The sequence below is a fragment of the Urtica dioica genome, chromosome 6 (genome assembly GCF_054948205.1).
Source record: "Urtica dioica subsp. dioica isolate 48M chromosome 6, U.dioica_male_clone48M_v1_H2, whole genome shotgun sequence".
NCBI lineage: Eukaryota > Viridiplantae > Streptophyta > Magnoliopsida > Rosales > Urticaceae > Urtica > Urtica dioica.
Window position 1 is genome coordinate 2,693,000 of NC_142761.1, and position 70,574 is coordinate 2,763,573.

A 70,574-nucleotide genomic window follows, 5' to 3' on the forward strand; every position below is an offset into this window, starting at 1 on the left:
AGCTCGGGTTCCTGGCTCGACTCTACATCGACTAGCTCCTCCAAGTCGGTCTTCTCTCTGACCGGTTCTCGCCCGGGCTTGGCGTCTCTCTCGCCTACGACGCTCATCTCATGTTCGTCCCTGCGCACTTCCAAGTTCACTATCTGCTCGGTGAACATGAGTGCGGGTTGCTCGTCTTCATGGAATCTCATCAGATTCGCTTCCTCGTCGTGGTTCCTGTTGCGGCACTCCGATGCGTAGTGCCCGAGCTTCTGACAATTATAGCACTTCACCGTGCTCTTGTCTCTTCGGGTCGTGGTGCCTTCCTGACGGGGTGCGCTGCTGCCGCGACCTCGTATGTCTCGACCTCGCCCTCGTCCTCGGCCTCTATCACGTGGTCGTCCATCTCCGCCGTACCCGCCACGCCTCGACGAGCTGGAAGAAGACTCAACTCCATGGTTCTTCTTCTGCTTGGCCATCCATTCTTCATGCGTGAGCAGGAGGTGTTTTTCCTCTTCCTTGTCGCCATAGCCCCGAAGCCTCTCCTCGTGGACTTTTAGACGATCGACAACCTCCTCGACTGACATAGTCTTGAGGTCACCGAACTGCTCGATCGACGTCACGATCTGCATGTACCTGTGAGGTGCCGCTCTCTGGAACTTCTTGACCACGCTGGTCTCGTCCACCTGTTCACCTAGCGAGCTGATACCTGTTACAATGGATGTAAGCTTCATGGCAAACTCGTCCACAGATTCACCGTCCTTCATACGGAGAACCTCGAACTCGCTCTTCAAGGTTTGAACCTTGGCTTCTTTGACGCGGTCTGCGCCCATGTGCATCGTCCGCAACGTCTCCCACGCCTTTCTTGCGGAATCTTTCTCGGCGATCATGAGAAGGACATCTTCCGGAACTCCCTGATAGATGGCGGCGAGAGCCATCCTATCCTTGCGTACTTCGACAACTCCATCTTCTAAGGCCTCCCAAACGCCTTGCACCTGCAGATTCACCCGCATCTTCAACGCCCACACTGAGTAGTTGCTCTTCGTGAGCATCAGATAGTTGAGCGTCACGTTTCCTTCCTTCCCGATCTTTGTCGCTGTCGTGTCTCCTCCGGTGGATTTGCTAGGTGACTCCATGTACTTCGGCATAGGCTCTGATACCAAATGTTGGTTCCAAATATAAGATCGTTACCAAAGTAATGATAAAGAGTTGAAGGGGGAATAAGGAACACACTATATTGGGAGAAAAGTTCTTTCTCTTTGTTTAGAAGATAATATGTCAAATACAAGCTTTTGAGTTAAAATGAAATGCATGCAACTATGGCTATTTATAGGAAATGAAATACTACATTAAAATCATTGCTCATCAAGTTTGCTTGCTCCCCAAGTTTGTAATGACTTGCTCACCAAGTTGAGCTTATTAATCTCACAGAGGTGTCTTCAAGCCTTTAGTCATCGGGTCACCTGGCATTGCAATTTCTCATCTCCAATTTGCTGATGATACACTGATTTTCGGCGAGAACGATTTGACAAATTGGGAGAACTTACTCGGTATTGTCAAGGACTTCTGTGATGCCTCCGGTCTTACGATCAACATTGAGAAGAGCAATATTGTGGGTATTAATTGCACGGCGGTTGAGTCTACAACCCTTGCTGGGGTGTCAGGGTGCAAAGAAGATAAGTGGCCGATAAGTTATCTTGGGATACCTTTGAGAGATAGCCCAAGAAGAAAGGCTTTCTGGGACCCCGTGGTGGCTAAAGTGGTGAAGAGACTTGATGGTTGGAAGCAAGGTTTCCTCTCCAAGGGAGGAAAGATGACGCTTATTAGTTATGTTCTTTCCGCGTTGCCCACCTATTTCATGTCTATCTTTAAAATGCCAGAGGGGGTCGCTGCCGACATTGAAAGGATCATGAAACATTTTTTTGTGGGAAGGGTACAACAATGGGTGGTCTCGCGCAGCGGTGGGTTGGGACACTTGCTGCCTCCCGAAAAACAAAGGGGGGCTTGGCTTTGGTAATCTCACGATCAAGAACAACGCACTCCTTGCGAAGTGGCTGTGGCGCTTCCCGATCGAAGAAGACGCGTTGTGGCACAAGGTTATCTCCGCTGTGTATGGTGTCTCTTCTAATGGTTGGGATCCGGGGGGTTCCAAGGATCGCACTTTCCGTAGTCCTTGGCGCTCGGTTTCGACAGTTCGGGAGTTGTTTTTAGTCGATGTTCTTGGAAGGTCTTTGACGGGTTTATTGTGCGTTTCTGGGAGGATGTTTGGTGTGGTGATACGTGTTTGAAAGATCGATTTCCTAGTTTAGCGAGATTATGCCCATCTCAGAACGCCCCCATCAATGGATTCGCTTTTTCTTCTCCCTCTTCTCTCGCCAGGTGGATTGGAGTTTTGGTTTCCCCAGGTCTTTGACGAATAGAGAAGCTTGTGAAGCGGCTGAGCTGACAGGGTTATTGGAAGGTTTTAAGCTTTGGGAAGGCCTCGAAGACCGGCGTAAGTGGCTGGGCGACGAAGACGTGTTCTCTGTTAAATCACTGGCCGAGGATCTTTCTCCCGTGGCTTCTCGGCCTCCTGTTCCGTTCTACGACGCCGTGTGGAAAGCTGCTGCCCCTAAAAAGGTACAGTTTTTTGCATGGCTATTAAGAGGGTTAACACAGGGGATCGAGTTCAAAAATTGAATCCTCATTTGTCTATGTCGCCGAGTTTTTGTTCTCTTTGTCGAAGTTCAAACGAAGATGCCGATCATCTCTTTCTCCGGTGTGTCGTGGCCACTGATCTATGGCGATGGCTTTTCTCGAAGTTTGGGCTCGATTTCAACACTATCTCTGTTGAGGCATTACTGAATACTTACGAGTCCCCCGGATTCAGCTTAAAAAGGGCAGCAGCCGCTAAGACTGGGGTGTTGGCTGGTCTGTGGGGTATTTGGAATACTCGGAACAAGGTTATTTTTAAGGACGAGAGGTGGAATCTACAAAGTTTGATCGATAGTCTGAATCACTGTATAGCCCTTTGGCTTTTTTCTTCTTGTTCTGAGTTTAAGTCTTTTTCTTTGGCTAATTTGGCTAGGGATTGGTCCAGTGCTTTGTAACAATCTGTTTTCGGGTTTTATGTTTTCTTTCGCTTTAGTTTTCTGAACTCTTTTGTTTTGTACTTCGGCTATGCCGTGATGAATGAATAAAGTCCCGATGTTTCTTTAAAAAAAAAAGTTATATTACTACTGTTTAGCAAACTCAGCCAACCTGCAGTCGTAACATTTCGTATATCTCACTCCTTATATGAGGCACCGTCGATAGATTACTTTTGGAGCACAAATTGTTTACTAGACTAAGCTAATATAATTATATTATATATGTTTGGCAAACTCTGCCAACCCGTAGTGGCGATCCTAGTTTAAATTACACAAGTATTTATAACAAGTCTACACATCAAGCTCAACCACTACATAATTCTCACCTTAAGCGTACAAGCAACAAATCTTGGCTTGTAAACCTATCTGATAATGAAAAGTGATGTAACAATAACAGGTCGAGGAGAATGTTATTTCTTACTATATAAACACCATCAGGATGATCAGATAGAATCGATTTGAGCGCGATTGAGAAGCGGTGGATCCATGAAAGGGCCGTTGAGAAGAGAGTTGGCGATGGTGCGATAAGCCGCCTCGGTCAAGTGGATTCCGTCCCAGTTTGCATACGAAGATGGGTCTTCACAGCTGGTGGACCCGCTGGTCCCGCACGACACCGCAGGGTTGAAGTTGTGTGGGCCACCTCCGCCGCAGCAAGCCATGAATAGTGTCTCTTTACTAAACCCTGCTTCTCAACGCAGCATCATTTTTCCAAAATTGTGGATGGTTTATGTCATTAAATATATCATATTTAAATGCTCTTTATCAATTATGGTCCAAATAATTCAAGTTAGTTCATCGCGCGACAATTAAAAGCCTGATCACCAAATCCGAAACATATTTAATTAACAAAAATGACTAAACTGATACGATTTATAACTCATAAAGACCACTTTTGGCAAGTTTTTCAAATCAGGAAACACAGTGACACAGTTACTACATATGCAGTTCAGGAGCTCACTCACCGTAGTCTTGTGGGGCTCGAACGAACTGCATTGTGGCACCAAAATAGTCGGCGTAAACTATCTTGGATTGTGGATATTCCTTCCTGAGAATCTCTAGCGAGGCTTTGAGGCGCAAGTTGTAAAGCTCGGAGAAGGCATTGAAAGCCGTCAAACAACCCAAGGAGTCATAGTCGGAGTTGTTCAGACTGTGAAACATAGTGAGGTACACGACCGAGCAGCCAAGCGGGAAATTACCCGCCACAACCAACTCCGCCGCCCCTTCTTCTATCAACGCCTGTCAAAACCCAAACCCTCAAAATCACAAACCAGAAGAAAACATATAGGAAACTAAAAACCAGTACTGTCTGGCAATGGACTTACTATTGTTGCGTTTATTATTGCATCGACCACCGGTGGGACTAGAGCTTCGGCTTCTTGGATTGTTCCGCCAGAGAAGAATCCCAAATTATAGTCATTTCCTCCGATCTCTCCCACCAGAAACAACGATCTCTTCAAGTACGCATTGCAATCTGATAAATACCGGTCGATGAGGAACACAGTAAACGATTCACTTTGACGCCAAATCTAACCTTGCTGCGTGGCGCAGAGAGATTGCTTAACCTCCTTGAACCATCCAAGCTGGACTGTGAGGGAATCGTTTGACCACACTCTCGGCGCTATTCTCCGGCGAAGGAAGAACTCTGAGTCGAGCGCGGTCGCTCCGGCAACGGCGAAATTTACTCCGGGGCCGGGGTCAGTGTGCGCCAAGTACGGGTTGAGGTAAGGCAGTCCGAACGCGTCCGCTACAATACAATAAGTCGTTTGGAGATTTGGGGGTGAACTAAATAGCGTGGTTAGGTGATGGAGAATTATTTACCGAGGAAATCGACGATGAGGCGTCCGTCGGAGCAGCGACCACTAGGGCGTCCGAAGAAGGTCTCGCCGTAAGGAAGCTCGGCAATGGAGGAGAAGTCGGAGGATTCGCCGGCGAGGAGGGCGTTTCCGGTGTCGCTAATGGAGTCTCCGAAGTTGAAGATGGCATTGTATTTGTTTCTGAACGGAGACGGAGTGGCTTCTGATGAAATAGACATGCAAAGGGAAAGAGCGATGGCTGTGCCTATGAAAAAGAAGAAGATGGGCGAACCCATGGCCAGTGGGTTTTCTGATGATCGCAATACGGTCAAGCAACAATTTTTGTCAAGGAGTATTATTGTCATTCGCAATACTGTCCATTTTACACCAGTGGCACCAGTCAATTATTCGTCTTCCAAATAAATATTCACTTTAGCGCTCTTTTAAAAAAAAAAAATAGTTGACGACGCGCTCATCTGAAAATTATCAACTATAACGGATAAGAGTAATCGAGATTGATCTATTCTATATTGTAAAATTGATCTTCATACTGTAAATATTAGAGGTACTTCTTTTTTTCTGTTTGGTGCAATTTAGTGGACCGTCAAATCTTTTTGGTGTAGACAACAGTTCTTAGTGTGCTTGTTCATAAGGTTCTATAAGGAAGATTATTTTATTTAGTTGGATTACCCTTCAGTATAAGATTTAGATTTTCTGAGAAATAGTTTTCTATTTAAATAATTCCTTATCTTTTTAATTCGAGCTAATAGTCGCAAAAATACCGAGTATTTCCTCAAAATCATATTTACATATTTATTTTTTTCGACGGCAAAAATACATAAAGTTGCGTTTAATTTGTACGGTAAATATTTATGCCGTTAAATTAGATTAAAAAACATGTGACAGTCTCAGATTTAATGAAAAATAATTAAATATCAATTATATAATTTTATAATACAAAAATTTCAAAAAAAAAAACTTCATCGTTGTTAGTATACATAAATCATTAATTTTTTCTTATAAGTAAATAAAAATTAATTATATCATTTTATAATCCTAAAGAAATCATAAGGAAAAAATTTTCTCCACATAGCTAAAAAAAATATTATTATGATTATTATTTAATTAATTTTAAGTTAAATTAGTGATGAAAAAAATTTGCATTATAAAGTGATACATTTAATTTTTAATTCTTTTAAAAAATATTATTGCTAATTTTTTGTATTATAAAATGATATTATTAATGTTTAATTAGTCTTAAGAAAATTTACGTAAAATATTGTATTAGAAAATTGTATAATTAATTTTTAAATAGTTTTAAGAAAAAAAATAATAACTTTGTATATTAATGAGGAGAGATATTTTTTCTTGTAATTTTATTATATTATTAAATTATATAATTAATATTGAATTAATTTTAAGAAAAAAATATATTATTTTTTCATATTAAATCTGAGACTGCCACATGTTTTTTCATCCAATTTAACGGTCTAGATAACTACAATGCAACTAAAATGTAATATTATATATTTTTGCAGCCGAAAAAAATGATTAAGTATACAAGTATAGTTTTTGAACAGCATTAGATAATTTTGCTTTTATTAACTATTTTGTTTTCGTTCCCTGGAAAACGACAATTATAGCAAACTTTAAACAATGGGAACTCCATTTTACAAACTGTTAATTGGTCGTGATCCTCTCATCTTTAGTCAACATTAGGTATCAAAATTTGATATTTGTTGTATTGACTACAAAGACAAACGGTGTTTTTCGATGAACTTGTGAACAATCATTCTAACTAAAGGTACAACCATTATATTCGCAATAAAGACTTTCAATTAGTATATATATCGACGCCTAATTCTTATGTGAATTATTACACTACAATTACAAAAAACTGAATTAAAAAAAAAACTGAAATCCTTACCAAATAGTTATTTGAAAATAACTGCAAAAATTTTTTAGACTACAACTATATGAAAACAAAAACAGTTTGAGTGAACTACCAAATAGGCCCTAATGTTCTCTACTTTGTTGAAACATCTGTGATGTGACATGTGTTGCTTGGCAAAGTTTCACGTAAACATCAGCAACGTGGATTTTCTGCAAAGTTCTTTTTGTCTGACTTGCTTCTATTTTTTTGATCGACCAATCAAACTTCAGCGATTACATTGAGAAACCCTAGTAAGGTATATCAGTTGGGTATTGTCTCATATAAAAGGAATGTTTTCCTCTTCAGTAGGGTTACACACTTAGGATTTTTGAGAGAAGTCGTCCCAAAAACACCTTGTCCTTTGTGTATTGTTACTTTGTTCTTATTCCTAATTGCAGTTGTCCGTGCAATAGACATAGTTGAGTTTTATATTCGTGATATTTTAAATCACGCATTGTTATAAGCGTTGATCAATCATTTTGTGAGTGAGTTGAGTGAAAAGTGAGGGGGACTCAAACAGAGGGGAGCATGTGTTAGAATTCACATTAGTAGTTTTGAAGTCTAGGAAATGTGAAAGGTGATCATCCAGAGTTGTCCGACATTGTACTTATTTTACCAATTAGTGAAGTTCTCTTTCCGCCGAGAGTATCATCCATATAGAAGTATGCACGATTGGTCGAACTAGGTTACAAGTTCTTCTGTCTCTTTGTTTACAGTCTTAATTGTCATATTAATATGGTAAATTGTTTAGTGTAGCGTAACGGTAAAACATCACTAAGAGATATCACGAAAACAGTGAATGAACATAGATGCGAAATCTTCAATAATTGGACTAATAACAAATGACAATAATATTCCCTTTAGTTTAAAGCAAAGCCAAACCGTTGTTGCTTATCACGAAAATAGTGAGTAAGTTAATGAACAGAGATGCAAAATCTTCAGTAATTGTACTAATAACAAATGACAATAATACCCCCCTTGAGTTTAAAGCAAAGCCAAACCATTGTTGCTTGACCGTATTTCGATCATCGGAAAACCAACTTGCCACAGAATCGTCCATCTCAACTAAAACTATAAAATACCAAGGAACGCACCCTAGATGTGAAGTGTGCCTGCTCTGATACCAATTGAAAAATTGATCAAGGAGGATTCTGGGAGGTGGCTTCACTCGAGGAATGATAATGGAGACCACTTTACAAACAATTTTCAAGCCATCTTCTCCTGAAAGAACCTTGTGTTCCCTTTGAGACTTGAAGGATTGTTTGATAAAGTGATTTATGCTGAAGAGAATTTGGCGCTAATTAAAATAGCAAGTGAGAGGAAATTTGGAACACGGTGAAGAAGATGCCCTCCCTGAAGTCCCCGGCCCCGACGGCTTCTAAGGCATGTTATACAAGCATTATTGGGGGATAGTCGGGGTCACAAAGTTGGTACAAGAGATCTTCTAGTCTCGGCACATGACTGGAGAGAAAAATCGATACTTTATTGCCTTGATCTTGAAAGACTTGGAAGCCGTCTCTTTTTATAAGTTTATACCGATTGGACTTTGATAAGTTTTAAGATTGTCTAAAATTATCACTAATCGGCTCAAGGTCGTGCATCACAAGTTCATGTCTCCTTACCGATCAGCGTTCATCCTTAGTCGATGGATTGCGGAAAACGGCATGTTAGCAAGAGAAATCCTCCATTTTATGGCTAAAAAAGGGGGCAAAGGTGGCATTCTTTGAGTCAAGAGATATATATATATATATATATGTGTGTGTGTGTGTGTGTGTGTGTGTGTGTGTGTGTGTGTGTGTGTGTGTGTGTGTGTGTGTGTGTGTGTGTGAATAAGGCATATGACCGCCTTTAGTGGAGTTTTATCATCGAATTCCTCCGGAGTTGTGGGTTCTCGTGAGCCTTCCTAAATATCACCGATACGTGTTTGAGCACGACCGAGTTTGAGATGCTTTTGAACGGATCCCATCTTGCCAAGTTTAAGCCAACTCATCCACTCTCGCCTTATCTCTTCATCATCGCGGACAAAGCCGTCTCTCGCCTTGTTCTATGTACATGCCAAGAGACGAGGCCATATCTATGGAATTGCGATTACCCGAAGAAAAAAATGAAGGTATACGCCATCTAATATTCGCCGGTGACTTGTTCCGTTTTTGCCGAGCTTCTACATGGGAAGTGAAACATCTTTCGAGATTTGTGGAAACATATCAATATTGGCCAGACAAACGGTAAGTGTGGAAAAGTCCGGGCTTGTGTTCTCAAGGAATTACGAGGATCCAACGGCTACTAGGCATGCCAAATCTTGAGAATAATATTAAGTATCTTGACATTCCTTTATGCATGGGCTGAATAAGGGATCTCAAATCAAGGACTTTAAGAAAAAGATGCTTGGAAGGATGGAAGGGTGGAAGAGTAATCTTCTATCACACGCCTAGAGAGCGACGATGATACATAATATTGTCCAAGCCATGTCTGCCTATGTTATGCCCTCGGTCTTGATGACTAAGGACTGGTGTTGAGAGCTTGATGGGATGGTGAGACGATTCTGGTGGGCCGATGACACTTCTAAAACGAGAGCTTGGTATAAAAAAAAATGGAAAACTGTTACTTGTCCGAAAGGATTTTTTTAGGATGTAAATTGGTAATTAAGTGGCAATGTTTAAGAAATTTCAACTATAGGAATATTTTGTAAACAAAACCTAAAAATAAAAAAAAAATAAAAAAAAATAAAAAAAGTTGAGGCTTCTACTTTTTTTGAATTTTTATTTATTTATTATGGTTGGGTTTTATGATTTGTTCATTGGTTATAAACATGTTTTTTATAGATATTATGTTTTCAATAATTAACTCTTTGCTTTCTTATTTTAAATAATTTATATATATATATATATATATAAATTATTTTTAAAACACCATTTGAAGTTTTCCATTTTTTTTTTTTTTTTGTAACAGACGCTATAATACTATAATAGTAAATCACTTGATAAGAATATAGTGGTGGGTATTGTGTTATGCACACAAAATATATGCACGCAAAATATATGTGCATATATACAAATATAATTTACGTATATTACTTTATATTTAGGTGCAATTAGCTCAATAGTCAAATAGTCCACTTTAATTTTAAAAAGTAGTCCAAATTTATTTTTATTAAAAAAGTAGCTCATCTCATTTACCATTGCACCAGATATCCAAAAAATACTCCTAAACCCTAATTTCTCTCTTCTTTGATCATGGCCGTTTCTCTCTCCTCTAAAACTTGCGCCCAAACTCTCTCTCTCTCTCTCTCTCTCTCTCTCTCTCTCTCTCTCTCTCTCTCTCTCTATACAATGAAGTCACGCCTCTGCGTAATTCCTCTGACGACCAGCTCGCCAGAAACTCTTAAATGAAATCCGTAGTCTTCGCCGTCTCGCTCGTCTCCGTGTAGGCCATCAGTGATTATTCTAATGTACATAGTTTAATTGATAAAATTTGTTTGCAAACTCATTATTTAATCAATTCGAATTGTTATGCCTAGAATTTTTATTATGATTCTCGTAGTTAACTCTGAATTTTTTTCTAGTTTTTTCAATTAATTAATTTATTAGAAGAGTAAATTCAATTTACAGTTCGTATTTTTGCTGTTTGGAATCGGCGATGGTTGTTTGGAATCGGCGATGGCTGTTAGGAATCGGTGATGGTATGTTTACATAGTTTAAAAGAATAATATTCGTTTGTAGGCTCATTATATAATTAATTCGAATTGTTGCCTAGAATTTTTGTTATGATTCTAGTAGACAATTTTGAAAAATTTCTGGTTTTTTTAGTTAATTAATTTATCAGAAGAGTAAATTTAAATTTACTATTCGTACTTTTGCTGTTTGGGATCAGTGATGGTGAGGACTCGGACCGAAAGTAAATTAAATTAATTGGATAGAAAAATTAAAATTAACTTCGTAATAAATTTAATTAATTGGAAGAGTAAAATTAAATTAACTACATATTAAATCAAATTAATTTTTCGGTATATTAAACTAACTTTGTTTTGATAGTTGATGTGTTCTTCTTGTTCTTGATTTTGGTTTGTTATGTTTAAAACTCAGTTTCGTGGCTGTAATGTGTTGAGCTGCCACTCTTCGTCTGTTATGTCTTTCTTCAGTACTCTTGTTAATTAACCATACTTGTGCCTCCATTTGTTTTGGTTTATCCTTGTCTTTGATCTATTTTAGAGGTAATCAGACGGAGAGGTAGTTAATGTGTTATTTATTTTGACTTTTTAATTGCTAGTCTCTGTTTGGAATGTCAATTTATTTTTTTATTAAGACTTTGTCTAATGAGTACTGCTCTGGAAGTGCTTCCCTAAAAAATAGCCAAATGGAGAGTTTGTTGTTACGTGTGTTGTTGGCTTATTTCTTACTACAAGTTTGTCTAGCAACATGCTTCAGGATATGTTGAGACATCTTGGCCTCTGTGGGCAAAACTCTGTTTTTGGCAAGTTTCTTGAATTTCCAGAATGATGCACAGAAGACCTTCTACAATTATTCTCTCCACGTGAATGAGTAAGATAACCCTAGGACGACTTCCAAAAGTATTGGATACTATTAAAAAAAGGATCTACCCTTAGTAGTCGCTTGACATATTCACTAACACTGTTAGAGTTTTTAGACGTGCAAGATCGGTGGATTGAGAAAATAGTAGTGTAATGTGTGTTGTTTGATTATCTAGATACTATTCCAGACATATTGAGTGTTAGAGAGTTGTGTGGGTTATGTGCTTACGTGATTGAAGATTTCACGTACGCTGACATCGAATAATACCAAACACTAGGAGAGTGTTTGAGAGTGGAATTGAGTGGATCTCATATTCAGGGGAACCTGATTTGGAATTCACATATAGTTATAGGAAAATGACATTGAAGTGGAGATCGTTCATATAAGTCCATTGTTGTATTATTGACTATTTTTCGTTTAGTGAATTTTCTTTCCACTAAACACACTACCCCCAGAGTAGGTGACATTGCACTGAATTGGGTTATCATTCATTGTGTCATTTACTTTTACGCACTGTTTTTTATTTATCTATCAATTGCATTGGAACATATTGTTGCATATATTGACTCTACATTATGTGCAAAATCTTATTTCTAGATTAAACAAAATTTCAATATTGTTATGTAGATGTGAAAATAACGGGCCCGCTGGAGTTGAAAAGTCGGCCACTATGGACGGCCTCCACAGCTTTGACACTTCCATATGGGCTCTCTCTCTTCCCTTCTCAATTGTGAATGTAACTCGTGATTTCGACTCAAGTGGATTATAAAGGCTTGCATTATGTTGGCATTTTGAATCTATAGAAGTACGGACATAGGAAGAAGAGGATGGCAAAGATTAGGATCTATATAAACTTAATGTTATAGTTTAATTTCTGAACTTTTATGTACATACTACCTGTACTTTTAACCATTATGTTATCAGATATTAAACATATCCCAAGCTCTTATTTATTTGCATTTTAAAAAAAATGATGTATGATATTTTCACAATATCAACAAAAGAAACAATTACAAAATAATATATATATATATATATATATATATATATATATATATATCCATAACATAGATATATATATATATATATCCATAACATAGATAATAAAGAGCACATCCTCTCCCACTTTCATCCTGAGGCCGCCATGTGACTTCGTCAGGCGGCGACACATGGTGGCCTTGCTTTCATTTCGTCATGAAATCCTTCTTGTTCTTGTCAAGATGTTTCAATCGCGCCAAAGTGTTGACTCGGAGAGCTTTCCTAAAAGCCACCAAAGAAAAAATTGTGTTAAATTTGTGTTTCTTGATGCTCCATTACATGCACCTCTATTATAGCGTATTCCCGAGTTTCCTTGATAACTCAGCTAGATATATGTTGTTTGTACACCGTCAAAGGTCTTTCGACTATGCACATCATCTTCGGAAGCATCTAAACATTCTAGCCAACATGCTCGTCGATTTTGTCTTAGGTCAATGCGAGAAATAGCACAAGGGTTTGGATGACTTGAACTTGCTTGAGTATTAAGACTTTTTTTCACTAAAATGAAAAACTGTATTTGAGATATGTGTGTTGCAAAGAGTCTCATTTGGAATATATACTAAGGAGGAAAACTCCTTATATATGATTTGATGGCTCGCTCAAGCTCGATGAGACCAACATGAGTTAAGAGGTGTTAGTGGCGCCTTGTAGGCGCACTTGAGGCACTCGTTGTTTGAGAACATCAATTTTTTTTATCATCAGACAATCACGCCATTTTGTACGAACGTGTTGTTTGACTAGTGGTTGTGTTGTTTCTATTATTAATGTTAAAATTTGAGTCCCTAATCCAAGCTAAAATCATAAAACGAATCAAATAATACAAAGAACAATAACACACATATGTATAGTGTTTCACTCTCAATGTGGGAGCTACGTCTACTATTGTCACTGCTGATTGTTTTACTTTAAACTCAAATCGGGATGGTGTTTACAAATCTCTCTCTCTATTAAAAAAATCGGTGCACATAATATTTAAACGAAAGTTATGACTAATAGATAAGCTTGAAATTTTGATAATACCATTGATTAATAACCCTTATAATATAATTTTCAGCCGTACCCTGTACGATATGCGAGTCATTGTCGTAAAGTTTTTAGTCAGTTAGATGCGGGTTCCAACGCTTTGACGTTTCTTTCTACAAAATGGACAAAATTTACTATATGAACCAAGTTGGGTAGAGAATTAAACACTCACTTCATTCGAATCTTCTTCTACCCAAACACTTTCCTCCATAAAAAATATTACCTATTATTATTATTCAAAATTCATTTTGTTTTGGTGTACTTATAATATTAGGCTTGTTATATCAGTAGTATACTTGTGTTGATCTTCCAGACATCAGAGTGGTGCAATTGATGCTTTTATAATAATAAAAAAGGACACATTTCATGTTTGATTCAATCACGGTAATAATAACAAAATGTGTTCCATATCGACTATATTTTTTTAGGGGGGATATTATTAGCCAATAATATAATAGAAGGTATATAAATATGAGGATTGTATAAATATAAAAATTTACTATACTATCACACAAACACACCTCAAAATTAAATAAATATGAGCAATGTTGCTCGTGATATTCAATCTCACGTCATATTCGTAAGAAGAGAAGTGATATTACCACTTGCCTCAAACAAGCTTGGATCATTTTGATTATATTTTCAACATGCTTGGATCATTTTGATTATATTTACAACATGCTATAATAAAAGAGATCGGTCCTTATGGCATTGATAAAGCATAAGGTAACAACTAATGATATTATAAAGTATTGCACAAATTAAGTCACTTGAAAGTACGGCGATTAAAAAATAGTCATAATTTCAATATTTTTAAATAATTAGTCATTTTCACTATTTTTAATCATGTTTTGTTTGTTAATTTTACTGTTTTGTCCTTTTCATTGGAATTCATTTTTTTAATATTAAACTAGAAGTTTTATTAAGTCTTTAATTGGCAGTTTTTTTTCACTTTTTATTTTATTTTAAAGCTGGTGTAAATATGTCAATTTTCACATCAATTGACTTACTACTCCTAATATATAGGGCATGTAGTTTTTAATTATTTTAAATAAAATTAATATCCTAAAGATAACTACTTAATGCTTATGTAGTTATGGTTAATATAATATTTTTTCTACCTAATATTGAATCATATATACCTTTTTCTTCAAAGAAATTGCCCTATTATACAAGGTGAATTACAATTTTAATGAAAATGGTTTCAATAACTTGTTGCAACTAGTCATTTTCTTATCTCCTTATAAAATTTTAACCAAAATTTCATTTTATTAAAAATAATCCACAGTAAATTGATTAACTTAAGGGTACATATTAAGTTAGTTAATTAATTTACTTCGAACCTGATGAACTTTTTTTAATAAAATAAAATTTGGACTTCTTTTTAAAATGAGAGTGAACGATTGAGCTACTGGTTAAATTGTCCCATGTACCGTCTAAAAATGTGTTAAATGATTCAGCTAAAGGATTCAATTTTAACTTAGATTAAAGGGAAAATGGTGGTAAAAATACTCAATGTTTATACAAAACACTACTTATATACTCATTTTTTTTCTTTGGCAAAAATACTCAAAGTTTCAAATTTAGTTACACGTAAATACTTTACCATTAAAATTTATGTTTGAACTTAACGGTCCGAGTAGTAACGAAACCACTATAACCTAACATGTGGTATTTTTGTCAAAGAAAAAAAAACGTTGAGTATATAAGTAGTATTTTGACCAAACATTGGGTATTATTACCACCATTTCCCTTAGATTATAACAAAATAAAAATTTAAGCCAGTCTTACATAAATAAAATTTTAAAAATCAAACTATGATTGCAATGGTTCCAAAAAATTAGGATTATTTTATTAGAAATAATTTTCTAATTGGTGAGGGCCAAAATATAAAAAATTTACTGTTTGTTTTCAGGTGAAAATTAAAACAAGCCCTTATTGTTAATTAAAAACTTTTTGAATTTATATCGGGTCTACGATTCTCGTTGGCCCAAAGCAATTATCTTTTTAGAAATTGCTCATTCTATGACTAAATTTCTTTCTCTTCCTGACTATGTTTTTTTTTTAAACGTCACAACTAGGACTATCTTAGGAGAGAGAGAGTTTTTTTTTTCTTTTTTTTTTCTAACCTACCCTTATCTCATTTATATATTTATTTTTCATTAATATATTTTCTTTTTATTTGTAATGACTATGCTTGTAACCCGAACCCGTCAACCCGAGGAAACCTGTCGTCCAATCCGCCCCACTGACCCGGCGGTTCCAACCCGAACAAACCCGACCAGTTTCGGGGTGCACCAAACCGAACCGCTGATCCTCGTCGGACGGTTTCGGTTATCATCGATGGAACAGCGGGTCGCACCGACCCAACCCGTCATCAAGAAGCCCTAAAATATTTGTTTCTCTTTCCGTTACATCCCACTGCTTTGCTATACGATATTTTTCTTCCCCATTTCTCTGATTTTAGACGCTGAAATTTCATCGCGCTTTCTCTTTGCTATCGTAAGTTAATCATCGATATTTTTTTCCAAGAGATTTGATGTTAAACGATGTCTTTCATGTGTTGTGCTCATTGTAGATACGTCGTCTGTAACTTTGGCCGACCAAAATCCATCGATGACTCTCTCTGTAAGTAGAAAAAAAAATGGGCTCCATATGTTTGATGTATTGACTCTTTATAAGTCTTCTTCATGTTTTGTTTTCTGAAGATGGTTTTTTTCCTCTACTGAGACGATTCTTCGATCCAAAGAAATTGAACACTATGTGTTCAATGTATTGACTCTTTGAATTTTTTTATGTTTTTTTTACAATTCTTCATGTTACTCATCATCAGAAGCACGTTTATGCTCTTGTTGGATGTGCAAATGTAAATCTAATCCTTAATTATGCTCTTGTTGATTTTCTTTTTTCCTGATTCTTCTGCTGATTGAATTTGTTGTGCAACCAGAGCCATCTTCGGCTATTTCGACCCAGGCAAACAAGGAGGAAGTTGATTCTCAGTTTGTGTTTGTGGGCAATGTGAGTCATCGTCTTATATAGTCTTATTCGATTATTTTTGCCATATTCATTTGGTCAAAAGTTTTCATGCTTTCTTGTGTGTGTGTCTTATATCGGGGTCATAGACAATTTCTACAATGTCATTTTACTAGGCAGTAAAAATAACGTAGTTCTGGAAGGTATCAGAAAGCTATCATTGTTTTGTGCGTGTTATTGTGTAGGTGCTTGCTTTTTTATAAGAAAAAAAATTGCCTTGTTGCAATTGAACTTTCCTCCTTTTGAGACCTAGCATAGTTGGTTGCTATATGTCGGGAAAACTGAAGGTTTGTATAGGATGAAACGAATAGATATGATTGAAATATTGGTTACTAGTGGATTAGACCATGCAAATATCTTGACGAAAGGGAGAGAATGAGTGGCTAACCAATGCTGCGAATGTTATTGGCTTAAGTGATTTCATAGTTTGTGTCCCTTGGGAAGATTGTGTACGGAGACAAGAAGAAAGATTTGTATCTGTTCCTCAAAGACGAGAAATGTGTAGTGTGCAATGGCGAGTTTTTTATAGGTGTAGTCATCTAACAGTCGGTAAGACTAATAGCCGTTGAGATACACCATTCTACGGAATGAATTCTAAATGATGTGGATAACTTGTGCGTGTGAGATTAAAGTATTTTGTCCAAACAAAAATTTTAAGTTGTTTAGTATACATTGTGTAACTTAGTAATTTTTCATGACTAATTTAGAGTAACATTAAGAGCCAGATGCGATGACAGTTTACACCAAGACCACTAATCATTGTTTCTTGTTATTTTTTATTTCTTAATACAGACCTTGATTACAATGGATACTTTTTTGGAGCCAATTCTAATAAGCGATCATGATGAAGATGATGAAACTACAAACAACACTCAAAGTAGTCAAACAACTTTGGGGAAGAGAAAGCCTAAAAGAAGATCTGAGGTATGGAACCATTTTGTCAAAACTTCAAATGGTTTGAGGGCTATTTGTAATTATTGTCAAGAGGACTTTGCTTGTCATGGAAAGAAGCATAGTACGAGCACTTTGAATTCTCATATGGGAAGGTGTAAAAAATTTCCGAGAAGGCCAGAGAAAGAAGATCCAAAGCAAACAATTTTGATACGCAAAAACGAGAGTGGTGATGTGGTTAGTAATTTGACTATGGCTAACTTCACCAAGGAAAAAGGTGGGAGGGCTTGCGTTGAGTACATAGTTGGTACCGAGTTACCGTTCAAGCACATTGAGAATCGTTTTTTCAAACAATTTTGCTTCACCATTCAGCCTAGACTTGTTCTTGTTTCTCGAGTTACGGTGGCTAGAGATGTGTATCAAACATATTTAGAAGCAAAAAAAAGTATGAAGACAATCTTGCAGAAGTATAGAGTGTCTCTAACTACAGATACATGAAGGTCTATTCAGAATCTAAACTATATGTGTGTAACCGCTCACTTTATAGATGACAACTGCAAGTTGCATAAGAAAATCGTCAATTTTTCCTTGTTCCCAACCACAAAGGAGATATTATTGGAAGAGAGCTCGAGACATGTAACCGCAAATGTGGAATTACAAAATTAGTTTAAGTCACAGTCGATAATGCTTACTCAAATGATACAACATTGACTTACCTACAAAGAAGACTACAAGATATCCCCGGTTGTGTTCTTCTGGATGGTAAGTCTCTGCATATTCGTTGTTGCGCTCATATAGTGAATTTGACTGTGACTGAAGGTTTGAAGGAAATCGATGATTCTGTTGAGATGATTAGAAATGCAGTGAAGTTTGTTCGGTCTTCTACAACAAGAGCAAAGAAGTTTGATGAATGTGTTGTTGAAGAAAAAATCGACTCTAAGGTTGTTGGCATTGGTGCCCACAAGAAGAGTAGTAGCCATAGCTTGTATACATTTGATGTAATAAAGTCTTATGAAGACTCTTGCTTGTAACTGCTGAATAATTAATACAGAGTTGAAACTTTCATTCATTTTTCCTTGTTTGTTTGAAGCTTTATGATAAACCTTAGTCTTTAGTCATTAAACAAACTTAACAACAAATGAAGAGTCAAATATAGATTTGCATGAACAAACTCTTCATGGTTTGCTTAAAACAGTATATTCACAATCTAAGGATCAAAGGGCTATTGATATCAGTATGATTATTAATAGAACCTATGATGTCTGGTTATGAGACATAAAGAGTTTGAGACTCTATAGTTCTTCCTAGGTATCTTCTGAAGATACTGAATTGACCAGTGCACTTTTAGAGACAGTATAAGAACAAAACATTTAACCTCTTCTGTCTCAAAGTCACTATGTATGAATTGCATCATGCTTCCCTCAATCCTGAAATAAGACATGTCATTTCATAGCTTACGTACTCTCATTTGAGAAAGTCAGAGTTCTAGATTCACTATGTGATATAGACAAGATCTATTGATGAAGTACTAAGTTATGAAGATGTCATGAACAACTTTGTGAAGATCTTATAGATATGGAATTCATGTACAAGATTGCTGAAATGCAATGTATATCACCTCATGCTTTGTTCCTTGGACTGTGAATAAATGAACTGACCAGTGTCCAAATTGAGTCATGATTCTTTTGGATGCATCAATGTGACTTGTTAGCTCCTCGTCAATACATTGTTGCTAACTTATTCATAAGTGACAAAAGAGTTAAGGAAATAACAACTAGAAAGGTAAAATGGTAATTTTATAAATCTCATCTAGTTGATGATATTCATGAAGGGTAAACATATATAATATTCAATGGATCCACTCATCACAATTAAGTAGAATTTTGAGTAAAAAACATATTCATTTGAACCGAGAAATTTTCAGTGTCAACTCTTTAGTGGAGTCAGTTGACATTAAGCTAGAACTTGGAAAAAGTTTGTGAACTTTTGTGTCCAAGCATGCTAGCTCAAGCTTTGTTCATTTGGATCCATGAGGTCACTACCACAAGTCATTAGAGTAAGATTTGTTAAACTAGTAGCTAAGTCAAAACAAGTTCAAGTGTTGAACTAGACGAATTTTACGAAAAATTGTCTAAATGGTAATTTTATCCATAAGGACAATAAGATGATATAAATGTCAAAATAAGATTTTGGACATTGTCATATGATGACAATGTAGATGATCCACACGGCCAACATGGACATTTGGGCCTTGAGGATTAAATCTCATTTTATGGAATTTTATGTGAAAATTCTACATTAGCTTTTTTTATATTGTCATGAACAAATAAAGAAACATCTAGAAAACTTGTTCTAGATGTTTCTTTATTTGTTCATGACAATATAAGAAAATAGAGAATTTATTTTGTGCATTGATGTATGAAGATATTTTCCAAAAAAAAAAAAAGAGGAAACAAATTTATGGCACATGCCACAAAGGTGTTGGACGGCCAAGACTAAGGAAATGGGAAACTATTTTCAACCTTGGTATTTTTTATAAGAATGAGAAATAAAGATTATGCTCATGAATATGTGATATTCAATAGAAAAGAGGAAATTACCTCTTCAAGGCAATCCATCTTCCTATAAATACCACACCTCATTCACAATGTTGAACACACAAGTTTTTTAGATTGAGAGCTTCTCTCTCTAGACTGGCCGCCCACCCCTCTCCCTCTTTATCTCTTCTTGCTCTTTTGTTTTGGCACATAGGTTCTCATTAAACCTAGCGTTTGTATTAGCTCTTTGGCTCTAAGACTAGTTCTTGAGTCATTGTGTTTAATAGTGCCCAAACACTAAATCCTTTCTAAACTCGAAGACTCTAGTGGTAGAAACTATCGTGTTTACTCAGGTTCAAGAAGACACGAAGGAGACGAGCTAAGTGGAGAGACGAGCGATTCAACCTTTCTAAAGGTTTCTCAACGCTCAAGCTTCAAGCGAGGTTGGTACCGAGTGAAAAATCTTTATAGTTATTAATTTTAAATTATATGTTCATGCACTTTGTCTAGGTAGTAAAATCGTTTTACATGTTTTAAAGAATTTTTTTATATTCCGCCGCTTGCTAGAAGCGATAAATTATTCTTAATCATAGATCTATTCCAACAAAGGCTGGTTTGTGCTTAGATGTTCCCACCCGATGGAACTCAACAGATCTTATGCTAGAGACAACAATAAAATGCCAAAAGGCATTTGATATGATGGTGGTTGACGAAAATTACGAGAACTATTTTAGAGAGAATGAAGATGGGAAACAACGGAAAGGGCCTTCAACTGATATCGATTGGGAGAAAGAAAAAGAGTACGTTACTTTCTTGAAGACATTCTACGAGGTATCATTGAAGTTCAGCAAGACACACTACACGACGGCGAATTTGTTCTTCCATGAAATCTATGAAGTTAGGCAGCCGTTAACAACAATAAAGTCAGTACAAACAAGTATTTTAAGAAACATGGCTTTCAACATGAAGGCTAAGTTTGATAAGTATTGGGGTGCTGCGGACAAAATCAATGACATGTTGATTATTGCCGCCGTTCTTGGCCCTCGGTACGAGATGGGACTTGTGGAGGTTTTTATCGAAATGGCAACCGGTGAAACGATGGAGGCTGATATGGTGTGCTTTCGAATTAAAGAGAAGTTGCAAGAATTGTTGGATTTTTACAATGAGAACCATACATATACCAAAGAAAAACAAGTGTCTCAATCGCAGCCAATTCCTCAAAGCAACAGTTGTACTTCGGCCATCTTGAGTAGACTTATGGAAACTTGTGATTACAGTCATGGTGCTAGGAATGAAGTTGATGCATACTTGATGGAATCGCGCGAGCCACTTGTTTGTCTGTTAAGTTTGATATACTTTCTTGGTGGAAGTTGAATAGCTCAAAGTATCCAACTTTATCATCCATTGCTCGAGACATCTTAGCAGCTCAAGTTTCAACTGTTGCTTCTGAATCAGCATCCTCTACAGGTGGTAGAGTTCTTGATGAATTTCGAAGTTCTTTGCACCAAAGAATGGTAGAAGCTTTGATTTGTTTGAGGGATTGGTTGATTGGCGATGATGTGTCATTAACTGTGGAAGAACTGAAAGAAGAAGTAGAAAATCAACAATCTTCAGAATCGATCGTGAAAACATGTAATTTATAACCTCATTCCAATATTAGAAGCCCCAAAAAACTGTTCAAAAATATTATCAATAACATTTTATTCCAATATTCTTGTGTACTTTTGTAATTGCAGAGGTATTAGCAGGGTCTCTTAATTTCGAATCAGGAGGGTCGTGCTCTTTTTCTGGCTCTGGCTCTGGGTCTTATTTTTAAACAAAATATATTGTCATTTATCGAGGTAAAAATAAAACATATATGATATATAATTCATGATCTTACTACGAGAATTCGAATTAATTCATTATTAATTATTTGTTTTGTAGGTCTTCGTCGTCGTGAACTTTAGCAAAGAGTAACAGACTTGAATTCCTTTTTATTTTATTTTTTGCATAAGACTTGAGTTTTCATGATCAAGAGAAAAAAAAAATATTTATTTATTTTAGATTATAGCGATTTTCTAGTTTCTATGATTTTTTCGTTTGGATTTTTTTTATAGATTTGCTTTAAATATTTCTATTGATTTTTTCTGAATGTTTTACACTTATTTACATTACTAAATTATGGTGAACCCGAACAACCCGACTCGAACTGACCCAAACCAACCCGATCTTTTTTGGTTCGGGTTGGTTTGGTTCATATACCATAAGCAGTTTGGTTTGGGTTTTCAAATTGACAAACCGAATGCATCGGGTTGGGTCCGTCAAAAGTATAAAACCGAATAACCCAACCCGACGTACATGTGGTTTTGCCAAAGAAAAAAAACGTTAAGTATATAAGTATTAATTTGACCAAACATTGAGTATTATTACCACCATTTCCCTTAGATTATAAAAAAATAAAAATTTAAGCTAGTCTTACAAAAATAAAATTTTAAAAATCAAACTATGATTGCAATGGTTCCAAAAAATTAGGATCGTTTGACTAAAAATAATTTTCTAATGGGATTATTCCTAAACTATGACCTTCACAATAGTTTTGGACCAAAATCCAATATCTCTAATTTAATCCAAAAACATGACTTGCTTTTTTACACAATTACGTTTTTATCCTTTTATTTCTTTCAATTTTTTCTCATTGATTCTCTATTTCTCCTTTCTCTCGCTCCACCATTTTTTCCCTCTTCTACTCAGCCATCTTTGAAAACAACAGATGATTCACTTCACAAGCGTTGACACGAAATCAAAAGAGGAAGAACACCGCCAAGAGGATTGAGCTCTCTCCGTCGAAGCTCATCGATGTCTCGAAATCGGAATCAAAGCTCGCAACTTTTGAAATCAGGATCGAAGCTCACCACGCCGCGGGAGAAAACGCATCACCATGTTCGTTTCGAGCTCGCCGCGCCGTTGTACAACTTATGGTGAAACGAACATGGTGATGCGTTTTCTCCCGCGACGCGGTGAGCTTCGATCCTGATTTCAAAAGTTGCGAGCTTTGATTCCGATTTCGAGACATCGATGGGCTTCGACGGAGAGAGCTCAATCCTCTTGGCGGTGTTCTTCCTCTTTTGATTTCGTGTCAACGCTTGTGAAGTGAATCATCTGTTGTTTTCAAAGATGGCTGAGTAGAAGAGGGAAAAAATGGTGGAGCGAGAGAAAGGAGAAATAGAGAATCAATGAGAAAAAACTGAAAGAAATAAAAGGATAAAAACGTAATTGTGTAAAAAAGCAAGTCATGTTTTTGGATTAAATTAGAGATATTGGATTTTGGTCCAAAACTATTGTGAAGGTCATAGTTTAGGAATAATCCTTTTTCTAATAGGTGAGGGCCAAAATATAAAACTTTTACTGTTTGTTTTCAGGTAAAAAATTAAAACAAGCCCACTTAATTGTTAATTAAAAACTTTTTGAATTTATATCGGGTCTACAATTCTAGTTGGCCCAAAGCAATTATCGTTTTAGAAATTGCTCATTATAGGACTAAATTTCATTATCTTCCCGACTATGTTTTTTTTTTTTAAAAGTCACAACTAGGACCATCTCAGGAGAGAGAGAGAGTTTTTTTTTTTTTTTTCTAATCTACCCTTATCTCATTTATATATTTATTTTTCATTAATATATTTTCTTTTCATGTGTAATGACCATTTTAACCTAATTTTTTCCTTTTATATTGAATAAAATATATTTTAATAAAATAATAAAAGTAAGAGAGGGAAAGAATGGAATAAAGAAAGGGGTCTAAATTTTAAAAGTCCATAAATCTAGATTCTGAATTCCGTTACTGAATTTTTTTTGTATCAACGCGAAGCCCTTGGCGAGTGCTTTCAATAAAGACTGGTCTTGACCATGTTTTGTTTTAAGATTAAATTTTGTGACAACACTGTCACGAAACTGGTAAATTTTGTGACAACAGTCTCATAGAACATTATAATTTAGTGATAACAAGGTCACAAAATTTAATTTTTCTTTGACAAATTTGCCGAGAGTCACTTGATTCTTTGACAAATATTGGTTTACAACGTGGTATCATGTAGAGGTTTGAATAAAATAATTAGTGTTTCATTTTTTGTTCTTAGGTATTCAAAAGTTGACACCAGGTTGGAAACCACTAATTTTCAATGAACCATGAGATTATAGACTAATTTCTTGAGAAATTCAAATTACGTGACAATATCTTCAAGAAAATATTCTTTATTGTAACTTTTTTGTCACAAAATTTTGGGATTTCGTGACTATAAGGTCACGAAATTTATGGATTTCGTGACAACATGAACACGAAATCTTGATATTTTGTGACTTTGTAGTCACAAAATAGAGACCATATCGTCACAAAACATAACAATTTTATGACAAGACGGTCACAATTTTTTTTTTTTTTGGAAAGTTCGCTCTAGATCACTTGATTATTTGACAAATAGTGGTTTCTAATGTGGTGTCGAGTCGAGGTTGGAATTAAAAAAAAAAACACTTAAGAACTATGAATGTCAACATTACATGAGATAATGACTTGTATTATTTTGTTGGAAGAAATTTACTTACTAATGTTATTCTTTAAAAATTCAAGAAAATGATATATTCTAAGGGAAATGTAAGCAATCTATGTTAATTTTCAAATTTACGTAATGAAACAAGTCATCATCTCACGATCCAAATATGTCAACGGCTTTTGTGGTCTTACGTTTTTTTAGTGTTTCGTTTTTGGGTTTTTCGTTATCCGCAAGTTGACACCAGGTTATAAACCATTATTTTTTTAATGAACTAAGTGATTTTGGACTAATATATTGAGAAATTCAAAATTTTGTGACAATCTCTTCTATAAAATATTATGTTTCGTGACTTTGTTGTCACAAATATTTGGGATTTCGTAACAACAAGGTCACAAAATTTCTGGATTTCGTGATAACAAGGAATTTCGTGACAACATGGTCACAAAATCTTAATATTTTGTGACCTTATGGTCACGAAACATAAACCGTGTCGTGACCACTATCAAATTTTGGTGTTCCATGATCAAGTTGTCACGAAAATTATGGATTTCGTGACATTATCGTCACGAATTCCGCATATTTCGTGATCACATCGTCACATAACAAAGACAACATAGTCACGAAGCGTGCTGATTTCGTGACATCCTAGTCACAATTTTTTTTTTCTTCAAAATTTGACAAGTACGACTTGATTTATATATCGGTTGGACCTCTCGACTTGACATCAATTGGTTTTAAGATGAAATTCAACATGGTATCAGAGCCTTGTACATTCACACAACTTGAATTTGGTCCGGCTCACCCGAAGCGTGAGAGAAATTATTACTCGACATAGTCACGCTACACATGAAGGGGAATATTGAAGTGAGATAGTCTTACATTTGTTGTGTGTGTGAATGAACATGTATTTATATATCGGTTGGACCTCTTCTCTTGACATCAATTGGTTTTAAGATGAAATTTAACAAATATTATTAACTGTGAGTAGTTCACGTATATTAACGTCAATTTTGAAGTTTCAATATTTTTTAGATAACTAGTGTTTTACCTTTGTTCAAATAAAGACTTCGTGCAACTTTAACCAAATCTCAGCCAAATTTCACATTGATTTTTCATAATGTGGCCTTAGGCATACCTGAAATAATGAAACAATTTTCATTCTTCGTGGGAGTTGGTGATAAAATATCATAATACTATTTCGTATCATTATGCACAAGTTTTATATGTTTATTATTATTATGGGTAAGTACACACGAATATGGTTGATATACCCATAATTGATTGCAAAACTTGCTCATAAAATTGGAAAATCAAATGGCCAAAAGCGATGCTTGAAAGGGCAAAAAAATGACCTTAAAGTTGCCTCTTTTTTTTTAGTTTTTAGAAGATTTTTTGTAATTTGAAAAGAGACCAAAAGGATCAAATAAACAAATTTCTACTACCCCTGATCCTGCCATGAATTGATTAAACCACTCATATATAACTTTTGTAACCCTTTACTTTATAAGAGGGGAAAAATAGGTAAATAAAATTAAAAGGAAAAGGACAAGAATTTAAAGGTGGTGATGATGATCATGATAGTGCACTTTTTACTAATTTATTCAATCCTCTTGCTATTCTTTTATTCAATCTCTTTCTTCTCTTTTAAGAAAGAGAAATTAGAAAGGGATTTTTTTTTAAAAAAAATTACCAAATTTTTGTATCATATTGTTGTTGATGATGCTTCAGGTGAAATGATTGGTTGGTTAGTCGACAGATGTAAGACCGAAGTTGTTTTTTTTTTTTTTTGGTGCTAGCAAATGTAAAGACCAAAGAGCAGCTTGAATTGGCAAACTACTCAGCTGGCTAGAACCACAAAGTTAATTGGCCTTAACTAAAAATGAAAATTCAATTAACTTAGGTTAACCTTTAACCGAAAATTTAGGTTAAAGGTTACCGTTTAACCGAATTTTTTTAATTAGGTTAACCAAAATTAACCGAATTAACCGATTTATTTTAATATATTTTATTTGATATTTAAATTTATTTAAGAAATTAATAACTTTAATATCATTATAATTAAATTAATTAGTAAATTGATATAATTAATTTTTTAAAAATGATTATAAATTCGTATATAAATTTTAATAAATTTCAGTTTAACTAAATTAAATTTTTTTAATAGATATTATTAATTATAATTAAAGTTAAATTAATTTGAAAAATAATATATTGTATTTTTTTATTTAATAAGTCTTATAATCTAGGTTAACCGAAAATTAACCGGTTAAAATTAACCGAACGGTTAATTTTAACCGGTTAATTTAGGTTAAAAAATAAATCAAAAGTATTTATTTAACCGAATTTGCATCTTTAGCCTTAACGTAACTAAAACACAAATAAATTATTTTTGGGAATTGGACCTTGAACATAAGTATTTTGATGAAAATAAAGGGAATAAAATTGTGTCTTTTTTTCGAAAAGATATTTCTAAGAGTTCTTTAAGTGCCTGTATTGCATAAAATTTTATGCAGACAAAACAATATCTGCATAAATTTTGACATAAAAGAAAAGAATGATGGGAATTTCTTTGAAAATTTTATACATTTCTGTCATTTATTTTCGAAAATACAAATTCATATCCAATTCTCATTATTTTTTATCACAGATTTTTAATTGAGCTAACTATATAATTGTCACAACTTAATATCAGATTTTTCAGATTTTCAATATCTCCAAATAAGGTTCATTCTTTTTTTCTTTTCTTTTTTAATTGTCAATTTATGGAGGGTGGGAGGGAGCCTGGCTATATAAAGATTCCTCGTTACATATTATAAAATTATGAATGGTGGAAGGGAGCCTAAAGTTTTCTTGTCGAGAACTTTCCATAGACACTTAATTTGTCAAAATTAAAATTTAGAAACCCAAGTTATGATTTTTTTAAAGAATACAATTCTATATTTTATATCACATGATAAATTAATGGATACGTATTTAAATAATTATGCAGTTAAAATCTCAAAATAGTGTCACCAATGTGACTAAATTAAAAAATATATACATAAAGAGATATTTAATTGTATTTAGTAACGATCACCTCCATTTAGAAAGAAAAAAAGATTCAACACCTCCGTACTAGGACGCCCATTTCCTAGCTTGTTTTAAAAAAAAAAAACATGTATGTATTTTGCGCTAAGAGAGATTTTTTAATTGTGATAGTAGGAAATTTTATTAACTCACAAGAAACTAGGCAAAATTAGCCATCAATACATTATGTAAAAACTCTAGAGGTCTTCCAATAACATTTGATGTCGAGATGCCATACAATTTTTGTGCTTAGCAAAGGGCGTAGTATGGCCAAAATTAAACTAATGAGCTTCACGAGACAAATAAAATAAAATCGTGGATAAAGGTAATAATTTCAATCTCTCAAAGTCGAGATGGTGAAGACATCCATCTAATCGTTGTAGATTGAGATCTCATCTCCTCTATTCCACACACCACCTTCATCCCTTATCCAACAGTTCTTGACCGCCCCATATGAATATGATGTTTGCAAACGATGTTGATTGTTGAAGTCGGAAAACCGAAATCAAAACAGTCACGAAAAGATCGATTTATTTTTAATTTATGGGCCTCAAATTCACGTCGATGATATTCGGATTCAAGAACAAAAACTAAACAAAGAGTACGAACACGAAGACATGAAGGAAAATATTTGTATTGAATGATATCTTGTGTAATACAATGACTATTGAGAGATTGCAAGTAATGTGTGTGATAAAAAAAATAAAAATTACGTCCATTTTCCTATTAATATATGCTATTTATGCTATTTATAGATAATTGAAAAGATTTAAAAATACGAGATCCTAATATCGGGGCGGTGACATGGCCATAGCCGTTGTTGTGTCCATCTTTCTCTTCATTCCACACCATCCTACATTCTCGCGGACGTGGTCTCGTCCCTGGATTTGACCGAGTCTTTGGGCCAATTTTGACCTCGTGATTTCCTCCCCTCGACTTGTCTTCTTTTATTTATGCGGGCTTTCTTGTCTGGCCCGACTCGAGTATGCATTTGCTCACCATGTTCGTTAAAAGGTTAAAGGCCCAACGAGGCCCAATTAATACAAGGATTTTAATCCACCTCTACATTGATCATATTCTTTACCAATAAATATTTGGGAAATTGTCACAAGTAGTAGCAAGTTTGATACTTTGAACCAAAATAAACCAAATTATATTTTTGAACACTTCTACTGGTAGTTGTAGACATGAAAGTATGCAGTTGTTATAAACTGTAGACTTATAAATCTACAAATAACAACAATTGTAGATATATAAGTCTACAATTATTAGTAAAAATGTGCAAAAATATAATTTGACTTATTTTGGTCCAAAGTATCAAAGTTGATACAGTTGAGACCATTTACCTAAATATTTTCTAGAGAGAACACAAGATACTTTAGCTAAAAGTGCTTGGTCGAAAAACATATATTGTTGTTACAAGGAAATTGGTTGTTTGGTTCAGGCTCTTGTTTTTGTCACTCATGTTGTTTCTAGCATCTCGAAGAACATTTTTCTGTTCAAGCTGTGTCAGCTCTTGTTGTGACGCCGCTGACAGCTTTTTACTGTTTTCAATGGATGTGTGCCATCTGGCATTGTTTTAGATCAGATGACATTCTCTTGGTCTGTTTCTTATAAAAGAGAGAGTAAAAACCCTTGGTAGGGTTACACATTATTCACGCCGAAAAACACCCCAGCTGAAGAGGGTTTTTGTGTCTCTGGTTTTGCTGGGAGTGGTTCTCGAGCAAGTAAATCAAACCTCCTATTTGAATGTTGTTAAGTGAGGTTCTTTGACACACCGAGTGATTGTAAAAGTGAAAAGTGATGGGAGCTCAAATCTAAGATTAGTAACAAGCTAAGTTGGTATTTGAGTTAGGAATAGTGAAAGATTATCATTCATTGTATTCCGGATTGTACTCATACTTTCGATTAGTGAAGTTATTCTTTTCACCGGGATTCGCATCCCCTCATTCGTGGTGTCTTTTATTTCTTACTATGTTGTATTTACAAGTGTTGCTAATCTCTTCACAATATCTCACGTTTTGATAAAACAGTGGATCTGGACTTTCATATATTACCGTAAGCGTACTGCATTTTAACTACACGAGAACATACAAATTAATTTTGATTTATCACTCGATGCGTTTGGAGAAAATGCCACGCTAGATTTTTCAAAATTAATAAGTTATTAATAATCTTCAATATAGTAATAATCATAATTAGGGTAAATTCTACAAATATCTTATTTGAAGATAGTAATTTTATGAATATCTTCAACTTTGAAATATTCCATAAATACTTTATATATTTTCTTAAAAAGTTTCTAAAAGGCTAATATCAGATAATTTCCACTATAAATGAGCCAAGCCGAGCCGAGTCGGATACACAAAATAGTAAGTCCGTTACCCAAAAGAAAGTAACGACTCTCTCAAAAAAAAAAAATTCGATAAAAAAAAAACTCTGAAAATAAAAATAAAATTAATACATGACAAAAACAGAATCATCATTTTAGAGAGTGAAATCAGAAAACGGAAAACGAAGGAAAATATAAGAAGAAAAAAAAGAAAGAAAAAAATAACGGTTTAGAATTTAGACAGAGAGAGTCCCACTCGAACATAAAATAAAAGCAACAAACGCCACTCTCTCTCTCTCTCTCTCTCTCTCTCAAATCTCTGTTTTCTTTGCTTATACTTCTCTCTTCTTCTTCTTCTTCTTCTTCTTCTTCTTCAGAGGCATATAATATTATTTTCAGTGTTTTTGTATTTTTCGTTCCATCAACTTTGTCTCACTTCAGATCTCATCTTCTCTCCATTCAGGTTTCGCCTTCTTTCTTTCCTTCTTTGTTTTTGTTTTTGTGTGTGTATTTCTTTCTATACACTTCTCATATAGATATGTACTTGCATTGCATGTATGTATATGTGTGACTGTGAGTTATATATTGCGGTTTGTGCTTGTGTTTGATATTGTACCGTTGCCTTTTAAATTATAAAGCTTTGATTTGAAGGTTGAAATTGGGTTTCCAAGTCTTGGGTTTGATTCGAATGTCATCTTCTTAATAAATGCAAAATCAATTGTAGGAAAAAGAAAGGTTAAAAATAAAAAGAATCTTTTTTTTTTTTTGAGGGAATTAAAAAGAATCTTTTACTTTGTGACTTTGTGTGAAAGGGTGTAAGATATTTGTGGCATGAAATTTAACTTTTGTGAGTGTTCTGCCAGCTATGTTGTTTGTCTTTCTAATAGGTGACAGAATTCAGGCAAAAATCCAATTTTTTTTTTATAATATTAAAAAAAAATTAATAAGATCGTATAGCAAATACAATTATGAACACAGTAAAGTAGACTTTTTGTGAATTTTTTTTGGTTTGTGAATTTGATTTTGGAGTACAATTTTTTCTTATGAGCCACTTAATTTTGTGGCTATCTCAAATTGATTTGAATTCCGGTTTTAGGAGCAATGGCTTCCGAGCTTTTGGAAATTCGACCTTGTGAGCTCAAGTTTACATGTAAGTAAAATCAATTAAGCAAGTTTACATATATATCTTAAAAGTGATTGTTTGATTTTCTCTTTTGGTTTTCAAGTTAGGTTAATGATTTTATTGGTCTAATTTTTTTTCTTCCTCTATAGTTGCGATGAAGAAACAAAGTTCTTGCTCGATTCAACTTGGCAACAAGTCTGATGAACATGTTGCTTTCAAGGTACACCAATGTGATTCAAAATCTCATGATATTAACCAACTATTTTTTTTTTATATAGAATTGATCACAAGATTTTGCGAAAAATAAAAATAAAAGTAAAATGTTTTGTCAGGTAAAGACCACTTCTCCGAAGAAATACTGCGTCAGACCAAACACCGGAGTCATAAAGCCCAACGCAACTTGCGATTTCACGGGTTTGTAAAACACGTTACTTCGATCAAATTTTAAAAAAAATGTGATATAATTTTTGTAATTTTTTTTGCAGTGACAATGCAAGCTCAAAAAGTAGCTCCGCTCGATTTGCAGTGCAAAGACAAATTTCTAATCCAAAGCACGATTGTTCCCGGTGGAACAACCGAAGATGAGATCACATCTGCAATGGTACAAAATTCGCTTTTTTATTTTTATTTTTTTATTATCTTTATATCATGTTCTTTTATGTGCTTAAGTGACCTTAAATTTATTTATATTCTTTAACTGCCCAGTTTTTGAGAGACGGAGAGAAGTACGTTGAAGAGGTGAAATTGAGAGTTTTGCTTGTTAGCCCTCCAAATTCACCGGTGATATCACCGAAAGACGGAGAATCAAAACAAGAACAATGCCATGAAACTTCAATCCATAAGAATGATAGTCAAGTAACGAGTGGACTTGAAAAAGTAACATCACATCTCAAGGTACACATATATTTCATAGAGAAATTGTTCAATTTGCCACCAATTTTATAACATTTTCTCACTTTCTACCAAAACACTAATTTGTCCCAAAATACCACCATCTATGTTAACAATGTTGACATCTATTTTTTTTCCTTTCACTATGAGATGTCAACATAGATGTCAACAATGTTGACATCTCGGTGGCATTTTGGGCTAAATTAGTCTTTTGGTGGAAAGTGGGAAAATGTTATAAAATTAGTGGCAAATGGGGCAATTTCTCTATTTCATATCTATAATTTTTGTTTCCAAAAGTGTGACACAAAGACTAAAAAAATTTAGAAAAAAAATTAAAAAACAATTCTCATTGAACGTTAACTCGCGTAACAAAGTGTCACTTGAAGTTCCAAACGTATCAACTATTTACTTCTAATTTATAAACTGTTACATCACTTCCCATTTTGTCCAATTTTGAACGGATTTTTTAGACATGTGATAAAAAATTCGAGGGGAAAAAACGTTAAACCGCTTATTTACGATCTTATACTTTCATGGGATTGAGGACCTTCATTTTTTGCTATTATTTTTTTTTTTTGGGGACTTTAAGGTTGTTGAGGGAAAGGAAAAGGATGAGTCGAGATCGGAAGATGGGAACAATTCGATATCAACTACAGAGGATTTATGCGAACTTGACGGAAAATTGAAAGGGGATTTCGGTGAAGAAAATCCATCAACCGACTCTCAATTTTTACACTCATCCAAGGATTCTAAAGACTTGACAGTCAAGCTTTCTTTCATCGACTCAAAGCTAAAAGAGGTCTCTTTTGTTTTCTCTAAAAAAATACCGACTCTGAATTTTCTTGAGTTTTTATTTATTTATTTATTTTAAATATCCCCTGTCTTAGCTTACTATCATTTTTTTTTTCCCTGATAATATTTTAGGCTGAATTTACTATAATGAAGCTGACAGAAGAAAAGAAGAAGAGCAGCAGAGAGAAGGAATATCTGAAGAATGAATTGGTGGGTACTAAATTATTTAAAATACAAATAAATTTGCTTTAGCTAATCCAGCTATGATATTTATATTTTTTTTTTGTAGGAGATGATGAAGAAAAACAATGAGACAAATGTACAAGTTGGGTTTCCATTGCTTTATGTTTTCATGATCGCTCTCATCGGAATGGCGATAGGTTATTTCGTTCATTCCTAGAAGAATTCAGAAAAAAAAAAATAATTAAAAAAAAAATGATTCACTTATTTTGATCTCCCACCATTCAGAGAGAATGATGTTTGTTTGATTGTTTTTTTTTCTTTCCATTCTGTAGAATATTAATGTGTTGTATTGTAACGTCGCATGTAAAACATCTCGTCTAATAATAAAATTTTCTTATTGTTTGTGCATTACAGTATGCCTTTTACGACATGGATTCAAACATGTCGTTTCTATATTTAACAAAAACAAGAAATGACATTATTTGCTCATTCTTTTTCAATGATAGGCTTCTAGGCCAAGTATCAAACATATATCACCTATAAAATTTCATTGATTAGCACTAAGCAGATATAATTGTGAATCAATGTTTTACAAAACCTCTTAAAACACAGCCACCAAAAATCACTGTAAAAAAAAACAATCCAATAAAAAAAAATGACCAAGCAAATATCAACCATCACTCTATTTTCTTTCAAAAAACAAAATTTCCATAATCCTTTCCACTATACACAAACCAAGCTTGTAAATTCAAACCAAATCCCTATACCCTAATTAGCTTCCCATAATTAGTACTTTATTTTTTCTTTATATTTTTTGTTTTTGTTTTGTAAAATATGACCACCATGCAGAGTCACCTCACGTTATGAAAAATAACACGTGAAACAACCCAAAAACAAGAAAACTGACCCTCAAAGGCCTAGCTCAAAGCATGGATTCTCATCTTCTCTCTCGTGTTGTCAGTGGCGAAACCGTAATAAATCTGTCGCTTACTCAATCCGAGGGAGGCGTGCCCGGTTCGCATGGCGAGAAGCCCCGGCCCCCGAACGTGGGCTTCATGAATTCGTCGTCGAACTTTCTCCAATAGCAGTGGATTGTGTTGGACGGGGCGTTCAAAAGCATCCTAAGGCTTCTGGGCCGGGTCGCCAGTTGTGGGACCGGCTCAACGGCGTTGAACTCCAAATCGTCACCTTCTAGACTGAGGTTTCTCGGCAGAAGAGGCGCGGTGAGAGATTTGGGAGTGGACGGGTCGTGGGACGATTCCTCGACCTCCCTCTCGGAAGGAAACAAAAGCCTCACTAGTGGCTTTGTAATTAATCCAATCACCTGTTGTTTTTAGACAAGTTCAAATGTAAACATATACCCTAAGATTAATATTTTATTAGGATAAGTAAACATATTTTTTAATAGATTTTTCTAGAATTTTTTTAATGAGTGTTTTAGCATTGATATTAATAGATTTACAAAATAGTTAAAGTTTGTCTAAAATTGGTGAAATAGCCAAAATGTGCAAGTACCATGTTTCAATAATGTTTTTGACCCTATGATTAATTTTTTTGAAATATATATATATTATTGCTTATATAAATCTTCAAAAATATTGATCACAGTGTCAATTTGACCATGTAACTTTGACTATCCTGCTAATATCAATTAGTTTTAAATGGCTATTTAGTATTATTTTTCCTATTTTAATTAGTTCTAGATATTTATAATATTCTTGTAAATTCTAGAACTATGTACACATCTACTGGTATAATACAAATTGTTTTCTTGGTCATGGATTGCTCTGTATATATGATATGTAGGTAGGATTTTAGGCAATGAGATCACTGATTAATTGTTGATTAAGGTTAGACTTAGTGTACTATGAGTTGATAGTCTATAAAGAGAGGTTATCATTTAGAGGGGATTAGTTTGGGTATTGAGGTAATTAGAATTTATTAGATCTGGGTATTCCCTCAAAAGAAAACAAGCCTCTCCAAAGCTTGTAACTATATTCGTATTTTCTTATTTCGCGAGTAATGAAATGCGCAGGTACTCGAGTTTTACCACTGTGCTGGAGAGAACAACTGTGATGGTGCTGGTGATGATGACCGCATTTCGTTGAAGATATTTGATGTCCGGACTAGTAAACTGCGTGAACGAGAATTGAGATTCAAGTTTTTAACAATTTTTTTTTCAGAGACATTATGTGGTTGAGATTGAATAGTGAAAAATGTTTGCTGTTGTGAACCTGATTGTATGATAGTGCCATGGAAACAGCTCCGCGCATAAGCCCCGACCACCAAATTGTGACCTGCAAATAAGACCATAACGGTCGAGACGTTATAAAGACTAGAGCTTTTTTTAGGATTACAAAGCCAAATGTATAGATATAGACTTACTTGTTGCTTTAAATTGAGTTTGTCAAGTGATGACTCTTTAGTCAAGTTGGACAAGAAAGATAAAGGGAATACGGAGGCTGCTCTTCCAACGAGAATCAGTGCCAAGAGTACCGAGCTCACACCGAAAGGCGTTTCAAGGCTGAGGAAACGAGCACATGAGATCAATCCCACATTGAAACAAAGAAAAGCATGTGTATTGTTGAAGTTATATAAATAGTACATCAAGAGTTTAAAAATAGTTAACGTACCGGCTGCTCACAATTTTCCATTTCTCAATGTCTAAGGCGTCCATGCCAACATAGATAAATATAAATATCTCTGCGACAAATGATAGAGTTCTAAAAGTGTGTCTGCGATACAAAAAAAATATAAATATTAAAATTGAAACATTCATCTTTATCCTGAATCTAGTAAGTAAATACCTTGTTGTTGTGCGCGAAGACATATTGAGGTTATACCAAGCATAGTGAGACATGACGATTCCGCATATGAATACTGTAAGGATCGCACTTAAATCTAATAGCTGCAAACAAAATAAAGATTTATAGCTTGATAGTATTCTAGGAGAACAAAAAAAATTACAAGTAATTGAAATTCTTACTTCGGCTAGCATATATGACATATAAGCCATTAGTATCATTGTAGCCACCTCACGATCGGTAGTATTTTCTCTATTCAAAGAAATATCAACATAGTAAATAGACTTGAAGTAATTTATTTTAAAATACATCATAAAAATTTGACGATAAAAGTAAAGACTTGGTAACGTAATTTTCTTTCAATACTATTTTACAAACCTGTGCTTGTCATAAAGTTTAATCGTAGTATAAGCACTTATTAATCCAACCTACGAGCATAAGAATAAGAATAATGAAAGGTTTTTAAGATCTCAAGTATGCCCAAAATGAAGAAAACAAAAACAAGGGCGCCACAAAGTCAGAATCTTACAAATACTCCTAGCAACGTACTTGCTATGAATAGATAAACGAAGTTTCCAACTAGTTTCAAAGCTATAGCCGAGTCTATATGCGAGAGATCGAATCTCTGAATCGCATTAAACAGCACCACCGATGTTGCATCATTTATTACCCCTTCCCCAAAAACCAGGCTGTACAACAATGGTGTGTCATCCTGATTAAGGACCTGCAATAATGATAGATATGATTTAAAAAATGTCAATAATATCTGTCATGTTTCACGCGTTAAAAAGGATCAGCACATAGAAAGACAAAGTACCTGTAATGTGCAAACAGAGTCTGTCGCAGAAAATATCGCTCCAATTGCTGCGACGAAATAGAAGATCGTTCATACGCACGTAATAAGTGGGATTTTAGTTTCAAGATTAAAAAAGAGCAGCGAGTTACCGAGATAATCTCCGAGCTTCAGCGGACCCACGTTCATTTTCTCAAAGAAGTGCATAGCACCTGCGGTGAAATCAATTAGTAACAAGGTTTAAGTTTCCGCGATTTCACCAATGCAAAACGATCTATTAACTTGAGTTGAATTGTACCGAATGAAATAATGGCAAACGATATGAAAGTGCCAAAGACACCGAACATCATGATCGTCACGACATTGTTCACGAACTGCTTCCTCTTCATATTGAACCTGTAACATAGTTTGGAAAGACAATCAAATATACCAAAAATCAGCGGTCGAGTTAGGGGGTTTTTAAAATACTTTACACTCGAATATATATATATATATATATATATATATATATATATATATATATATCTGCGGTTCTATATTTTCAGATGGAAAAACAATGAGGTCCCAATGGGGAATAACAAAAGAAAAATTATATGAAGCTTAAATCTCAGAAACAGATGAATATATTTTCATTCTTTTGTGATTAAACAGAAACATAATTTTTTTTTTTCGCACACTTTTTTACAGAAACCTAACTAATCAATAATCAGTTAAGTTACACAATGAACTTTTATCAAATTTAGAATCCAAACAGTCTACTTAATTCGCTAATTAAGTTACAGGCAATAAAATTTACCTAATACAAATCAGAATTCCGCCAAGCCAAACTCAAAAAGTGATAATATATATCAAACATAAACAGGAAAATCTTAGGAATTATTTGAAAATTTGGTGAAAAATAAAAAATAAAAAATTACCCGGCGTTGAAAATAATGGGCGGTAGAACATAATTAAAGAAAACATCTTCACTGAACGACATCAGATGAGAGCTTTTCCCTCCGGTCGTAAACAATATGAAAACTCCGCTACCAAGTCCCTGTATATATTCATAACTAAACTCAGTTTTTTTTTTGTTTTTTTTTTATTATTAAACACAAATCAGTCTCGTAAAAAAATAAGCAATCAGAACAGAGGTTTATAATTATATAAACAGAAACTTACAATGGCCAGGGCTATAATTGACTCGTTCATCCACCGATTTTTCCTGAGCAAATGGCTTATGATTACGCAAGCGCAGAGAAGCGAGATGAACAAGTTCATCGAAACCACCGCTTTACGATCCTGACTCAACAGCGACTGAGTGGTGAACGAGCTTATTTCCGTCGCCATTATCGATGAGTAACGAGCAAGCTACCAAAAAACGAAGGTATTCGAACCTAAGAATCAGACTCGGATCAGCAAAAATCAAGCATAAAAATCCGAATATAGAATCACAAGTCACTGTCGAGAGAAGGAAAAAAAAAAATTCTCACTCACTCGCTCGCTTTTTGGCGACTCTGTTACGAGAATCAAACGATGCGACGCTTCAGAGGATTTTTCTCAGCAATTTTCTCAGAGGCCAAACAGATAATGAGGTTTTAACTCTTCAGCTGAAATTTAGCTGTTGACTGGGAGAGAAAGAAGTGAAGAGACCGCGAATGAAGAGAGAGGTATTTATATGCAGTTTTTTTTTTTTGAGGAGGGAAGGTTTAAACTGCTAGTGAATCCGGACCGTTGATTTCTTATGATGAGAGATCAACTGTTGGTATGATTTTCTTTACAGGTCCGGTTTGTATGGGATTCCAAAAGGGAATTGCATAGTTTTAGAATAATAATTAAATTGGAGTATAGTGAGTGAGGTTCTCTTTTATGATTATGTCGCCAAACAGAATCCTATTTTTTACCAACTGTTTGTTACCTTCTCTCTTTAATTATATAAATATCAAATAAATTAAAATAAAATATTTTATTATCTGTTAAAAATTGGCTTTTTATTTTAAAAATAGATTAAATGATACAGTACAGTCGTATACTCGTAATATTATATAATTACTGAACTAGTTTACAATTAAAAATGTTGAATTATTATTTTAAATAAAAAATAAATGAAAAGCATGATAACTTAATAAATATGAACGTAGATAACAGTCTGAAAATCGTGCTTTGGCTAGAATTAAAAAAAAAAAAAGTTGAGACCTTAACTATTTCTTTATTGAGTTAGGTTAATGTTAAAGTCCCCTAAAACGAATGAATTTTCTTTCATACGAATTAGTATTGATGAGTTATTTTGATTTATTTTAGTTCGAAGAGTCATTTTGAAAATTAAAAAAGCATATGAACATCCATTTGTCATTTTGAGAGACGTCGTTGAAATTTTTGGATCATAGGTTAATACTCGATAATAATATTTCTTAGTTGTTTTGACATCATGTTTGGTTTAATTTGTATTGGAGATAGATTAACTGTCATTCACTTTTCCGCTTAGAAAATTATGTTAGATTTTTTCTATACATACATAGAATTTTCTTCATCATGGTTGACCAATCACGATTGGTTGGATATTTCCACTAACATCAAAGAGTTTATTGAAAGAGCCGAATATGTGCTCGAAGTTTCAAATGTCTCTTGTTCTTCCTCATTACGGAAGTGTGCACAAAATGAGCTATAAATCGTATTTAGTGTTATATTTTTTTTCGATCTAGGTAGTTGTTCCTTGAATTTAGAAGTTTTAAATCTGTAATTTTTGTGGGTCATTATCCACCTTCTAATAGAATGCTCGTAGAGCTTTTTTTAAAAAAAATAAATAAATAAAAAATAAAAATAAAAATTAATGTTTTGAGTCCAATTATAGATTCAAACTGTTGTTTTGTCATTGCATCTCATGGATTATATCATCATAAACAAAATATAATTTTGGACCCTTCATAAAATATTCAAAGTCGTGACATTATCATCAGAAAATATTACAAATTATCGTAAAATTGTGATTAAATTAACTAGAGGTAGCGATATTTTTGTCTAAATATTCATTATTGGAGATATGAACCAATTCCTTTTTTTTTTTTGCCTTCTTAAAACAATAACAAATAATCTCTAAAAATATATTGAAACCAAACCAAAAGGCACAAACACAACAACACAGATCGGAGAAGCACAGAAGTCAAATTGAAAAAATATCCTGCACAAATTGGTTCCCCACTTGGGAAAAGGTTTGGGATTGTACGGACACCATGATAATCTCCATTACATAATATATATATATATATATATATATATATATATATATATATATATGGACTTCTTCAAGAATAACTACAGAACTTTTTAAAAGTAGTTATGTGCGTGCAAGAGGAAAATATTTTTTGACCCCAAAAATAGTTATTCAATGAATACTTTCAAAAAGCTTCAAAAAGCATGATCTAAGACGATGGTATGAGCTATTAAATATAAACTCAATTAATTATTTTGAACACTCTGTTACCACCAAATTTCATGTGCATATTCTTGGATGCAATATCATTATGACTGCTTGGCCTAATGCCGACAAGTCAAGATGCTCTACAAGACATATTGCTGTATTTGTATACTTATCATGGTCCACATCATAGCCAATCTATTGCCACGTGGACACACACGTTGGTGGGTTTTTTAATCTTAGAGATCGCTCTTCCATCAACTAAGTATAAAAGCAAACTCAAAATAAAATGTGATTTAAACCGGAATATTAGTACTTTATAATATTTTTATAAAAATAAACCGAAACGTAATCAAGATAAAAATATTAACAAGCTCAATGTAATTTCTCATCTATCTGTTCTAGATGAGGTTGTCCTTATTTCTAACTTATTGTTCTTCTTTTTTTTCATTTTTTTTACCGCTGCAATTTATTTGAACTATGCCTCTTTTATTTAGTCTTCTCGTCGAATATTTGCTCATTCGAGGGCGGTTTTGTAAATTTGAGATTGTCCGACCCCTTGTAACGGATCATTTGTTGTGGAAGGCTTGCAAAATTAACTAGCTATTGTAATAAAGAGCATATGATATGCACATAATAATATTGACATGCTAATAAATATAAGCTTGATATATATGTACATATTATATACATGAATCGTCATAATGAAATCATAACATCTTAAAAATATGATACGCCGGTCCCAACTAACTTCTTTTTTTTCCCTTCTAAAAAGTCCGATATTTGTTTTGAGTAGTAACCTTTTAAATCTTTTTTTTTTATGTTTTTTTTTGTCATCCTATATATTCTCGCATGGATGGCCTTTATGATGATGTCCATCTCGTGTAGAACATTTATCACCTTTTGGCCACGTCACTGTCGAACATGTGCGACTTTTAATTCACACAATTCGGAATTGTTGTACTGATCCCATGATTAATCTCAATAAGTGTTTTAATAGTTGTTTAAGGTTTTCGATTTGGTGGTTAGAAAACACCTCAACGCGTGCTCGTCTCTCATTGGTCAATTCAATAATGGGACCCTTTATTGTCCAAGAAAATGGGAAATTAACGACATATGGTAGGACATTTTTTTTTTTCATTCAAGGCTGAGTTGTGTCTGTGTTGTGTTAATTAAGACTTGTAATTAGTTATTTAACATTATTAGTGTTGTTTCTACGGTTAGATTTTTTTGGGAGGGTATAGTATAATCTATTTATATGGTTGTTGAGTGGCTTTACTCCTCTCTAAATTATTTTAATAAAAAAAATTATACAAGCTCGTTTACGGTTAATAACACTAATTTGACAAAAAATATTTTTTTGAAAGCCAAATCTATAGAAGTAAAACTTATATTTTTTTTCAAGCCAAACTTAGACGCTATTTTTATTTTTCGATTAATTAAAAAAAAAATACTATTACATGCAATTTTTCACATTATTTTCAGGACTGGTCGGTTTGATGCAAGACTCAGTCCAACTAAACTTGGGCCAGGCCCACCGTATGTCCATTCCCTAAAAAGCCAAGCTCAAATCTTAAACATAATTTGGAAATTAAAGATTAATTAACTGCTCCTATATTATAATGAAAAAAAAAATTATAGCTAAGTATTGATTTAATATAATCAATGTCTGGGTGGTGTAGTCGGTTATCACGCTAGTCTCACACACTAGAGGTCCCCGGTTCGAACCCGGGCTCAGACATTAAATCAAACGTTTTAATGTTACACTGATTTATTTTACCCTAATAGTGCAGAGACTAACTCTATATTCACAATTACCATATATAACATCAATAATAAAATTTAGAAATTTGTAGTTTACTAGGTCATTCCAAACATCACATTTGAGATATAACCGTTTGAAAACTTATTAAAAAATAGTTAAACATATGAGGTTGCACTTGAATAAGTAATTTGAATTTTCCATTTTGTCTTTCGTTCAAAGCAGTAGTTTTTTTTTCTCTCAACAAAATTTCAAAAATTCATATCTTTCTTATATGAAATCGAAATTGAGTGATTCCAAATCCTACGTATTTGTGGCGAGGAGAGGTTAAAAAATAGACATATTGTATTGGATGAAAAATCATGTCTACTACTATAGAATTTCGTCAGAATCCACCATAGGTACATTTTCCGTTCACCGACGAGATATAATTTTTTATCCGCATTTCAAGACCAAGGCATAATAAAACTTCAGGGTCATCATTATCATCGTGTTTTCTTCTCAGTGATACTCCAAGCTTTTTCTATGACTGAAAATAACTGAAAATTTCCGGAAATAAATGGAAATTTAATGAAGATTAGTTTAGATTTTTGGGTTTACAGAGAAAAGCTAAGAAATGATATTTGTGAAAATTTTATTTTTAATTAAGAAAGTAGGTTTAAATTTTTTTAGAAATCGGAACCCACAACACTAGTCATTAATTGTTTAATTTTTTAAATTATTTATATATTTTATTTGTTAATTATAGCATGTTTAATATGAGGATAATTAGGTCAAATTTCATCCAACACAATGAGTCTATTTTGAAGCTCTCCTCGCCACTGATCCGTAGGATTTGAAATCACTTAATTTCAAGTTAATATGAGGAATACATGAATTTTTGAAGTTTTGATGAGAAAAAAAAATGTATGAGAGAAAGAGAAAGAGTGACGAACTGTACAGTTCGTCACTCTTTCTCTTTCTCTCATACATTCGTCGCACCGGATAATGTTTTTTGTCCTAGTGTGTAGCAAAAAATAAGAAATAAAAAAATAAACTGCTGCTTTATTGAATGACAAAATGGAAAATTTAAAAGAGATTTGTAACTAATTAGGCCACTTTAAACATGTGATTTTTGATCTAGCCTATGTTTGACAATTTTTAGGGATATAGCCAAATGACTTATCTGACAATAATTAAGGTCTGATTTGCCCTTATTTATTAACAATTTCGTCACTTTCTCTCTCATATTTTTTTTTAAATAATTTTTTTTTGCATCAAAACTTCAAAAATTCGTATCTTTCTCATACGAACTCGAAATTGAGTGATTTCAGATCCTACAAATTCGTGGCGTCAAGATCTTCAAAAATAGACCCATTGTGTTTGATGAAAAATTATGTTTAATGCATCATATTTACGTTTCCATTTATTTTTTTGATAATTTAAAAAAATTTCAGTTATTTCCATATTTAAGGTAGTAACATGATTTTTGTACATCTATGGTATTAAACATAATTTTTCATCAAACACAATGGATCTATTTTTGAAGATCACTCAATTTCGAGTTCATATGAGATAAATATGGTTTTTTGAAGTTTTTATGTAAAAAAAATTGTATGAAAAAAGTAGGAGAGAAAAATGACGAATTTGTTAATAAATAAGTGTAAATCAGACCTTAATTATTGCCACATAAACCTGTTGGTTATTTCCATAAAAGTTGTGAAACGTAGGCTAAAAACAAATTTCATAGTTTCATTTTGGCTATTTTGCTACACTGCCCAAATTTAAATGACTTATTCAAGTATCACATTATTTATTTGACTATTTTTTAATAAATTTTCAAACATTGCCTATATCCAAAAGATATTTGGAATGACTTAGTTACAAATTTCATATTATAAAATATAAAGTAAAATTGGAAACAAAATAAGACTTTTGAGGCTGTATTTTAAGACTTAGAAACTTATAGTCCTTTTGTATTCATCTAAATTCTAAGACATTAATATTCTTGCCTTTTGTCATTAATGACAATAGTTAAAGCACTGACTATTGTACTACAAAATGTTTACGTAGACCTCCTAACATCTCCAAACATATAATTTGGATAGCATTACCTCCATGAAAACATGAGTTTAAATTTATGAAATAACGATTTATCTCTATTATTTAAAATTTAACAAATTATTTTATAATATGATCTTAAATATTCCAATTATGTATATGAATCCATGAATGAAAATTAATCCCAATAAAAAAAAATGTTTACATAACCTCGCATTATTTATTCCTTAACTTCTGAAGTGCTTAAATATGTTACCAACCCATGAAGCTCTCTAATTTGGATTTATTATCAACATCAATAAATAGTTTTTTTGTAAGCAACAAAAGTAAAAAAATTCAAAATAACATATAATTTTATAATTCTTAAGTTCGATTAAATTATCACTTATGAGACAGCAATAAATATCATTTAAATATCCTTCAACACGAGAGTGGAAACTAAGAATAAATTATGGTCAATCATTTAAATATCCTTGGCGATTATTTATCTTAAAAGAAAAATAATAATTTCCGGATGAGAAAGGTACAAAAATCTCAAATACATAGAATCCTAATTCCTAAATCATCGTCAAGCAGAAACGAAAGTTTTTTTTTTTTTTTTTTCCTTTCCAATTTTAGCCTTTTTTTTTTTTGCCACATCTCTTTCTCTCTCCTTCGCAGAAGAAGAGAGAGAGAAGAGAAGAGAGAGAGAGAGAGAGAGAGAGAGAGAGAAAGAGAGATTAAAAAAAAAATGGTTCGGATTCTGTGTGTGTGAGAGGTTTTCTAGGGTTCTATTTCGCCATTGATACCGGAGCTTCTTCATTGCTCGTTTTCGATCCCGATTCACTCTGTCGCCATTCGCGAATCAAAGGTCTGTGATTGAGTTTATTTATTATATATATTTTTTATTTTTCAGTCATTCAAAATTACAATCGTTTGAATGATTCGCTTGTGAATTCGAATTTCGGTGCGCATTGTCTCTATGGGTGCTTTCGAATTGTTGGTTAGGGTTAGGGTTTATAAATTTCATTTTTTCCAGTTTGTGTGCGGTCATAATGTTACTTTATAGAGCTATAACCACAAATTGGTGATTCGGAATTGAATTTTGGGTTTCGCGTAATTCGCAATTTTGCTTGAAAATGAAAATGTTAATCGAGTGTAGTCAATGGCATGCAATGTATGTGGTCTACTTTTATATTATCTCTATAATGGGTCGTACATGTCCTGTTTTATTCAATTGATTTCTTATTATCAATTATATTATAAAAAAATAAATATAAAAACAGAACACGCGCAAAAATATGCAGAGTAGAATTTAAATGTAGAATGATGTCTGTTGTTGTTAATTGTATTTGGGTCTACCCAAAGAGGCAGTGGGGTAGAGCCATGAGAAAGTTTTCTATTAAATAATATAGTAGAGAAATTTCGTGTGATAAAGCTAAGTTATTTATGATTATTTAATTATTATTATTATTATTTATTTTTTAGTAACAGATATAAGAATTCGAAAAGAATGGTATGCTCTCTCGGAAAAGGAAAGATGGCGGTGATGGCGAGACTTTTGGCTGCCGAGGGTTTCTCACAGAGTGTGACGGGTATGAGAGAATTGGTTTGGTCTTATTTTAAACAGTTTTAATTGCTAAAATGTCAGCTCTTTTTATAGCTTGCTTGCAAAGTTATTCTCTCGTGAAAACATTGTTGCGCTCGTCAGAATTTATTTGGACTCGCATTTTGATTGTTTTGGCAGAGGAAGTTGGGCATTGGAAACTAGCAGATCGAACGATATTCAAGGACTTAAGCGAGGCCGTTGAACCGAACTTGCTTGACGAAGAAGGCGAGTTCGTCATACTCTTTTTGTTCATTTTTGTTTTTGTTTTGTTTTGTTTTGTTTTTTTTTTAAATATAAAAATTGATTGTTAAAGCTTTTGACTGGACACTAATAAACATATTCATAAATTTTTTTTTTTTCCTTGGTCTCATTTCTCCACTGGTTTCTGTTATTCTTTGCAGACATGAATGTGTTTGGTCTGAGGCCCATGGCTGATCTGTTGGATCTGGTAAAGCTAGAATTTGGAATTGTGTTTTAGTCTGTTTTCTGAAGCTAATCAAAATTGTTGCTTTCATTTATCAGTGTAAGATGTTCGGAAACGGAAAGTTGTAGATTTATAGTATTAGAAATGTGCGTAGTTAGCTCTATTTGGTTCCTAAAATGACCTTTCCTATGTATGCCACATATAATATTTATTTTAAAAAAAATTCGTTACAAGTCTTGCAAGTTTTAGGGATGTTTTTTGTTGTCTCTTCGATAATTTCCTTCGATTTTCTTTTAATAGCAAGACACATTTAATTTCGTGGGTGGATAATTAATAATAATAATAAAAAAACACATCTGATATTCATAGAATCAATCATCAATCTAAGTGATGTATTATCCAGATCCACTTTGTTAACATGCTTGAATTTTGCAGGCATGAAATTACCGTCAAACCATTTATACGTTTTTCTTTTTCTTCTTGTTGTAAAGGTATGTTGCAATACTTGTAAGAAAATAGTCAAGACTAGTCAATACGCAGCTCATGCAGGTATGAAAGGGGCTTTATAATTATGTCTTAGAAGAAAACTTTTTTTTTTTTCCTGTCAAAATTTTAGACCACACGCAGCATTTTTGTTTGGACCCTTTAATAAATTGTCCAATTGTTATTTTTCTGAACCGGGTTTCTTTATTCCTCTGGATTTCTATAGATCGTTGTAGGATTTTAAAATCCAAAGAACAATCCAAACTGGCTGTTGATGGCAGTGTGAGGAACAAGAAAGCAACGAGAAAAGAGAGGAAAAAGTCAGTAACTGCTTATACCAGTATCCTTTTTTATGTTTGAGTATTTTGATTAATTACATAAAATTCCCCTGAACTCTTACACATGTAACAAATTGCTCCGTTCATTATTTTTTATCATTCTTCCATCTATTTTAAGACACGGATGTGTCGCGTGAGCAATTAAATGAGCGCAATCGTAAAGCTTAACAATACCTACCTTATTAGACCAGGCTATGCCAGCTGAGGAGATAGAAAGATCTGCTCAATCCCAGTTGGATGGACAGATTGCGATAAACCCTTTGGAGGCAAAAAGTGAATTTCTCTTGCTCTTTCATTTTTTTCGTTTCGTGAGATCTCTGGCATATTTCAGTAACATGTTCGGTCTCATGTTTGCTTTTGTATTGTTTTCTGGTTTTGTATATCATCCTCGTTGACTACCATTTCATTTTGAACATCAACTTATGTAGATTCGAAAACTTTGATGGACAGTTCGGGAGTTAGTCCTGGAACCAGTCACGACTCGTTCGGCGTGATACCTCGTCCAATAAAACGCTCTAAATTGTATATTCTTAATCTCATTGTGTTTTATGTTCTGTCTTGCAGTATTTTTTGCCTGATGTCTTGGTACTTCATTTGATATTTTTATTGTAGGGTAAGAGACGAGGAGCGGAAATCATCAGGTGAATAAAACGAATGTATTTGTCTGGCCTGATTTAAAAAAATATATATTCATAAATGAAACACTTCATAATATGAAATGTTTTTAGGAAGTGTTTTGGCTTATTGTTAGGTTATGCAGTATAGCTGAAATAGAATTTATGGAAGCTAACAGGATAAAATGAAACTTGTCCCCTGATTTAAATCATCACTGCCAAGCTTTAATCTGAAAAGAGGTTTGGTCTTTGGGTTCGGAAAAAAATAATGCAATCGAAAAGTTGAAATGGACTCTAAGCTCAAAGTTTCCCTCAACCTATTCAGGGGAATAATTTTGACTTTATTAGGAATTTTGTTGGGTTTGGCTTATTACTTTATTTATGCCTTTAGGTCATGTCTCGCCTAAAGGAACCATTTCCAATAGGAACGAGCAAGTCCACCAACACTGCTCGCCAACAAAAGGTATATTCAGATTTTGTGATACCAAATGCTCAGAAAATTTGGCGATATGTCCATTAGTAGCGAACTGTTCCGGTGTGTTTCGATCATAGTATGTGTTTTTGATATTTGTGATGTTTTGAATCAGATTTTCCGGCTCCTCTTGCTACAAAAATTTACTACTCGCAGAAAAAAAACCGCCTTCGATCTGCACTTTTTCATCTTTACAATGAGACGGTAGTGTCATCTAAAGAATTTTCCAGCAATGCAGTGAACCCGGAATTATCAAATGGAAATATGTGCAAATCGCAGGCAGTAACTCAGAAGGTTGACAATATGATTAGTTCTGATATCTTTAAAATTAAATGTGTGTGATTTGTCTTTACAATTATACCATAAATCAATCTTCTGAAAATGAAGAGAGTCATTTCAACTCTGAATTATTTCAAAGCTCTATCTTTTTCAATTTACCCGAGTTACTCCTTGAAAATATAGGCGGGTTTACCATCTGTGTCTTCTGACCAAATTCCCACTCAATTGCTTGGTCAGGGCTCAGAAATGCATGTGGGTTCTTCTGGAGTGTGCTTGCCTCCGAGCAGCTTCGCAAAGCAGTTCACTATTGATAGTTCTGCTAGGCCACAGGTTGCTTCTGGTGGCGTAGCGAGGAACAAATTTCTATCGAAACCTTACCCTTTTACAGGAAATTCAGGTACTGGTTATTGCAGTTTCATTTTTTTTAGTTGCGATTTTCCCTTTGGGCTAAGTGGGTTAAAGTCCATTTGAGGTTCCTTCTTAAAGAAAATAGTCACAAGTTTAAAAATTAAATCAATGTTAAAGTATCTCTTTTTCTTCAAATTTGTATGCAATTATTTTTTTTTAAGAAGTTTAAATGCGGTTAATTTAAAATATACCACGTACTAAAAATAGGTCTTCAATCGCGTCAAAATAATTGTCTTGTTGAGACCTTCACATTGGTACCAAATTTATAAAAATAGTGGACCAGATCACGAGTTATCCAATTTTTTTAGACTCGATGAGGAGAGAGAATAGACATTTATTTTAGTTATCAAAACTGTGATTGTTAACTAAATTTATTGTTTTCTTTTTGCATGAAGCGTATTGTACACGTCCTTACTACCGATAGAAAATTAGTCTGTATTGTACACGTCCTTTTTGCAAGTTTTTTTTCATGGGCTACTTTTTTTGCACGAACCTTCAACATTTTATTTTTCCGGTGATAGCATAGCTTGTATTATTTTGTTGATTATGACTTGGGTCGAACACTAAATTTTGATTGATTTTTTTTAAAGGACAATCTCTGGGAGCGGTGCAGCAGAAAAACGGCGGTGTTCCAGTTTTGTAGGAAGTTGTGGTCGGTCGGATTTTTTTGTTTGGGTTTGGCTAGAAGGGAAAGGTGTAATTAGCCCAATACTTGAGTTTAGGTCTTTAGAATCCCTTTTTTTTGTTGTAGGGAATCAGGGTCCGAGGTCATTCTTTATAAATTGTTCATTCTCTGCCTCTCATTGTACCTGGAGGTCAGTGATGCCTGTTTATATATATATTCAAACAAGGGAAAGAAATCGTTCGACCATCGGATTCGGGGTAAAGTTGTAGTTCGAAACTGAATAGTTGTATATCATGCTTCTGTAAATACCATTTCCGCCTCGATCTTTATTATTTTTATCATTATTTCTATTTTTTTGTTCGACCATGGAAAATCTAATCTTGGAATCAGATTCTATCTCAAGCTTTGCGGAGGAGAAATCGTCGAAGCCGGACCATTGCTGCGACAGCCTCAACAAAAGGTACTATTCGTCGTTGTGACTTTACTTTAAAAGGTTCAGTTTCCGTGATTTTTCTTGTTCTCAACTCTTAAAGTATGTTCAGAACATGAAAAATCTTATGTGGGGGAAAACGAGAATTCATTATATTTTTTCTGCTCTGTTTGGATCGAGATTTCATTTTCCTATATTCTGAAAAATGTGTGGAATGTGAAATCCAAGCAAATTCGCACGGGTGGTGGATTTCTTTCTATGTTCTCACATGCCCAACACCAAATTGAGAACTTCGAATTTTCCTTGCATTTTCTTTCAGATTTTCATTTTCCATTGTAAAACCCGGGTCCCAAACATAACCAAGAAAATTAATGTCCAACAACAACCCTCTAAGAAAAAAGGATAACAAGGTTAAATGCCCGCTAAAAGATGTCATAGTTGCTTGTGTCTTTGGTGGCGTTTGAAATTTGCCTCTCCAAAATTTAGTGACAACACAAACTGAGTTGAGTTCCCATAGGCAACTATGAGAATGTATTGGCGAGCAAAGATTTAATTTGTAATTAGACGCCCTCTTCTTTTTCGTCCTTTTGTTGATCTCTAGAATTTTTAAATTTGAGACCTTTTTTTCCATTAGCTAGGTGTCAATAAAATATCTAACCATTGGTGATGATATGAGTTTCTTTGACATAATGAAATCTCCTATATACAATTACAAAGTGGAAAGCTCATAGAAATATAGGAAGCAAGAGCCTTACGTATTAACGAAATTATATTACAAAGAATTTCGGATACAACTACGATTCCGTATACTAAAATTAATATTGTTTTTATAAAAATAAAAAAAAGGTGTATTCTCTCTTTTTCACCGATTCGGATACACTCACTAAAACTAACAGTCGGAGAAAGAAGACCGTTTGTGCAGCCTGGCCCCTAAGAGTAAAATCACCTTTTTGACACTTAATTCTCTTTATGTATACATTGTGATCCCGCTCTCTGTTCTTGATATTTTACTGCCCACTTATTACAAAGTTCTAGTCGATTATTATTTATATCACTATTATAATTCAATAAAAAGCTCTGCACCATATTTTAGTTGTTCTATTGTGTATTTCGATTATTTACACTTAAGAGTTTCTTTTTCGAAGTTGATTTGATCTCGTAACGAAATTTGAACAAATCTAAATTGAACTTCTCCTATTATTTATTACAACTTCATAGCCTTAGTCTTGAGATAATAAAAAAATAACAATAAATAAATGAGAAAAAATAGAGAAGAAAGTAAATACATTTCTAGTTGAGGTTACAACCTCAAATCATTCTACGCATTAATAATCAGATTTATTATCAAAATAAATAACCTACATTTTTCAAATAAGCTCAAAACTCAATAGAGCCATTAGTCCGAGGGAAAGGAATAACACTTTTAATGTTATTTGAGCCGGTTACAAATCGTACAAATCTATCGAACCCCAAGCCGAAACCCGCATGAGAAACTACACACAAAATAAAAATAAAATAATATGATTAAAAAATTAATTAATTTAATTAACTGATCACTTCTAAAACTTCTTTATAAATTCTAACCAAAATTTCATTTTATTAAGAAAATAGCTTACTAAACCGAAGCAAGTAAATGAACTAAATTAGTTAATTTAAGTAACTTAGGTTTGATGGGCTAATTTTCGAAGTAAATTAAACTAACCTAATTAGTTAATTAATTAACTTCGACCTGGATGATTATTTTCTTAATAAAATAAAATTTTGGCTATTTTTTAAAAGGAGGATGAACTATTGGGCTACTTGCCTAATTGCCCCTTAAATAATCATCATAACATAATTTAGCGCTAATTAGAACGAAAAAAAAGTCATCCTAACCGGTGCCATATCGACGCAAATCAAGATACCACCAATAGCTTTCCTTATTTATCATCAGTTCGTCCATTTTATTTTCCAAATACTCTAGTCGTTCTTCTCTTTGGCCTCCACCCACAAGCTCGCCGATCTGCCCGAAAAAATAATTAAAAGATAAAATAGAAAACAAAATTCGTACAGTAGAATTTCGAACTTGAGAAATAGAAATAAAGTAAACCTTTGGAAATAGTATATCCATAGATGCGACAGTCTTCCCATCATCGTTCTGTCTCATATAGAATGGTTTGATATCCTGAAACAATTTTGTATGTGTTGTAAATAAATAACCAAATATTCATGTTCTAAAAGAAATTAGATGTTCTATGTGTAATAGTGACTTTAATTCATTAAAAGTTACAAATTCAAAATATATGTGCAACTTTACTTGAATGCTTTAGACACGTAATTCTTAAATGAAGCATTCAACTTAATGCGCAACTTACTTGACAGTTTTGTAGGTGGTGTTGTCATTTGTTTATTTTGGTTAATTTGCACATAATATTGTTGTATATGAGATTTCTTTATATCGTAACTCGTCATTTGTTTATTTTGGTTCGATTTTTAGGGTTCTCTCTCTATCGGTCTTTTGTCCCTGTTAGGCTCCACTTCGCCGCCATTCATTACCGTCTTGTAACCTAATTTTGTGGTTTATTTTTGGGAAGGAGATATTATTGTAAATTTTTGTTAAATATTTATCATAATGGTTATTTATTTTTAATATGCACTCATGTTCATCTTCGTTCTACATGTTTTTTTTTGCAATTAATAATCGTTAATTATTGATAATTTTGATATATTTGTTTTAATTTCAGTAACTTTGTTACAAAAACGCATGGGACACTACGAGACCAGTGCCAGAGTGAATAGTAAAAATCGGAGTAGAGAAACTAAATCAACGTTAATGGAGAGAAACAGAATTGAGAAAGATAATTAAAGAATGAAAGGTCATTAATGTGATTATGATCAATTCATTTAATGACCTTTTTTTAAATTGTTTAATGAAGAGTATTTTAGATATTTGATCTTCGTAAATTTATGTTAATAGCTATTTTACAAAATTAACAAAACAATGACTATTTTGCAAAACTTAAATTTGCAAATGACAAATTAGCTACTTAGCCCAAAATTTAATTATGTGTAGTTTCACTCATAGAATATATATATATATATATATATATATATATATATATATGATTTTTTTCCATTCTAATAGAGATATGCATACCTTTGGATAGTTTTTTACAACAACGGGACATCCATTGTATACCACTTCAGTTATATAGCGTTCGTGTTCGCTTTGCAAATCACACCCCCACTTTACCTATGCGATATACGAAAAAAAAAAAAGTATAACACAATGAATAAATATACCGGAACAAGAAAATATACTATACGTTTAAAATGAGATTTACCGGGAATTCGAATTTATGTTTAGCTTTGAGAAGAATATCAATTGCATCGGTGTAAGTCATGAGTCCGAATTGGTTTTCGGCAATGTTCTGTTTGAGAACAAAAACAAGTCAAAGACTACTCAACAAAGTCAACATAATATACTAAAATTACATAATTATAAAAACTAAAAAAAGGCAAAAAGTGATTTGGTCCTACAGTGAGCCGATCAATAATCCCCTTGTCCACCCAAGTGTCCAGAAAATCCATGTCTTCTTGACAATTATTGAGAACGTATTTCAGCTTCAAAAAGAGGAATGGAAAAAAAAAAGATAAACATAAGGGATGAAGTACAACTAAGAGATTATTCTAAAAGTATAATTATTTAGTAGTGTCTTTTTCTCATTATTTAATAGGAGTCATTTATTTTAAAAAAAACATGACAAACAAATGTTGTGAAAAAAAAAAAACTAATCCTGATGATAAAATATCATTAACAAACTGTTTTTAAAGATAATCATCATCATACTCTTAAAATAAATCACTCTTATTAGATACTGGTATAATATCTTTTGGAGCAATCCCTACATAACTAAGTACGGAAACACACACCAGGATCCGAGCAAAAAAAAAAAAAGAAACACATACCATGTACTGGATATACGATTTGGCATAAGCGATGGCATCGTCAAGATCGGAAAACGCGAGCTCCGGTTCGAGCATCTACATATTTATATTTCAATGTACCAAATCATTAAAAAAAATGTAAATCATACCCTAGAACACCATTTGAATGAAATCTTCCAATATACATCCAGGGGTCATAAGACATTGTGTGATAATAGACAGGGCCGGCCCAAACTCACTGGTGGCTCTAGGCGATTCAATATTTTGGGGCCCTATAATACTAATAAAAATTTAAATTTTCAGGGTAAAAATGTAAATTTTTTAGAAAATGGGCCAAAAGTGTAAATTTTTAGGGTAAAAAATGTAAATTTTCTTAAAAATAAGCAAAAAGTGTAAATTTTTTGGGGCCCATCCACATATGGGGCCTTAGGCCTGGGCCTAGCCCGCCTTAGCCCAAGGCCGGCAGTGATAATAGAAGTGGAGAGTGTACCACAAACTCGGCCAGGTGACGGCAAGTGTTGGACTTCTCGGCGCGAAAAGCGGGGCCGAACGAGTAAACGTCGGAGAGGGCGCATGCGTAGGCCTCGAGGTGGAGCTGTCCGGAGACCGTGAGGTACGCCGTCCTTCCGAAAAAATCCTCCCCGGACACGCGGAACTGCTGCCCGGCTCCCTCGCAGTCGGAGGCGGTGAGGACGGGCGCGTGGATGCAGTGACTCCCTTCCCTCTCGAAGAACGCGTGGGTCCCGCGGACCATGGCGGTCCTGACTCGGGCCACGGCCGCGCCCTCGCTCGTCCTCGGCCTCAGGTGGGCCTTCCTCCCCAGCAGAGCCTCGCTCGCCTTGTTCTTCTGGATGGGGAACGACGGGTCCGTGGGCCCCACCACGTGGATCCTCTTCGCCTTGACCTCCTTGCTCTGGTTCGGGCCGGGGCTCGAGACCAGCTCGCCCTCGACCCGGACCGAAGCGCCCGTGCCCGCCTCGCCCGAGGCCACGAACTCCTTGTACCCCTCGGCCTCCGGCGAGACCACGCACTGCAAGTTCGACGTGGACGACCCGTCGTTGACGTCCACGAACGCTACCGTGGCCTGGCGGCGCAGGGTCCGGACCCAGCCGTGGACCACCACCTTCTCGCCCACCGCCGCTTTCTTTATCTCCGAAACCTTCGACTTCTTACGGAAATTGCCTTCCGTGTAAGTGTTCATCCACCGCATAATACCCCGCGACGCCCTTCTCTCCACCGCCGCCAACATCTTCCAAATCACAATAAACCTTTTTTGTAATTCGTGAATCAATAATGGGTTGGTGTTATTAAGGATATGTGCTGAAGAGAATTTTGCTGACTTCTCTGCTGCTTCAAAACCCAGATGACGAATTTAAACTCTGAAAATAATGGAGTCGATACGGGAACATAAACACAGTGAGAATGGGGTGAATCCTCAATTACATAAACATAGTAAGTCTCTGAAAAAATCAGAGAGAGAACATATGAAATCCGTGGATCAACCGCCAGAAAGTCTCTAAACCATAGCAGAATATTCATCAAAAGTAATCATGTTGTATACTTGGTAAAAGGCTATTCTCTCATTCCATCTCTGATTGATTAAAAGGGAAACTATATTATATTACACAAACATATAACAAACAAATAAAATCAAGCCATACCCTTTGATGAGATTCAAGCATAAGCCTCTATAATCTTGATCAGATTAGTAGCACAATAGGTTATTATTACTTAATTTCATAACAAAAAATTTATTGCCTTTGTGAGGAGCACGAAACCGATATAGGGATCAAAGAAAACGTCGATGGTCTAATATGAAGTGAAACAACAGCGAAAGCCCAAAAAAAAAAATCCTCACTATCAATTCAACAAACACACGGCAGGCTCGTGTTTTTTACTATCTTAATCTCAAAAGCATTCCAAACTCTCAGAGTTAATTTAACAAACATATGGTCGATAATTGATAGAGGCAGTATTTCTAAATTAGCAGCAAATATTTCAAATAAATAAAAAAAATATATAGTTGCGAAGAAAAGAAGTACCAGAATGAGAGTTGCGTCGGTGCTTCGTTCGTCGGAGTCCAGAGATCGTCGGAAAAGGTGAGCAGTGATGAAAGGGGAGCGGTGGCGAGCGAGCGGCAAGGGTTTAGCAGATTGGATTTGAAATATACTTCAACTCAGAACCACCATAGGAGGTAAAAAAAAGAACCTTGGCGATGTCGAGAGGGTTGGCGGAGATAAAATCCGCGCCGGCAGCGGAGAAAGCCAATCGCATATGCGCTCTAGTTTGATTAAAAAAAAATTCTGGAGGTCGCTCTGAACGCAAGGCAAAAAGAAATTAACCGTATGAATAGTAAAAACCTATTCTCACTTGGCTAAGCTTATTAAGCTTAGTTTTAATTTTTTTAAATTTAAATCATATTTAAATGTTTGATAAATTATTTTTTCTTGAAACTAAAAATTGTTTTTAAATATTTTAACTAAAAAACTAAAATTTACAATTTGAAATTTTTTTAGTTTTTAATTTGTAGTTTCTCTCTTTTAAATTTTTTTTTCTCTCACAGTAACTTTTAATACTAATTATCTTTATATGCTTTTATCAAATAATTTTTTTTAAAGTCACCAAAATTTATAATTTATTTTTTACAATTTATAGACACTCACTTTGATATATTTTTTATATACCAAAAAATATCTTATTATTATTATTAATGAGATTTTATATAAATAATTATTACTTATAAATATTAATATATATTTTATCAAATATTAAATCAGTTTTTGCTAACAGCTACATCTATTTTACAATAGTTTACCAAACACTCATCTGTTTTTTAAAACATCAGTTTTTTTGTACAGCTATTTTAAAAGCAGTTTTTTTTAAAAGCAAAGCTACACCAAACGCAACCATTAAATAAAGGTTGCGTTTGGTACATCTTAATAAGCCCTGCTTTTGTTTTTGGAAAAAACTAAACCGCTAATCTGGCGTTTGGTAAAACTGTTTTTAGAAAGAAAAAAAAAATTCAAAAACGATTTTATATTTTGTAAAGGAGTCGAAAAAGCTAGGATTCCTAGCTTTTAAAAGTAGGGATTTTTATTAAAAAAATTAGCAAAATAGACAACTTAAACGTTTGGGTTTAACAAAATAGTCAACTTTTCGTAAATCTTATGTAAATAGTCATTGCATTTTATTTACAAGTGTATTTTTACAAAAATACTCATAAATAAGTTCAATTTTTTTTTTGGTATTTATGGGTATTCTTGTAAATATACGCTTGTAAATAAGCGTAAATAAAATACAGTGACTATTTACGTAAGATTTACGAAACGTTGGCTATTTTACAAAAGGAAACATTTAACTTGGCTATATACCTAATGAACCCTTTTAAATTTGCTATACAATTACTATAATGTCCTTGTTATCTCCTAAAATCTCTCTAACAAACTATACACAAACCGAGTCTTTGAAGAAAATGTAAACAAATGTCTCCTATAATTTCTCACCAGATAAACGCAATGTTAACATAATTAAGTGTATAAATAAAATATACACAGTTATATCTAAATATACAAACCTATGCGCATTTGAAACAGATCTCTTGAATCATTCTCTGCATATTTCGTTTGGGGAATAAACCGAAAAGAAAAAATCAAGTAAACAACTATGATTGGTAAGCTCTTATCATCCTCTGCATACATTTTGACAGTCATAAATTTTTCATCTCACGTGTACTGACTGAGGTTTCTATACTATTTATTACATAATACCTTGTCTAGTTTGAACTTGTTCATGATGAGTGATTCCACTATTAAGGTATATTATTTTCCAAATCCCAATTTCAAATAACTGATAAGTAACTCAGAACAGTATACATCGTTGCTCATATATATGCATATAAATAAGCATATTAATAATTATTTAACTTTAAAAAACATGTCTAATTTAGTCTTTTTACTATGATATATTTATTTTACCAAACGCTAAATCAGTTTTTGTCATCAGCAACAACTGTTTTATAAACAGTTTACCAAACATCTATCAGTTTTAGATTTTTTTAGGAAAAAAAACAAAGCTATGTCAAACGGTGCCAAAGTCTATTGCTTATATTTCTCTTTAGATAGTGGTATTTGCATCTTATATCACAAATTGGCAATCCAATTGCAAATAAGTCACACACAACAATTTTAGAAAGTTTTAGAGGAAGATGAAGTGATTTTTAATGAGGTATTGTAAAAATTCAGAAGATATGGAGTAACTAATAAAAAGATTAAATGATGAGAGAGAGTAATTTGAAATTTGCACATGTGATACGAATGTAAATACGTGACACAAATGCAAAAACTCGACGAATTTGTGACATTGACGCAAATTTCCCCTTTCACATGAACGTGGATAGTGCGGCTTTATGATTAATGTAGGGGTTATTTTCGTGTACGTGGGCCTCTGTTCTTTATTTGGGGCCAATAAATAAGTAAGCAGTGGACCTGGGCCAATAATAGACCCGTACCGAAGATTAGAAGAAGGATGAAGCAAATGAGTCAAGCGCAAGCCCAAACCCAAAAAACAGTCCACTAACCCGAGAATAAAGGGGTTCGAAGAAAGGCTGGGAGTAACGGTCTTTGACAACAACATTCCTCACTTTTTGGATCTAGAATTTCAAATTTATTATCGAATGTCTACAAATATCGTGTAATAGAATGGTTCATGGACATGAATTTTCATATCTTTTCTAGCATATTATTCTAATCAATTATATTCTGCAATCAAAAAGCAATTCAATAAACACTTTTTCTTCTATTTTCGTTTGTCTCTTTTTTTCTTGAGTGTTGAGTAAGTTCGAGACCCATGATAAAAATAAGAATAAATGACATTTTTTCTCCTGAACGCCGTTTTTAATACCTTTCCCTGCGAAGTTTAAAAGCTAATTTGTTGCCCATTCAAATTTGAATGATTTTATTTTCAGCCCTTCCGTCAAATTTTCAATTAAATTGGTCATGTGAATTTTTATTAGGACAAATTTGTAATTTATAATAAAATTAATAAAATAAAAATAAAATTAATAAAAAATTAATTGTTTAAAAATAAAAGACATCTGTCTCTCTCTCACTCTTTTCGAACCCCACCTCAAACAATACACCCTTCTTTTTCTTTATTTTTCTTCTTCCTCTTCTTTTGCCCTCGAACGAACAGCCCAATAGATACATATAGGGTGTGTTTGGTCTGGGGTAATGGAATGTAATTACATTTATGTGAATCTCATTAAAGTAATCAATTTCCAAGAATTTTAGATTACCATGTTTGGTTGTGAAATGTAATCTTTTAAAATATTACTGGGAATGTTACATCAAAGTGTTTGGTTTGGCATGTAATGTGTGATAAGAAAAATGACGAACACCCTTATAATAAATTACAACTATTTATAAACATATTTTTCATCTATATAATTTTTAAATTCACTGAATAATTTCCACAAGAAATATACACACATATATATATATATATATATATATATATTGAGCTAATTAATCGTACAAAAAAAAAAATTAAGGATCTAATAAAATAGAAAATAACGTACTAAAATTTCATTGTATGGAATAATAAATACAAAGATTTACAAAACGTAAAAGACCAATTTTTTTTTTTTAATGTCGATTCCTGCACCATTGATCAAAGATTTTCCTATCTAGATTATTTCTCCAGGCACTCCAACTATTAGAAGATTCTATATGTGTGTACGTAATGTTGTTCAGCTTGTACATCACCATTTTCTTCATCTGTGTTGTTATAGTCATCTGCATCGTCCATCGTGCCGTGAACTCCATGTGCAAAGTTGATATAAAAAACCTCAATGTCTTCCCTTTTGATAAAGTTGTGAAAGATAAAACATGCTATAATAATTTTGCACTTTACACTCACATCATAATATGACTTGCCTCTTAAAATTGCCCAACGACCTTTCAGTAGTCCAAATGCCCGCTCAATTAGATTTTTACATGAAGAATGTTTCATATTAAAATATTCTTCGGCTGTTTCGGGTGGATGCCTCCATTCCGTCAAATGGTATCTTTGTCCTCTATAATGTGTCAAGAAACCTTCACCTCTAGGATTTCCAACATCACATAAGTAATAATATTCTACATAGAACATTCAACAATTATATTGAAATCTATTAGACTATCTATATTACTATGCAAATAATATTTTAATATGTACCTTGCGGGATTCGTAAACCATGCGGTTTAGATATTGCATCTCATAACACTCTCGAGTCTGCTGCAAAACCCTCCCTTACAAGCATTACAAAAATGAATTCCATGTCTCGTGAACACACTTCTAACACATTCGTTAAAATTCATTCTTTCTAGATCGATACATAGGTCTATCTTCAGCGGGTACGTGCACCTTAATGTGAGTTCCATCATACAATAATTTTTTTAGTTACATGTACAAATAAAATGATCACATACCATTCATAAGCACATATAATTTAAACCTTACTTGGAACAACTTTCATTTTTCATCTGTGACGTTTTCCATGAATGGTTCTGGATTTTTGAATAGATGTTATATGCAACTTTAGTGCTATTTATGTAATTTATTTTATTAGTTCTAGATAATCCATGCTAACTATATTGTTTGGATTTGATAAGATGATAGTATTAATTTTGTTTCACATTACATATATGTATTTTTACGTTTCAAATAATTCATTATTTCAAGTAATTACCTACGTAATAATCATCTAAATATTTTATAACATTAATTTCAACTCAATAGACAATTTTATTGTTGTTGCTGTAATTATCAGACAATTCATAGACAATGTTGTCAGAGTAATTAAACTATTAGGTAAATAATATGTGTAACAAAATGATTTAAAAACCACCATTTCTGAAAAATTTAACTTTATTTACGATTTTTGGCGCTAAACAAGAGAAAACAAGCTTGAATAGACCGGGAAACGACGAGAATTAACGATAAGAATTGGAAAATAATTAGAAATGGACTGATCAACGCCGAGATCTGGAGCTTTTCTTCTCGACCTAATTCTGAAAATTGGGTCCAATTTTTTAATTTATATCCTAGTTTCATGTAACATTTACATTGCAGTAGTGGACCGAAAATCGGACTTCTCCAAACTGGTTATTCCGGTTTTCACGAAACTCTTCCGTTTTTGTTCATATCGTTGTCAAGAGTCATTGGGTCATGATTTGTCTCGCGAGAACCAACCGGTAACCCCGGTAACTCAAACTTTGTATTCTTCTATAAATAATCATTTAATTTGAAATATAAAAAGCCAAGGTTACCTATTAAGTCTGGCAGCTTCTTTTCCCATATTAAAAATAAAATAAAATTATTCTCATTGACAAATATAATTTCAGTAGCCACATAAAAAAATTATACTGCTAATAATAACTTCCTACATCATAAAATTTATTGTTTTTGTTTGTGACCTTTTAACACATCTTTTTCAAAATTTTGGGATCCCTGAATAAATTTAGGTTGTCGCAATCTGGTTTCAGAACTTTGATTTTGATATTATGGCCCCTAGTTGATATTTTGTTGCAATTAGTCCGAGTCACTTAATTCCACGATTTTTAGATGAAATAATCATATTACTCAGATGTAATAAATGGTTTCTGTTGATGTTGTTAAAAATTGATTATATATAATCTACAAGTAAATACTAGAAAAGTTATGATTTCGTCCAAAACTTAGCAAAGTAAGTGATTTGGATTGAATTGTTATAGAGCAAAAGTTGAGGACCAAAATCGTCAAAATAAAACAATAAGTGCCAAACTAACCAACACAAAGGCTTAGAGACATATTGAGAGTATTTCCCGTATTTTCCTTTTTCCTTTTTCTTTTTTGAAAATCACATATTGGATGTGTGAACAAATTAAAGTGATAGCATTTATTAAATGAATTCTTATTAAATTGCATGGAATTTGTTCAGATGGAACAACGTCACTTGCTATATTGGACAATATTATTGAATGGGGATTGGAAGATTCGTAAGTGTTGTAAAGAATAAAATTATCTTGGATACTATGGATATATATATTCTTATACTTTCAATCGGTCAAAGCTATTTTGTAATAAATAACAAATTACTTTGACAAAAGATGAATAAATAAATAAAAGAAAAAAAAAATTAGACAGTTTTCAAATTAAGAAGATAGCAACAATGGTAAAAAAGATACAATGGTTAAAAATGCAGATTTCATATATACTCATCTTATCAAACCAATAATCATGTATTTTTTTTTCTGTAGAATAATATCGATAATGGATGGTAAATATACATTAACAATGTTATGGAAACAAATAATTTGCTTACGAACGTTAACAATGGTCGCCAAGTTTCATCTTTCCTTCGCCAATCTCAAAAATGCAATTTCTTCTAGCAAGGTCTCCTTAGTTATAATTGGTTAAAAGTAAGAGATTAATTTTGAGTAATAGTTTCTATTTTAGGAATTTGTTCGTTTTAATGTCCATGTTGTTTTGTTTAGTCTAGATTATATTTCAGGATGTTTAGCCTCTAATGTATGTTGTGTTGTTTTTGTGTCTTATAGATAGATTTTGTTCATATTTTTTAGTTTGAGTTTTTTGTTCACAGTTCAATCACTCGAATGTCTTTTTCTAAGATCGATGATTCTCAAACGTTTTGATTTGTATATGATTTTTTAGAGTATTTAGAAAAACTTATCGAATCGCTCAAAATTTTTTGTGATCTATCTTTTATTCACTCCAAAGTTCACACAATGTTTTTATTGGATTATAATCGCTGTCTTTAGATATGATCCTTCAATGTATGCTTTTTCTATAGAAAATATTTGAGCTAATTTTATGGAAATAAACACGTGCCAAAATCAGCAATTTTTGTCCAATATTGATATTTTTTATCTGAGTCGAATATTGATCTTTTTCATACAATTTCTTTTTCTATATTTTATTTTATTTTATTTGGAGAACATGATCCACTCTTTTTCATATATATATATATATATATATATATATATATATATATATATATATATATATATTAATTATATTCCCATGTGACGAAAATCATAGTCCTCTCATTAAGTTTGTTGTGGGGTTTTGGTAATTCATAGATTCATTCGTTCGTTCAGTCTTTTCAGTGTAGTATTTAAAATAAATAAAAAGCAATAACCATAGTCAATAAAATGATGAATGAATAAGGTCCATCTCGATTGTAGGAAGGAACCTCTCAAAAATAAATATAACGTCATAAAATAATATTTATGTATATATATATATATATATATAGGAAGGAATGAAGCAATATAAATAAAAATCGAATGCATCCTCGCGTTGTCAGATTTTGAGGATTCTTATTTGATTTTTATCGACAAAAAGTCCGTTTTCTTTATTGAAATTTGACAAACACTACATGTTAATTTGTGGCACAATTTGACTATTAATACTAAGCGTTCATTTCCAATAGATAATTATATATATATATATATATATATATATATATATATGTAATTAAGTTATAGATTGAACACTAGATATTAATTACATGTCTAATATTACTAACATGATTGTTATGGATAATATAATTTTCACAACTTTATTTTTGTATCTTTATGTTTGATCGAAATGTTCGATTTTTTTCTTCAATTTTCAGAAATATTTGACATTTCATTTCAGTTTAATATAAATGACACACACCTCCTCTAAACATATGTTATACCGCAAATATCACAATTTTCGTTTATTTTTTATCAAAAAGAAAATTTGAATTTCTCTAAATGTCTTTGATAAAATAAATATTTATTTATTATTTTATTAATAAAAAAAAATCAAACTTCTCTTCATAAAAAAATTATTAACTTTTATGAAGAAAGATTATTATTTAATTTTCTATACATATAAATAGAAAATAAATAGTTATTTCGTTGATGGTATTTTTTAGAGTTAAAAAAATATAAAAAATAAATAAAAAAGTAAAAATACGTGTCATTAATATTAAATTGAGATGGATTGGTATTTTTAAAAATAGAGGTTCACATATTTTTCCGTGTGCGCAATAGACGTTGGTCAACTTAAACACCTTTACAAGTCAACATGTATGTGAATGATAAATTTAGCATTAAAAAAGGTAGGTGCGGATTGTGATCCACATGTCCTTTACATGGTAGGATGTTATAAGCTAGAAGCTTCTCCAATTATATATATAATTTGGCGTCTTTCAAAAGTACCACCCAAAAAAAAAAAAAAAATTATCCAGAAGAAACTACCTTGAAACTTGGTTGGAACTTGGAACTACGCTTCTGAATAGTTTTTAAAAAAAAAAACTATACTTTTGAAACTATTACACTTATTCTTTTATCTCATGAGGTTTTGAATCATTAGATTTATACTAATGCTTTTTTTTTCTTTATCATTATAGAAAATTAAAGAAAAAATCATTTAGAACTAATAAATTAGTTAAATAATCAAAGGTATAATTTTTTTAACAAAATAATCAAAATTACGGTATTTAACTTTTTTTTAACACTTTCAATAAAAATATTTAGTTAAATATATAATTAACTTATCATCTAAAAAAAATGTATTGGTACTTGATACTTGCATGTTTTTATAGATTTTAACAATTTTATTAGTTTTAGATAAATCTTAACTATTTTGTAAATTTATTAGTTTTAAATTTAATTAACTGTCAATTTAAGAAATTATAAAAATTATATAAAATACATAATTTTCCTTACTTAAAATTTGTTGCAAACATATATAATTTTAACCATTTCAGAAAATGAATAAATAAAAAACTATTGTAAACTAAAAAATTTAAATCCCTAATCAAACCTTATCCAATTAAGCATTTTCTAGGCAAATTTCGATTTAGACAAAGACTATGAGATTGAACAACCGACAGACAAAGCCCTACTCCTAAACATCCACTTTGCAATTTCACATGTACTTCAGATAACAAATCACATCTATGCCTTAGTTTATGATCATTTAATTTATAACAAAAAAAAAAATTTGAAGTGGTGTATGTTATTATTATAGGAGAGAATTAGGGATAACATTCTTTAGTTATACAATTCGTAATATATCTAAGTCTCGTTTCGAGAGTTGAGAGACAAAAATACTTTTAGTGAGAGAAACTGTAATGAGAGAGACATAGTTTTTTTTTTTCGAGTCAAGAGGCATAGCTCTTCCTTGAGGCATCAACGAGCTTGGTTAGGTCGAGATCTCTTCAAATGGTTGTAGTGGACCAAGATATTGGCCGATGACCTATGTTAATTGCGTTTGGAGCTAGTTGGCGGCGAAAGGCAGGTTGACGGCAAAAGATTGGCGCAAAATGTGAGTCAGCGACAAGGATCGGTGGTGACGGTTTGTTGAACACTAGCACAAAGACTCTTACTCGAGAGCTCTTCTAAAGGACTTTGCTCAACGAATTATCTTGAGGATTTTTCCTGATGACTCGGCTTGAGTATTTGACTTGAAGATTCGTCTTGAGTAATTCACTTGATAATTTGACCTGAGGACTTTATTTAATGACTTTTGTCTTCAACTTTGGCCTTGTAGGCTGGACTTGTATTACGAGTCTCTTGTATCATGTATTGTCATTTTTTTTTAGGTAGGAGTGTCTTTTTTTATTTTTATTTTTACGATTTTTAACATCTTCCATTTGATATTTTTCTTCATTTTTTTTGGATTTGGATATGTGAGAACTTGACAGATAATAATAAAAAAATATCGGGTTAAGGACATTTTATAATAAAAAGTAAACTTCAAAACATAAATGCTGTAAGATATAGAATTTAAATTTAACCATATTAAAAATAATTTTGGGGGAGTTAGATATATAGCATATTTAAACTCTGGTACGTTGATTTTACTCGAATTAAAATAGTTTAAATTAAAGCAAGACATATATACATCATACTATGAAAACATAAACATGTGTGAGGCTATTTTTTTAATATATGATTAAAACGGTTTAACACCTACTTTTAGAAAGATTTATCTAAATTATTATTATTATATATTTATGTTGATATATACATACATAATCACCTAGTAGATTGTAAATAGTTTTAAAATGTATTTACAAATTTTTATTTATTTAGAAAAACACTAAAGGCTTTCTGAAAGACGATCACATCACACTGTCCCAAAAGCTCAGCTAATAAGTGAACTCTAAAGTTTACGAACTATAAGAGAAAGAAAACACTTTGCGTACATTAATCATATTTTAGATTCTCTCCAAAATTGAAGGACACGTATTTTCCTAGAAACAACCATGTAAGCATATATGGAGTGATTATAAACCATACAATTTTCAATGATTCTATATGTCTTATATATACCCATTAAACTTGATCACCTTAAATCTGAATTAAGTCCACTAAAAAAATTAATTTTATTGCACTCATAAGATCTGTAGTTTGGTTAGCACACCTAATATATTGGCTAACGTTGTAATTTAAGTGTAACAAAAGTTAGTGTTTTTTTTTTAATTAAAAAGAAAATAGTTCTTTCTTTATAGCAAGAAGACACATAGAATGAGATGTTTGGTTCGCTTTTCTTTTCCTCCAACCTTGTCAACCATTGGATTCCCTTCATATTTATATTAATAAATATAAATAAGAAGACTTAAAGCAAGTCGTTTATCATCCAAAAGATTGAGAAAATGCAATGCGTGTGAGCATGTTGAACAAATAAATAAATAAATCTACGAATTTTAGGTAAATAAATTAAGAAAATATGTGACACAAATTGAATTAAAAGTCTCACGTTAAATACTTTTATACTAAAGTAGCAATCTAATATCCAATAAAAGGTAACATAATTTAATGAAACAAAACTTGAATCTTCGTAGGCCATCTATATCGATCATCAACCAATAACAAAACCTAAATAATAATAAAAGGATGGACTTTCTCTGTAGGTTGTAGTTTTTGGCAATGTAGCGATAATTTTTTTTTTCTCATTTACAAATAAATTGTTGTAAGATTTAAAATATTGATATCTACCGATATATAAATGATCCCATTTTCCAAAGATATCACATACAAATGAAAATTTGGATCTAAAAAAATATTTATATGTGTTCAGTGTTCACTCAAATAATTTCTTCAATTCCCTTACATGAATATAAGAAGTTGTATGTGTTAGAAATCTATGAAATATGTCCACGTTGTGAATCTCATACAAGACTTATTTGTAATTTTCATAAATTAAAGACCTAGAATACAAGCGTTAGTATTAACTCTCTATCTCTGTCTCCCTCCCTCTCTTTATATATCTCTCTCTCATTTGATAAATTTTAACTAAACGGTTGTTGCGGCTGTTGTTGACTTATTTTTTATTGCAAATGTGTCTGGCAACATACTCTAAAATATATTGAGACATCTTTGTCTCTGTCTGCAGAATTGCATTTTTCGCAAGTTTCTTGAAATGCCAGAATAATTCGCGGAAGACTTTCGACGTTTATTCTTTTCGCGTGAATGGGTAAGGAAACCCTTGATTGACTTCCATATGTGTTTACTATAAAAGCCAAATGCTTCACCCTTAGTAGTTTTGACACATTCATTCACACAGTTAGAGTTCTTAGACGTGCAAGATCGCAGGACTGAGAAGCTAATTGTGTGATGTGTGTGGTTTGATTCTCTATACACTATTTCAGTCATATTGAGTGTTAGAGAGTTGTTTGAATTTTATGATTACGTGTTTGAAGCTTTCACGTGTGTTGATATCGAAGATTACCAAATAGTGGATGAGTGTTTGAGAATATAATTGGGGGGATCTCAGATTCAGGGGGAATCTGATTTAGAATTCACGGGCAGTAATATGAAAAGGGCCTTGAAGCGGAGATCGTTCATATAATTCAATTGTTGTATTATTGACTACTTATTGGTTAGTGAATTTCCTTTCCACTGGGCACACTGCCTCCAGAGTACCAGAATAGGTGACGTTGCACCAAACTGAGTTACCATTCTTTGTGTTTTTTACTCTTACGCACTGTCTTTTATATAATCATTCCTTTGCATCGGAACAGATTGTCGCATACATTGACTCTACATTGTGTGCGACATATTGTCTCTGACTAAACATAATTTCAATTGGTATCAGAGCAGACACCCAGATCTTAGGGTGTGATCCGTGTGTTGTTATTCCTTTTTGTTTATGATGGATAATACTAGGGAAGGCGGATCCGTTAATTGTTCACCGACTCTTGATGGGACGAATTATGAGTATTGGAAGGCTCAGATGAATGCATTTTTCAAGTCTGTCATCAATGGTCTCCTCCCACCATCAAAGATGACAAAGGTGTGGTCACTTCCATCAAACTTGAGAAAGAATGGGATCCGACAGAAGATGAAACTACTCTCGATAACCCTTGTGCTCTTAATGATATCTACGATCATGTTGATAAGAATATCTCCATGCTTATAAACACATGGAGTGCTAAGGAGGCATGAGACTTTCTCGAAGTCGTTCATGAGGGGACTACCAAAATGCGTAGCTCAAGACTCTAGCTCATCACTACTAAATTAGAGGAAGAGACTACTCCAGAGTTCAACGTTCATATACGCGATGTTGCTAATGAGTCATTCTCTCTTAAAGTTCCTATGAGTGATGAGAAACTTGTTCCAAAAATTTTGAGATCGCTTTTTTGAAAGGTTTATTATGAAGAATATTGCTACTAAAGAAGTGCATGACATTTCTCAAATGAAATTTGATGAGCTTATTGGGTCTCTCATGACCTACGAATTGTCTCTTCCCAAGTCTGAGAAGAAGAACAAGGGTTTGGCTGTCAAAAGCTCTATCACATATCGGAGGGAGCAAGTATTGTCTGATACTGATGATGATATTAATGACACTATTGCTTTGCTTGCAAAAAATTATAACAAGGTGATGAGGACACTTAACAAAATATCTGGGAAGAATGTCATGCCTGTTGTTAGAGACAACCAGACTCTACAACAGTATCAGAAGGGAGGGAATACTCTGAGAAATACTTGCGATGGAGACAAATTCAATTCAAATAATGTATCAAAGCTAAATGAATCCAATGTCATGAGTGTGAAAGCTTTGGGCATATTCAGAATGAATGTCCCAACTTTCTAAAGAATCAGAAAAGAGGTTACAATGCTACTCTTTCCGACGATGAAACTGATGAAAGTGAATTCGATCAGATAAGCAATTTTGTTGCCTTTGTTGCTTCTATCACTAATTATAACTTTGTTGAACTCATTAATGCTCTTCATTCTGTTAATCTTGTTGATAATCATATTCCTACTAATGATGATGATGATGAGCTCACTGATGAAACTCATGTTGAATCTTACCAAGTTCTTTACTCTAAGTGGATAGAAGAATCTCAAGCTCTGAATAAGCAAAATGGAATGATTAAGTCCCTCATTGAAGACAAGACCAGGTTGTTGGAGACTAATGTTGATTAAAAATGTGAAGTAAGTCGTCTCACTCAGAACTTGAGAAGATCATAACTTGAGAAGATGACCAAATAGTCTCTCATTGAAAGTACTCCATGAAAAAGCCTCATCATGTGTTTTTTCCCCATAATATGGTATTTCTTTCATTCGGCATCGCTCCCGGAGTACGCTTTTGATCCATTGGAAAGTCTTCTAAGAACATGAAAGGCCCAGGCTATAATCATGGTGCCTTTAGTTCCAAGACCATGTTTGTTCCCCCATTTAGAAAAGAACTGGACAGATGCCTCCCAAGATGTCTCCGATAATTTGTTCTGACATGCGTCATCAAAACTATAATCTAATCAGTCTTTAATAATAAAAATATATAATTCAGAACTTGTATGTTTATTAAAACAATAATATTATTTATGTCATATTATAAATGATAATATCACCACCACAAAAATTGTATTTAACCTTTTTTATCGGTGCTCAGTCAAGAAAGCACCGGTAAAAGTTAATTTTGTTAAACTTCAAAAATTAAAGAAATTCAAGGTAAGAGACAATAACAATGTTCCATAAAAATATTAATGATAACACTGTTTTTTTTTTTTTTAAAAAAACGTATTTGGCATGATATGTATAAAGGTAAATACAATATTGATCAATTGCTATATTTATTCTCCTTTTGGTTAGAGTTAGAGGTAAAATTTTGATTTTTTTTTTTTTTTTTTTGAAAGGTAAAGCTTCAATTACAAATTAACGCCGTATACTATTATATTTATTAGATCTATTTACCTTTAAATGTAACAATCATAGCACGAAGAACGGAGAAAAACATAATAAACAATGTATATTGTTAAGCTGCAATTATACATATTTGTTTTGTATTTTTACTTTCTTAAAATTTGCATTCAATTATAAATATATCAACTTAATTTATGTAGAACATTGCACTCTTATATTATAAATAAATAAAAAGTTTAGAGTTCATGTTTTCTATCATTTGCACCTGATGACTTGGTTAAGAGAGTTATACGAATATATATATATATATATATATATATATATATATATTATTTGTTCACATATTATATATTTTTTATTTGTTAATCACATAACTATTGAGAGAGTAGATATTTTTAAAGAGTTGCAAAAAAGAGCTATGTCATCATATTTTGTGTACCTGTATTTTAGAAGAGAAAAAAATAAAACAATTGGGGGAGGAAATGAAACAACGCAGTACAATGGAAATTTAATCAAAATAAATATGTGTGGGTCAGCAAGTATATCACAGTCAATGAAATAAAGAATATAGTGCTACAATGATGTGTACAAAGTTTAGTATATATAGAATGTCGTCAATTTTTTTTCTTTGCTTCTCTTATCTAATAATTATACGAGTGTATATAAGATTAATTATACGAGAGTTTTGATTAAGACCAAAAACTTAATGTTTAAAAATGACACTATTAAAAAGGCTCTATTTTTTCCCTAAAAAAAATGCTCTATTTTTTTTAATCAAAAGGGCTCTATTATATGTAATATATATATATATATATATATATATATATATTTATATATACATATAATCATAATTGATAGTTGGGTCCTACTCTTCAATCACCTACTCTCTATACTCTCTATCTCAATCAATTTCTAGTTGAAACTTGAAACCCAATAAATCGTAATAAAATATTACAACTTTCAATTGACAAAGCTTCCACACATTTTCAAAATTTCCATTAATTATCATCAATGACCTTTAAAAAAAATTATGGGCCATTTAATGGTATTTTTCTTCTTCTAAAAAAATGAGAAATTGTCATATCTATCACCATTTCAATAACATTTTCCAATAATCCACTCAAACATAATTTTGCCAAAAAATATTATTCGGTTTTATGTTGAAAACCCAAAATACTCTTCACTTTAATATTTCTTACATTTTGATCAAAATCCAAAACTATTAAT

At 33.1% G+C, this 70,574-nt stretch overlaps 6 protein-coding genes and 1 non-coding gene across 13 annotated transcripts; 4 read left to right on the plus strand and 3 right to left on the minus strand.

Annotated features, from left to right (window-relative positions):
* The first annotated feature begins 1,315 nt into the window (after positions 1–1,315).
* LOC149392886 (uncharacterized) lies at positions 1,316–3,068 on the plus strand. The gene is made up of 5 exons (XM_089617858.1): positions 1,316–1,365; positions 1,411–1,769; positions 1,912–2,252; positions 2,359–2,603; positions 2,705–3,068. The coding sequence occupies exons 1-5, from the start codon at positions 1,316–1,318 to the stop codon at positions 3,066–3,068; spliced, it is 1,359 nt and encodes a 452-aa protein (XP_089473984.1).
* A 224-nt stretch (positions 3,069–3,292) lies between these two features.
* LOC149392887 (GDSL esterase/lipase At5g45910-like) lies at positions 3,293–5,266 on the minus strand. Its single transcript, XM_089616482.1, has 5 exons — positions 4,926–5,266; positions 4,639–4,851; positions 4,430–4,578; positions 4,070–4,343; positions 3,293–3,789 (listed from the first exon to the last, which is right to left on the minus strand). The coding sequence occupies exons 1-5, from the start codon at positions 5,263–5,265 to the stop codon at positions 3,551–3,553; spliced, it is 1,215 nt and encodes a 404-aa protein (XP_089472608.1). The 5' UTR covers position 5,266; the 3' UTR covers positions 3,293–3,550.
* A 24,839-nt stretch (positions 5,267–30,105) lies between these two features.
* LOC149392888 (vesicle-associated protein 1-3-like) lies at positions 30,106–33,208 on the plus strand. The gene is made up of 9 exons (XM_089616322.1): positions 30,106–30,271; positions 30,905–30,958; positions 31,081–31,151; positions 31,264–31,345; positions 31,417–31,532; positions 31,637–31,825; positions 32,412–32,621; positions 32,747–32,824; positions 32,904–33,208. Exons 2-9 carry the CDS (start codon positions 30,910–30,912, stop codon positions 33,012–33,014), a joined length of 906 nt encoding a protein of 301 aa, XP_089472448.1. The 5' UTR covers positions 30,106–30,271; positions 30,905–30,909; the 3' UTR covers positions 33,015–33,208.
* A 128-nt stretch (positions 33,209–33,336) lies between these two features.
* On the minus strand, positions 33,337–38,002 carry LOC149392889 (sodium/hydrogen exchanger 1-like). Its single transcript, XM_089616922.1, has 15 exons — positions 37,871–38,002; positions 37,556–37,770; positions 37,312–37,430; positions 36,693–36,790; positions 36,547–36,606; positions 36,419–36,465; positions 36,131–36,325; positions 35,980–36,029; positions 35,784–35,853; positions 35,605–35,705; positions 35,431–35,532; positions 35,183–35,321; positions 35,032–35,094; positions 34,848–34,931; positions 33,337–34,121 (listed from the first exon to the last, which is right to left on the minus strand). The coding sequence occupies exons 2-15, from the start codon at positions 37,721–37,723 to the stop codon at positions 33,789–33,791; spliced, it is 1,629 nt and encodes a 542-aa protein (XP_089473048.1). The 5' UTR covers positions 37,724–37,770; positions 37,871–38,002; the 3' UTR covers positions 33,337–33,788.
* A 3,453-nt stretch (positions 38,003–41,455) lies between these two features.
* Positions 41,456–41,529, plus strand: TRNAV-CAC (transfer RNA valine (anticodon CAC)). The gene has a single exon. It is a non-coding gene; the product is annotated as a tRNA-Val (tRNA).
* A 2,618-nt stretch (positions 41,530–44,147) lies between these two features.
* LOC149392891 (uncharacterized) lies at positions 44,148–49,171 on the plus strand. Of its 3 annotated transcripts, none has more exons than XM_089616923.1 (13): positions 44,148–44,440; positions 45,058–45,164; positions 45,317–45,403; positions 45,580–45,626; positions 46,094–46,151; positions 46,312–46,425; positions 46,610–46,696; positions 46,852–46,945; positions 47,036–47,064; positions 47,429–47,500; positions 47,625–47,803; positions 48,026–48,185; positions 48,787–49,171. In XM_089616923.1, exons 2-13 carry the CDS (start codon positions 45,083–45,085, stop codon positions 48,837–48,839), a joined length of 1,062 nt encoding a protein of 353 aa, XP_089473049.1. In that variant the 5' UTR covers positions 44,148–44,440; positions 45,058–45,082; the 3' UTR covers positions 48,840–49,171. The 3 variants fall into 3 exon arrangements, with proteins under 3 accessions (XP_089473049.1, XP_089473050.1, XP_089473051.1); XM_089616924.1 differs by having other exon boundaries at positions 45,064–45,164; XM_089616925.1 differs by lacking the exons at positions 44,148–44,440; positions 45,058–45,164 and having other exon boundaries at positions 45,318–45,403; positions 46,038–46,151.
* Positions 49,172–50,520: 1,349 nt separating this feature from the next.
* LOC149392892 (asparagine--tRNA ligase, chloroplastic/mitochondrial-like) lies at positions 50,521–55,526 on the minus strand. Of its 5 annotated transcripts, XM_089617799.1 has the most exons (9): positions 55,221–55,526; positions 53,669–54,557; positions 53,200–53,274; positions 52,771–52,854; positions 52,575–52,661; positions 52,388–52,483; positions 51,341–51,415; positions 51,127–51,253; positions 50,521–50,744 (listed from the first exon to the last, which is right to left on the minus strand). In XM_089617799.1, exons 2-9 carry the CDS (start codon positions 54,425–54,427, stop codon positions 50,629–50,631), a joined length of 1,419 nt encoding a protein of 472 aa, XP_089473925.1. In that variant the 5' UTR covers positions 54,428–54,557; positions 55,221–55,526; the 3' UTR covers positions 50,521–50,628. The 5 variants fall into 5 exon arrangements, with proteins under 5 accessions (XP_089473925.1, XP_089473923.1, XP_089473924.1 ...); XM_089617797.1 differs by having other exon boundaries at positions 51,127–51,415; positions 53,669–54,427; XM_089617798.1 differs by having other exon boundaries at positions 51,127–51,415; positions 53,669–54,446.
* Positions 55,527–70,574: the final 15,048 nt, after the last annotated feature.

Coding starts and splice junctions, on each gene's coding strand:
- LOC149392886 (XM_089617858.1), top strand. CDS start 1,316: ATGAAATACTACATTAAAATCATTGCTCATCAAGTTTGCTTGCTCCCC. Junction 1,366..1,410: donor CAAGTTTGCTTGCTCCCCAA/GTTTGTAATGAC, acceptor TTAATCTCACAG/AGGTGTCTTCAAGCCTTTAG. Junction 2,604..2,704: donor GCTGCCCCTAAAAAGGTACA/GTTTTTTGCATG, acceptor TCTTTGTCGAAG/TTCAAACGAAGATGCCGATC.
- LOC149392887 (XM_089616482.1), bottom strand. CDS start 5,265: ATGACAATAATACTCCTTGACAAAAATTGTTGCTTGACCGTATTGCGA. Junction 4,852..4,925: donor CCTCATCGTCGATTTCCTCG/GTAAATAATTCT, acceptor ATTGTATTGTAG/CGGACGCGTTCGGACTGCCT. Junction 4,344..4,429: donor CAATAATAAACGCAACAATA/GTAAGTCCATTG, acceptor GGGTTTTGACAG/GCGTTGATAGAAGAAGGGGC.
- LOC149392888 (XM_089616322.1), top strand. CDS start 30,910: ATGGCTTCCGAGCTTTTGGAAATTCGACCTTGTGAGCTCAAGTTTACA. Junction 31,346..31,416: donor CGCAACTTGCGATTTCACGG/GTTTGTAAAACA, acceptor TTTTTTTTGCAG/TGACAATGCAAGCTCAAAAA. Junction 31,826..32,411: donor AAGTAACATCACATCTCAAG/GTACACATATAT, acceptor GGGGACTTTAAG/GTTGTTGAGGGAAAGGAAAA.
- LOC149392889 (XM_089616922.1), bottom strand. CDS start 37,723: ATGGCGACGGAAATAAGCTCGTTCACCACTCAGTCGCTGTTGAGTCAG. Junction 35,533..35,604: donor TCTTCGCGCACAACAACAAG/GTATTTACTTAC, acceptor TTTGTATCGCAG/ACACACTTTTAGAACTCTAT. Junction 35,322..35,430: donor TGGAAAATTGTGAGCAGCCG/GTACGTTAACTA, acceptor TCGTTTCCTCAG/CCTTGAAACGCCTTTCGGTG.
- LOC149392891 (XM_089616923.1), top strand. CDS start 45,083: ATGGTATGCTCTCTCGGAAAAGGAAAGATGGCGGTGATGGCGAGACTT. Junction 47,501..47,624: donor ACACTGCTCGCCAACAAAAG/GTATATTCAGAT, acceptor GTTTTGAATCAG/ATTTTCCGGCTCCTCTTGCT. Junction 48,186..48,786: donor CCCTTTTACAGGAAATTCAG/GTACTGGTTATT, acceptor TTTTTTTTAAAG/GACAATCTCTGGGAGCGGTG.
- LOC149392892 (XM_089617797.1), bottom strand. CDS start 54,427: ATGTTGGCGGCGGTGGAGAGAAGGGCGTCGCGGGGTATTATGCGGTGG. Junction 52,484..52,574: donor AACATAAATTCGAATTCCCG/GTAAATCTCATT, acceptor TATATCGCATAG/GTAAAGTGGGGGTGTGATTT. Junction 50,745..51,126: donor TTTGCGTCGATATGGCACCG/GTTAGGATGACT, acceptor TTTTGTGTGTAG/TTTCTCATGCGGGTTTCGGC.